Source organism: Helianthus annuus, chromosome 3 (genome assembly GCF_002127325.2).
Source record: "Helianthus annuus cultivar XRQ/B chromosome 3, HanXRQr2.0-SUNRISE, whole genome shotgun sequence".
Taxonomy (NCBI): Eukaryota; Viridiplantae; Streptophyta; class Magnoliopsida; order Asterales; family Asteraceae; genus Helianthus; species Helianthus annuus.
In genome coordinates, this window is record NC_035435.2 from 151,556,438 (window position 1) to 151,626,063 (window position 69,626).

General features: G+C 37.5%; 4 protein-coding genes and 1 long non-coding RNA gene across 13 annotated transcripts in view; all 5 read right to left on the reverse strand.

Annotated features, from left to right (window-relative positions):
• Window positions 1-11,957, reverse strand: part of LOC110930144 (TATA-binding protein-associated factor BTAF1) — a 13,448-nt gene extending 1,491 nt beyond the window's left edge. Inside the window, exons 1-23 of the mRNA XM_022173376.2 lie at window positions 11,778-11,957; window positions 11,384-11,577; window positions 10,670-10,764; window positions 10,331-10,548; window positions 10,200-10,254; window positions 10,043-10,124; window positions 9,605-9,942; window positions 7,602-7,710; window positions 6,889-7,504; window positions 6,663-6,795; window positions 6,464-6,532; window positions 6,154-6,365; window positions 5,830-6,067; window positions 5,116-5,286; window positions 4,601-5,026; window positions 4,029-4,457; window positions 3,825-3,944; window positions 2,240-3,246; window positions 998-1,487; window positions 831-899; window positions 643-747; window positions 330-560; window positions 1-231 (exon numbers count right to left, since the gene is read on the reverse strand). The exon at window positions 1-231 is cut by the window's left edge and continues 33 nt beyond it. Coding sequence (XP_022029068.1) covers window positions 1-231; window positions 330-560; window positions 643-747; window positions 831-899; window positions 998-1,487; window positions 2,240-3,246; window positions 3,825-3,944; window positions 4,029-4,457; window positions 4,601-5,026; window positions 5,116-5,286; window positions 5,830-6,067; window positions 6,154-6,365; window positions 6,464-6,532; window positions 6,663-6,795; window positions 6,889-7,504; window positions 7,602-7,710; window positions 9,605-9,942; window positions 10,043-10,124; window positions 10,200-10,254; window positions 10,331-10,548; window positions 10,670-10,764; window positions 11,384-11,432 — 5,493 coding nt within the window. The 5' untranslated portion in view covers window positions 11,433-11,577; window positions 11,778-11,957. The remainder of the gene's footprint in view (window positions 232-329; window positions 561-642; window positions 748-830; window positions 900-997; window positions 1,488-2,239; window positions 3,247-3,824; window positions 3,945-4,028; window positions 4,458-4,600; window positions 5,027-5,115; window positions 5,287-5,829; window positions 6,068-6,153; window positions 6,366-6,463; window positions 6,533-6,662; window positions 6,796-6,888; window positions 7,505-7,601; window positions 7,711-9,604; window positions 9,943-10,042; window positions 10,125-10,199; window positions 10,255-10,330; window positions 10,549-10,669; window positions 10,765-11,383; window positions 11,578-11,777) is intronic.
• A 3,313-nt stretch (window positions 11,958-15,270) lies between these two features.
• LOC110930145 (ATP-dependent DNA helicase Q-like 2) lies at window positions 15,271-21,360 on the reverse strand. Of its 2 annotated transcripts, XM_035987591.1 has the most exons (21): window positions 21,142-21,360; window positions 20,651-20,871; window positions 20,155-20,301; window positions 19,843-20,058; window positions 19,641-19,745; window positions 19,422-19,526; window positions 19,214-19,336; window positions 19,021-19,109; window positions 18,856-18,892; window positions 18,748-18,781; window positions 18,626-18,678; window positions 18,479-18,556; window positions 18,021-18,086; window positions 17,813-17,879; window positions 17,263-17,316; window positions 17,025-17,132; window positions 16,755-16,819; window positions 16,493-16,571; window positions 15,729-15,937; window positions 15,406-15,623; window positions 15,276-15,325 (listed from the first exon to the last, which is right to left on the reverse strand). In XM_035987591.1, exons 1-20 carry the CDS (start codon window positions 21,215-21,217, stop codon window positions 15,423-15,425), a joined length of 2,133 nt encoding a protein of 710 aa, XP_035843484.1. In that variant the 5' UTR covers window positions 21,218-21,360; the 3' UTR covers window positions 15,276-15,325; window positions 15,406-15,422. The 2 variants fall into 2 exon arrangements, with proteins under 2 accessions (XP_022029071.1, XP_035843484.1); XM_022173379.2 differs by having other exon boundaries at window positions 15,271-15,623.
• A 2,265-nt stretch (window positions 21,361-23,625) lies between these two features.
• LOC110930147 (pentatricopeptide repeat-containing protein At1g34160) lies at window positions 23,626-25,535 on the reverse strand. The gene has a single exon (XM_022173381.2). It carries the CDS (start codon window positions 25,472-25,474, stop codon window positions 23,744-23,746), a length of 1,731 nt encoding a protein of 576 aa, XP_022029073.1. The 5' UTR covers window positions 25,475-25,535; the 3' UTR covers window positions 23,626-23,743.
• A 1,536-nt stretch (window positions 25,536-27,071) lies between these two features.
• LOC110930148 (trihelix transcription factor GT-3b) lies at window positions 27,072-29,410 on the reverse strand. Its single transcript, XM_022173382.2, has 2 exons — window positions 28,818-29,410; window positions 27,072-27,812 (listed from the first exon to the last, which is right to left on the reverse strand). The coding sequence occupies exons 1-2, from the start codon at window positions 29,184-29,186 to the stop codon at window positions 27,234-27,236; spliced, it is 948 nt and encodes a 315-aa protein (XP_022029074.1). The 5' UTR covers window positions 29,187-29,410; the 3' UTR covers window positions 27,072-27,233.
• Window positions 29,411-46,208: 16,798 nt separating this feature from the next.
• Window positions 46,209-49,396, reverse strand: LOC118490205. 8 transcript variants are annotated; one of them, XR_004888622.1, is made up of 7 exons: window positions 49,181-49,396; window positions 48,865-49,090; window positions 47,851-48,110; window positions 47,627-47,701; window positions 47,315-47,539; window positions 47,148-47,227; window positions 46,209-46,542 (listed from the first exon to the last, which is right to left on the reverse strand). It is a non-coding gene; the product is annotated as an uncharacterized LOC118490205 (long non-coding RNA). The 8 variants fall into 8 exon arrangements; XR_004888621.1 differs by having other exon boundaries at window positions 47,627-47,707; XR_004888620.1 differs by having other exon boundaries at window positions 47,627-47,710.
• Window positions 49,397-69,626: the final 20,230 nt, after the last annotated feature.

The window sequence follows — 69,626 nt, forward strand, 5'->3', positions numbered from 1 at the left end:
CCCAACACTAACAGAACCATCAGAACCCGTGCCGTCAACACCTATCCCGCACTCTTCCAAAATTTCCTGAAGCGCAACCAACTTTGGAGAGTGGTGCAGTTTATGGAGTTCTGAACTAACGTCGGAATTTGTTGCAAAAATATTGGGCAAAAGTCGGGGAAGCGAATCTTGAATTTTGCCACCGAGAACGAGCAGAGGATGACTACAGAGTTTTAGTAAAAATTGAAGGGCCTGCAAGGTAACACGTAACATTTAATCATATAGTTTTTTTTATTATACTTAAATCATTAACTATTTTTAAAATTAGGCCGGCCCGTCTATCAAATTACCTGGAAGACATGAGAAGACGTTTGGGATGTATCTTTTCCTTCGCCTTCACCTGACTCTGCTTCATTTGATTGGACCATATTCGAGATTTCATGTTTTACATGTGAACCCGAAAACTGTTCATAAAGTTTTAATTGAACCGGACCCAAGTCACAGTATCTATCTTGAATTATTTTCTCTGGCAAATCTGTCAAAACTTCATCTTTCGTGCGGCGTAGAAGGAAAGGCATAACCTAAATTAAATACATTATGTAAGCTACATACCAACTACAAGAAAATATATCGTTTAATAAACAGAAGGTATAAAAAGAGAACCTGTTTGTGCAGTGCTTCCATCGCAAGTATACCCGCTTCAGCATCCTTGGCTGAACATTTAGAATCGCGAGCTGCAACTAGCGGTTTCCCGTACATTGCTTGGAACTAGAGAATCGAATCAGCAAACATTAGTTGCATAACATATTCACAATATATTAATATAATAATAATAATCATGTAATTCATACTTGTCTCTCGGTTCCAAGAAATCCAGGCATCAGAAAGTCAAAAAGAGACCATAATTCCAAGACGTTATTCTGCAAAAAGATCACAATTTCATTAGAAAGTCAAATAACTGTAAAATATGAAATCACAGATTCGACAAAAAGTCAAAACATTAGAACCAATATTGAACCTGAATTGGCGTTCCACTTAATATAAGACGATGCTGGGCATTCAGCTGTTTCACAGCACCCGTGATTTTAGATTTCGCATTCTTAATTATATGCCCTTCATCTAAAATACAATAGTTCCAAAACAGCTGCCTCAACTGATCAATATCTTTACGAATCACATCATAAGATGTTACAATGACATTATATTTATGAAACTGTGAGCGGAGTGTAACACGTTCTTGAGACGAACCGACATACTGTAACGTAGTTATGATAGATGCATCAATGAATTTTTCGATCTCATATACCCAATGTCCAACAAGAGTTGACGGGCATATAATGAGTGATGGAGGATTTTCTGCAGTACTTGAAGCCTGACGCTCGACAATGTCAGATGCCACAATTGCTGATGCTTGTAGAGTTTTACCAAGGCCCATGTCATCACATAAAATTCCATGAAGGTTAAAACGCTTTAAAAAGGCCAACCAGTTTATACCCTCCTGCTGATACCTATACACAAAATAGATACATTAGAAATAAGAAAAAAATATATATATTTACACCAACACGTGGTCAATACTTATAATGTCCTCTTTATCAGTTTATTTAAAAAAAATATTTTATCTTTATAATAATATAGTTTTTGTATTATAAGTAGAGTAAAATGCCATTTTCGTCCCTGAGGTTTGGCCAGTTTTGCGACTTTCGTCCAAAGGTTTGTTTTTTCGCATATGAATCCAAAAGGATTGAAATCTTGCCATTTTCATCCGACTTGTTAACTCCATCCATTTTTCTCCGTTAAGTTGGGGGTATTACCGTCTTTTTAGACATTTTTTATTAGACTAAAGACACTACAAGAAATAAAGGTCAACAGAGGTGGATTTTTATTTCTTATAGTTTTTTCGTTTTTAATAGAGTATGTCTAAAAAGACGGCAAACCCCTGACTTAACAGAGTTGGAGTTAACAAGTCGGATGAAATGGGCAAGATTTTACACCTTTTGAATCCAGATGTGAAAAACAAATCTTTGGACGAAAGTCGCAAAACTGGCCAAACCTCAAGGACAAAAATGGCACTTTACTCTTATAATTATTATTTTTTTAGAATTGCTTTCGTACTATCATTTAATACATAAATAAATAACACTATTTACAAGGAATGGCCGGTTAGAACAACCCATTAGCCAGCATGCGCCCATTTTGCCACCTATACACGAGTAAATAGATCCAACATAGCTGAATAAGTGTAATTTTGTATCATTACCTTCTAAGGGTAACTTTCAACTCAGTTGGGACCTTATAATCATCAATATGTGAATTATCAACAAGTTGTTCCAAGAACTCTGCATCATCGGTACTTCTCGACAGACTTTCACTTAAACCAGCTGGGGGGGCGACCCCACGGGCCAGGGGTAAAAGAGGTACAAGTGCAGCAAAGCTATGAGTCACACTCCGTCGAACCGAATGATCGCAATCACTCATACACCTTAAAAGCGGAACAACTAATAACCTTGCATACGGGACGAGGTCAGTACCGAGTCCCTGTACCAGCAGACTCATTAGCATCCCGGCTCCTTGTCTAGCATTAACAGATGTCATATCACCCAACATTGGAATAACGTTTTCGATTATGGGCCCCATGATGTTGACTGTCATTGACTTTGCCATTGATGTGATACACCTTGAAGCAGCTAATCTAACAGCAACATGAGAATGTCGAACACAGTTAAAAATGCACGGGAGAAGCGTCATAAGTTGGGTTCTTAATGTCTCGTCTAGTAAAGAACCGATAGAACGGACCACTTGTATGTTATTTATCAAAACTTGAGGGTCTTTAACAGAATCTGTAATTTGACTAATATGCCCTTCGTCTCCCGGAGCCGTTGGCTTTAGTATTTCGGTAAGGCAATCCCATAACCTCGGAAGCTTTTCAAACAATGACGGACCGAACTTATTGCATAAATGTTTTAAAGCGAATTCCGATCCTCTCCTGCAGATAAATCCCTCCACTTTTGATCTGTCTTCGTTACCGAGCATATGAACTTTGGGTTTTGTTTTATTAGTAGAATTGCTTCCGAATGGAAGAAGATCTTGTTCTTCGATAATCTCTATCGAATTCAATACTCCAGCTTGAGGAGTCTCGGAAGGATCCATGCATATTAAACCACAAAGGTTTTTAATTAACTTGTCATTAGGACCGGGTTTACGATTAACACAATGATATATGAGCTCTGCAAGAGCCTCAGCTGTCATGTTTTGCAGTACTTCCTCCTTTAAAATAAAGCAAAAAGTTAGAAAAAAAATTGTATGCTTCTTATAACTAAAATTGTGTGCATATGACAGGTGAGCATACGAAAACTGATAACCGAAAAAACGAAAATAACCGAAACCGACTTAACAGATCGGTTACGGTTAAGGCCAGAATCATTTGGTTACGGTTTGCCCTTCTTCCATAACCGAAACCGAACCGATAGTTATATATTTATGTGTTTTTCATGTATATCCATGTATTTGAAACATATTTTCATGTATTCCATGTATTTGAAACATATTTTCATGTATTTCCTGGGTATTTCATGTATTTTTCATGTGTTTTCATGTATTTGTATGCTTGACTAACTATTTTAAGTTTATAATTTAAGTTTATAATTTTGCACAAATTTTGTTTATAATTTTGCACAAATTTTGTTTTTGGTAATTAACCGAACATAACCAAAACCGAACCGATAACCGACATATTAACCGAACTGTCTTAACCATTCGGTTTCGGTTATATGTAAATACCATAATAGCACATGTATTACATAGGTTGAAACATATGTACATACATGTCGTGTGCACATGAATACCTGTTCTCTCTTGACTGAAGCCATTAGCGGTAAAATTATTGGATTAAGCTTTGCAGGAAGCTCAGACATCCAAACAACTGCTGCAGCAACCAAGGCTGATACAGTAACATGCAAATTGCTCTGAAAATTTCAAAAATATAAGAGGCTAATTACGAAGACGATAAACACTATAATGAAATAAGATGCAATTCACATAGAACAAACCTGGACACATTTTAGGTATCCTGAAGTGGTCAAAAGTCTCTGCTTTATAGACTCTAAATCGTCAAAATTGTTCCTACCACCTGAATCTTCAGTAGCAGCACCATCATTACTTGGCAGTTGTAATTTTGATATAAATGCCATTGCATCATCAGGAGTCAAATTCTCCACATCCATGGGCATGTGCATGCCACATGTTTCAAGAACCCTAACAAGTTGAGATGCCTCGTTTCGCATCTTATCATAGGTTCTAGAAAGTTCAGAATAAGGAAGACGTGAACTTTTTGTAGGAAATGAAGGATCAGTGCATGTTAGCAACTCCAACAACCAGTTCTTTAGGGTATCATAGTTGTTAGAAGCGAGTCCTTTAATTCCAGAAAGGCCTTTATTTTTCATCTCTTTAAACCAAGATATCAGAACCAATGAAGCCACCTAGTGATAACAATAAGATAAATTTATATAAAAGACTTTGAAAGCAAATCCAAAACCATTTACATTAGAATGGGTCCGCGAGTCAACTAAACGTTTTAACCCTAAATGGCTAAACGGTATCTTTGATGGTAAGAAAACAATACCTGTCTCTGAACTCCAGATAAAGAACTAATAGCTTTCCATAAGGGATCAAAAACATACTGATCAGAAACCTCATGCAACTTGGATGCTAAAATTCCCAATGCTGTTGAAGTAATTATTCGAGTATTTGTAACCGACATTTCACTATCTGCACCTACTATTAACTTAACAGAATTCATTGAAGGATCTCCATTTCTATCATGAGAAAGTGTAGCTTCTGTAGAATCCGAGACCGCATTGGGGTGAAGGCCGTTTTCAAGCTTCACAGCTCTCATTTTTGCTGCAGCTTTAAAGTGACTTTTTCGCGGTAGTGCAAGAGGCCAAAACATTTTGGTAGTATCCAATGGTGACCCGTATGGAGTAGTTACAAGCTCTATCCAAGATCCCATGTATGAGCGAGCAGCAGCTTCTAAGTCTGGGACCGGGCACTAACATCAATTCAAAACATATTGTTAGTATAATAACAGAAGAAATAAAATGGTGAATTATAATTATGCATTACTGTCAAATCAATCACCTCAAGAAGCAACCTCCAGACCCTCTCTGAACACTGTAAAATTTCTTGATTTGATTCAAGCAATAAATTCTGGAACACGATTCCGAGGGTGTCAACCAGTATAAAAGAAGGCCAAAACGAGCTAGAAGATTCAGATAAACTCCTTCTGTATTCAGCTTCAAGCAGACGCTCCTGTGTTTATAATACTGTTAAAGTTCGAACCAGGCAATATATTTAGAGTAAAATAGCATTTTCGTCTCTGAGGTTTGGCCAGTTTTGCAACTTTCGTCCAAAGGTTTGTTTTTCCGCATGGATCCAAAAGGTTTGAAATCTTGTCATTTTTATCCGGCTTGTTAACTCCATCCATTATTCTCCGTTAAGTCAGGGGTATATTCGTCTTTTTGTTAACTTAAAAGGCAATTTGGTCTTTTGAATACTTGTACATTATTGCTAAAGAATGTACATAAAGTGAAAAGGACCGAATTGCCTTTTAAGTTAACAAAAAAAAAAACAGACGAATATACCCCTGACTTAACGGAGAATAACTGATGGAGTTAACGAGCCAGATGAAAATGGAAAGATCTCAAACCTTTTGAATCCAGATGCGGAAAAACAAACCTTTGGACGAAAGTCGCAAACCTGGTCAAACCTCAGGGGCGAAAACGGCATTTTACTCATATATTTACAAGCATTTTGAACGACATAAATAGAAAAAAATGAAAAAAGTTAGGTTACCAATGTGCGAATGGCTGAATAACGGACAGATGTGATACTATGTCTCATAAATGGCCACAATCTTGGAGCTAATGTTGGCAGCATGTAGGGATTTTCTTGAGAATTAACTGTACGTGAAAGATCAGTAGAAACAATCTCATTCAGATCAAACCCTTGTTTTCCTTTCATTCCTTGGGCTGAGAACATTCTAGAAATCATCTCTTCCTGAGAATATATTTCCGCTAATAGATTCATCACACTGTAATGTAACCCAAACGCTCTTCAGAACACACTCATTCAAAACAAAAACAGAACTCTTAAAAAAAATAACAAAAAAAACATTACCTGCTAGTGGACGGGCTCAAATCATCCAAATCTAGCAAGATATCCCATAGTAGCATCACAATAGAATGCAACATTTCTCCACTAAGTGAAACAATGGCAGATGCAGTTGGAATTAAGGCCTCTGCAGCAACTGCTCGTACATCATCGTCAGGATCTTCAAGACCAGCTTTACAAGCGGGAAGAACTCGACCAAGTAAATCCGGCAGCATCTCCTGTTTACGATAATAATATTGGCTTAACAAAATCTATAAAAGGACATAGCTTGAGTTATAAGTTATAACACGATGTCTGCGGAGCATGAAAAGGATACCTGACGCACGGCAACCAAATATTTGATACCCAAAAGACTGCCATGGCGAATTTCCCATTCTGGTCTACGCTGGAAGAATCAGCAAAAGAAATCAACAGCATACACCGAAAAGATATTGCGCAAAATAAGTTAAATAACCAACAAAACTTTCAATGTATGGACCATTAAGATTAACATAAGTCACAAACATGATATTTACCTGCATTTTCAGCAAGACATTTAGTGTCTCGTGAACTAACAACGGTGACATGTACTTGAGCGCTGCTCCTAATGCCTGTGCACAAGTTTCACGCACGGGAGCAACAACTTGATCAGACACATAGTCCCCAAAACTGCAAAAAATAGCAATTAAAAATCTTCAATTTTTAAAAAACGTTATTCAAAGTCGAGAATAACTAAAAAAAGTTGAGAAGTAATATATCTACCGATCTAGTGAGAGCACACACAAGAATCGAATTCCACAATCCTGAAGAAGTTCTGTGTTTTTCACCGAAGAGCTTCTAGCCCTCTTAATCAAATTGCTAAGCACACTATTTTGTGGAAGGCCGTCGAGTACATCCACCTTCTCCACCAAATTTTTATTATCACAATTATCTGTTGTTTGTGCCACGTCAGCAGTAGCTCCAGTAGGTGGATAGGATACAATGTCCATACATGATTGGGACTCAACTTTAACAGAATTTACAACTACTTCACCATTTGCCTGTCCAGCAGACAGATTGCTATTGGTATCTACAACCAATTTATTCGTATCAGGGTTGGCATCCGTGCTGGTGGAGGTGGAGACCAGTATATGCATCGGATCAAATGATGCATCTTCAGATTTCTGTCTTTTAAGGTCTGGCTCCCTTTCATCTGTCCCGACTTGCATATTCAAATCAATTTCCCGTTCTCTCTTCACGTCAATTTTCATTTTATCTTCTGATTCAGTTAGTAACGTGCCGTCAGAGATGTTGTCTGACCCTAGAACCCCCGCACAGCCACCTTGATGTGTCAAGATTTCCCTTAAAGCCATGACACTGCCATGCCGAACCTCCCAAACTGGTGTCATTAATTTAAGAAGATTACACGTTAACGGGGAACAGCTGTACATAATAGTTAAAAATACCGAAAAGAACATCTACTATCAGAAGCTTACCAGGATCAAAAATATCAAGAATGAGTTGTTCAACAATATTATGAAAAGGCCAGGTTCCGTCTTTTTCATGGTCAGGGGTGTCTTCATCAGGAATAGCATCCTGAAACAACTGCATCCATATATTGATTTAAGTTTTAAACATTTAAAACTTGACATAAATAATAAAGTAAATTGCCAATTTCGTCCCTGAGGTTTAGCCAGTTTTGCGACTTTCGTCCAAAGGTTTGTTTTTCCGCATCTGGATCCAAAAGGTTTAAAATGTTGTCATTTTCATCCGGCGCGTTAACTCTATCCATTTTCTACGTTAAGCCAGGGGTATTTTCATTTTTTCGGTCTTTTGAATACTTGTATATTATGCTAAACTAGAAGAGACACCCGCGCTATGCGGCGGGGTATCTGGTAAGAAAGGTGGTTGACATTTTTTACCAACCTTTCACATATACGACATTACGATAAACAAAGAAACTACATATTTTGTTTTGTTACTAATAAAAATGACTTATTTCAAGTACAAGTCCGTTTTTATTAAAAATTTATATCTGAACATCAAGAAAAAACTAACCGTGTATTTAGTTATTTTTATCTAAAAAGACAACGAAAGCAAGTTGTTAGAGAAAAATAACGTTACTAAAAAAATAAATGAGTTAAATACGTATATAGTTTGTAGTCTAAGGGTCGAAATTCATAAAAACGAATATCGCTCCCGATAATTCGATAGTAGAATTTTTTTATATCGAATATGACTATTTTTTTCAAAATACTTATATCGAAACGTTGAGAAAAACAAATTGATTACAAAAACATATTCATGTTTTTTTAAATTCACGTAAGTTATTAAATAAAATTAAAATTACTAAACTTAAATGAGTTATCGACATGCATTAGACATGTATATTCTTTCGGATGTAAGGAGTGAATTATTTATACTTACATTCCATTTATAGCTATGTATAATGTATTAATTTCAAAGTTCCTATAAGATACTTATTTTTGTAATATGGATTTTTTAAATAAATATTTGGTTAAAAAAATACTAAATCCATATGTTGTGTTGGGGTGTTATTATAATTTTGGTTTTGCAGTAAATAAAAGGAAGAAGTCCAAGTTATGTTCAGACGTTCAATTAGGGAAAAAACGGAACTTGGAAAAAGTCCGAAGGGAATCAAACTCTCGGCTGCATGTTGGCTTTCATATTAACTTTCCACTAAAGTAACAACTTGCTTGTTAGTTTTCTCGCATTATTAATCTAATACAGAGAAATAGGCTGCAATTAAAAATAAATAAAAAAGGAAACTTAATGGATGCCATATGGCATCCACTGATTGGCTCCACCACTCCTCACTAACCAATAAAAAGAGGATATTAGGTGACACGCTTGCGCTACGCAACAGGGTGTTTAGTAAGAAAGATGGCGAGCACATTTTTGTATCAAACTATCACATATAAGACATTGTAATAAACAAAGAAGCTTTATAGTTTGTTTTATTTCTAAAAAAAATAATTTATTTGAAATACAATTCTAGTTTAAAAATAAACATGAAGGAAAAATAAGGTAAAGAAAAAAAAAATTCAAACTTAGGTGAAATGGATTATAGTTCCTTGCTCTTTCCATTGAAACACTTCACCTTATTTGTTGAAGATGAATCTAATATCAATATATCTTAAATTAAATGATGAAAAAAAGGTAATAGATGTCTAATTATCAATATATCTTAAGTACTGTACATCCTCTTTGTATTTGTTAGATATAGAATGATTGTACATAAAGTGAAAAAGACCAAATAGCCCTTAAAGTTAACAAAAAAGACGAAAATACCCCTGACTTAACAAAGAAAAATAGATTGAGTTAACGAGCTGGATGAAAATGGCAAGATTTCAAACCTTTTGGATCCAGATGCGGAAAAACAAACGTTTGGACGAAAGTCGCAAAACTGGCCAAACCTCAGGGACGAAAATTTTACTCTAAATAATATGAACAAATTGGGAAATCTAATATTTATTACCGAATTGGTTGTTGGTAAATCTGAAGAAACGCCTTTGGGAGAAACCAATTCCTGAGTGTTCGAAACGTCAGGTTCTCCATCTTTAGACCAACCTTTTGTTTGGTCTTTGGAATTAATTTTAGCTTTGCGTTTTAAGAGATTTCTTTCACGAGCACTTGGCCTTCTTGGTCTGTAACCGGGAACCACATCTACAACAAACTGCTGGACGTTACGCCCGGTTCTTTGTAGGTAAAATTGAGGCGGTACACCGCTCCCAGTGGAATTTGATTTATGCATCATAAGATCTTCATCTCTGATCATATCGTTTACATCCATAAACTGCTCACACACATCCATCCCTGCACATAAACAATCAGATATACAAGTTTAAAGCAATTCAACAAAAGAAACTGTTTCCAGATTCATGCGTTCTATATATATAGCAAATTCACAGCTCACCCAACCGCCGTTTTAGGTTTTGCTTTTGTTTGGCTAGTCTTTCTTTAGGGTTGTTGCCAAAATCATTTGCAAGTTCAAATTCCTGAAACAAAATAATATCAAAATTGCCTATATCCACAAGAGTTTAAGCCAACAGTTGTAAAGAAAAAAGCAGTACCTGTCCTCCAGAAGCCAAAAGAGCCCCAAATTCCAACACTTTAGTGAGTTCAAAGCTGTTCATCAAATAAAATGTCAAATTGATAGCTGAAACAGAGCAAAAATGGGAGTAGGTAGGGGAGCAAGAATAACCTCTGGAATGAAGTGCTTGCACTTATTTTAGGATGAGATGTTGGCCAAAAAACAACATCCTCAACAGAACAATTTATGCAAGCCTCCTTCAACTTTATCTCAACAAGATTAAAGAGTTCTGTCATGGACGAATGTTTGAAACATCCAGCGATTGCTCCAATGGCATGAGCGGCTGCAACTCTTGTATCCCAGTTTTTGCTACGCAGATATTGCGATACCTAAAACACACAAAGTAGTTGCCCGTAACCAAAGGATGTGTTAAGTACTCAAACCAATTTGAAGGTACGACCGCCATAATGTGTCCCAAATTAAAAAAAAAATCCATGTAATAATACAGACCTTATGTAGCAGAGAGCTTAAGTCCTGAGGATGTAATTTTGCAATCTCCCCTATCTGGCGAGCTGCAGTGAATCTTGTGGCTTGTGTCGAGCCAGCTTAAACAAGGTCAAGAAATACACGTATACAACAAGGACATGAAAATTACCCATTTGTTTTGGCTACTAGTGTTTTGCTTCAAGATCCATATTCATAAAACTAGTAGTTAATACTACCCTAACTCTAGATTAAGGTGCTTCTTTTGTACCATGAACTTGCCACGGTATCTAATCTCGTATGTTAACTGTCGGCTCAATATCAACTAAATAAAAAAGGATAAGGAATCAGTGTAAACATATAGTACCAAGAAAAACCAACATATGACCGTTTTCCATGTGGTGTTTCTACAAACAACCCGAAAAGGCGAAAACTCCATCAGATAGTTTCACCACTTAGAACTGAGGTACTTAAACACTCTCAATGCAGCTAAACTCCCATTTTGTATAATTTATTCACACATGCATAACACCTAATCCACTTTTTAAATAATAACATTCAAAACTAAGCAGAAACGAGATACTTTCCGTTAATAAAGTGTTCAAAACCATCAGATCTTATAACAATTCAAAGGCATATCAATAATGAAACCAACCATATAACTTAAGCCTAAAAATTACCAATTAAAGATAGTAATAACACATACATACCTACAACAAAAATACTGTATTCAAAGGATACTCTCCAGTAAAGTCAGTAGCCGTTGAAGCCGCGACGATTGCTGTGCCATATCTCTTATCAACTGTCCCACTCACAACAATTCTCATTCTAACAAACAAATACTAATAATAAACAACAAACAATAATCACTCCCTAACGAACAATCCTTAACATTCCTCCCAAACACTTTCATTCCTCTTATCGAAACACGAAACCTACAACAAAAATTATCAAATCAAAATTCACAAATAAACTTATCCTAACAGTTACAACATCACACAATATCACAAAACCAGAAGATAAAACATTAAAATTAGAAAATTCAAATGAAATTCAGTAACAATAAACGACATTTTGAATATATTAGACGATTGAATTGTAAGAATACATGAGGAAAAACGGAAATTGAACGTACCTTAGGGTTTTTTGTGGAATGGAATTGAGGAATTTGAGGGGATCATAAGTGGAGCGTATGATTGGTAATGATATTATTGATATACGACGTCGTGTTGGTGGCTGATCTTGGTGGTGTGTTATGGTGGGGAAGAAGAAGAACGAGGGTTTCGGACTGATGGGTTATGGTGATAACTGAGATCCCACCCTTCACTTTATAATAACTTCTTACAATCTTAAATGACGTCGTTTCGTGACCCGTGGTTGTACGGGTCCTAGACCCGTTTTGTGCGAGTGGACTTTTGGAACGAGTTGCGTGCTCTCAAATCGTTTTTGACTTATTTACGTACACCGTATCGAACCAAGCCAAACATAGTCAAGGGCGGAACTCAGGAACTGCACTATCGTCACAACATCAAGTGACATCACTTTGTCATGACAAATTGGTCTAGTGCTTACTCACTTGTTGTCATGACAAGTTGGTCTAGTGCCTACTCACTTAGTTTCTCTCTTTGAGGTCCAAGTTCAACGCCCACTAGCATCACTTTGAAGGACATTGGTGGTGGCAATTAAGTTTAGAACTAGGCCTCTCCAGAGGTCCTCAGTTCGAAACCGAACCAACCGGGTTTTACTGCGGTGGGCCTTCGTGCAGGCGGGTTTTTCCCGGAACTGGTGGCTAGGTGGCTCGAGTATGTATCCAACTCTGACCGTTATGGAGAGGATGCATTTGCTCGATTGAAGACATCCTAGATGCTTATTCGGTGATTTAGTTCACCATTAAAAAAATTTAATATATGTTACTAAAAGTTGATTGACCCGTATGTCTAATAAATAATCTGTCACGACCCCCGACCCCACCCTGGGCGGGAGCCATGGGCAGATACAGCAGTGGTACCGGTGTTTATTAAATTCGCAGCGGAGAAATTTCATCAAAACCATAGTTAGTAAAGTTTCAGAGTTGTAAAACACCAAAGTTTTAATATTAAACAGATGGAATAAAACTCATTTTACAACCATAGGTTTTTTTATAGGGATAACCTTAATTTTACAAAACACATTTTCTATTCTTTATTCTGTTAACATAGTCAGTTTAATTAAGCTTTCAGTATTTCTTAGCATAATCCTTTACTTTCACGGTAAGTCACCTAAAACGCGTTTAAAACATTTTAATCAGCGAAAAATATTGGTGAGTTCATTCATTTGTATAAAAAGACACAGCATTGTAATTTACAACATTAATAGTTTTTACATTTGTTTATATCTATGAATTACTCAAATCAGTATTTGTCACGGTGGCAGTTCCTATGACTGTGGTCATATTATTATTGGCGAACTCTTTGTCCAATAGCAACACTGGACTAGTAGTGTATACAAAACCCTCATATACCGACAGTAATTTCATAATACAAAGATTTAATCACTGTAAATACAACTGGAAAACATTTGGGGGTTTGAAAGCATTTGATAAGAGAGAATGACTCACTTTGCAGAATTAGGGTTTTTAGTTATTGCCTCTTTGTTTAAGTCCTGGGTTCCTAGATAAACACACAATGCAACATATATTAGTGTCTTAACCCAATTCAACTTTAACGATAATCACGAGATCTATCGGACAAGGTATCGTACTAGTGATCGGGGTTAGCACACTTTTTACGGAGCAGAGTTTTGAGGTTAAGGGTTTTGGGATTTGAAATGATAGAAAGAGAGAGCGAGAAACTGAAACTGAAAATGAAATTGAACAGATTGAAATGTCCAATCTTCGTTCTATTTATAGTCGAAAATTAAAGCCGCCGCGTCACGCAACCAGCTTTCTCATCATCGTCGCGTCGCGCGACGAGGTGATCTAGGGCTTAGGTGGCATGAGTCACCACGTAGGCTTGCCATGTAGCTGCCACGTGGCAACACGTGTCTCCGGGCGAAAAAGGAAGCACCGCGTCACGCGATGATGCTCAAAACTGGGTTTTCTCGTTTTTCGTCCTGGTTCTAGTCGTACGCGTATGATTTGTTATGGGGCCTTTTTGAGGGTTGTTACATAACTATAGTAATATGCTTGTAATGGAATAACGTGTATTCAAAATCCAGTATTTTTTTTTTTAAGAAAACTTTAGCAATAGGTTGCTCGAATTAAAGAGAATGAAATGCTCATTAATACGATGTAATTTTTTTAAATGTTAACGTATGAAAAAATTATAGTCGTTTAAAAATCAACGAGGGAAATTGTCTCAAGTGAAAAGGGCTAAATTACCCTTCAAGCCAATGCCACTTGTCCTCAAATCGTTGTCTCGTAGACTTCGTATGAAAAAATTATCTTGTATGGGACCCTTTCTCTTGTTATATATGATATATAATTAATTTGTTTTACAAAGACCGAATAAAATGTGACTAAAATAATTAGTTACAAAAAACTGCTAATTAACTTTTATTTAAAAATCAATAAAGTTACAGTCACTTATAAATAATATTGAGTATGACGTGGGTGTGTCAGGTTATACAATCTTGAAATTTCTTTTTATGTTTGCAAAATAAGTCACCCCGTTTGCGGTATGCGCATATAATGTATATATGTGTGGGCGCTCGGGGGGCAAAAGTGAAAGTGCACTAATTTTAGCGTTATTTTACTAATTCCGTGAAAATAACGTTAAAAGGAGGATGGTTAATCATGCATCATGTGATGGCGTTGATAGCCGAAAGAGAACGATGTACATGCACTAATCGGCCTTTGTCTTAATTGCTGAGTGTTATTTGCCAAGGCTTGATGCAAAACTACTATCAAGCCGGGGGTCTCAACGAAAGCAGTCTCTCTAATCCTACAAGGTAGAGGTAAGACTGTCTATTGCTATTGGTGGGATTTACTAAGTATGATGATGATTTGCAAAATAAGTAAATTTCAAGAGACTCCTTTTGTCATAATATTAGAAAACGTATTGCTTATGTGAAAAATGATATGGAATGACCCTTTGGTAAATATATGATTGAAAAGAGGGCCTTTTTGGCTACTGTAGCAAGAAACTGTAATTGTTATATATACATACACACACTAATGTATGACCGTTACAACGGTCAAATTTTTGCACGTCGGGGGAATCATCGAGGTCATGGAGTTTGGGTTGGGGGGTGGGGGGGCAGTGTTCCCTAGGGGACCAAAGCCGAGTCGCCTTCCCCGAACCCTCCCCCTTCCCCCACACCCCTTAATAACTCAACTCGACCTATTACCTTATTGCATTTTGCAGCTGCTATATACCTGTGAAACAATGACAATTCATTTCTGGTTATTAATTCCCCCACTTCTATTTACATTCCCCTAATGTTGAAAATAGTGATTCATAAATAAATCACCAGTTGATGGTTCTAAGTTCTTTATTATAGATATTGATTTCGATTCGCAACGTTTCTCGTCTTAAGTTATCATCTATGTACACCGTAGGTAAGTAATTCGAATATATATATATATATATATATATATATATATATATATATATATATATATATATATATATATATATATATATATATCACAGTCAAAGAAAAGCTCATTTCAATTAGTGTTATTCTCCAACAAAAGCAAGATCCCTACACATGTAAAAGGGCGGTCACAAAACTAAACCGAAATCATTACTACCGGTTTCAACCGAAGCATAAACACGACTAACCATGTCATGAACCATCCTCAGTTATCATCTTCACTGCTCTCATCAATGACAACTACCTTCTTATATTTTGACCTCCTTGCATTTCTGTTTACACTCGTTTCTTTTTCCTCATCTGCTGAATCGTCACATTGTTCATCATCAGATTCATGCTTTCCAATTACTTCAAGAATCCTCTCTCCATATTTCTGCGTCTTCAATTTACCGATTATCTTCTCCAACTGCAAGCAACATCGAGGAAAAAGGACCCGCGGTCAAAGCTAGAAAGAAGCACATGATAAAAGAATAAAACTTTAAACACTTCGTTTTATGATTTTATATGGTACCTGTTCAGTTGATTCTGGTTTTTGAGAGCATAGCATGCTGATCTGCTGAGTAGACAAAATGGAGTGAGGGAATATCCCTCCATGCATGGAAGAAAGTTCTTTCCTTAAATTATCAAGCTTAATTTCTAATCCTGTGTGTCTGCTGCGTTTTGATGATTTTGCGAGACTTCTCTGTCCACTAGTAACCTCAAGCGTAATATTCTTTTTCCCTGTGTGACATCATAAAATAGTAAACATGTTGGAAAAAATCAAAAGAACCATCCTTTGGATAACAAAACAATAAGGTAATAATGAAATGAAAACAAAGTGTGGATGTTCATAAGCCGATAGAACCAACTGAACAGTCCAAATCGAAGCAAGTTGGCCCGCTCGGCCAGTTTGAGATTCATACGGTTCGGTTGTGAACAAAGGTTTTGGCAGTTTGGAAACTGGAGTTGGTTGTGTCAACCGAACGGGCTGTTTAACCTTTATTATTAAGATTTCTTTTTTTCATTTTTTGGAATATGCAATTTATGTATAAGTATTATATTCATGAACTATCTTTATCATTTTATAATTTTTTTTAATACAAAAGTTACAAACTAATGATTTTGAAAAATACAAAAAACCGGTTCAAACCGCCAAAACTGCAAATCTGGACAACAAAACTGGTTTGGTCTGTCGTTTCCGGAAATGGCAGGTTAGCGCCTTAGCGGTTCGGCCCAGAATTTTCGTCAAAACCTGCCGAACTGGACCATGAACACCCATAAAAGGAAGTGGCTTACCATGCAATACATGCTTTGCAAGTGGTCCAAGTGTTACATAAGCATTAGTTGCATACGCGGTATGAGAAAATTCTTCTTTCTGCATGAAGAAGATTTCATAGCTAAACGAGTTTATTTAAATTAAGTTGCATATCTTTTTAGAATTATGACATAAGCGCAAAGAAAGCGGGTTTTGTAAGTAATTTATTTCTACAAAGCAGCACCAGAAAAGCAACAATTTTGAGAAACTGCTATACGATTATGTAAAGGCGATTATCATTACCAACACTCGGTGGATAATAAGCTGAATCACAAGATGCTCTAATTCATCCTTCTTCAGCTCAAAGCCTAAACCGTACCATAAGAAGTAACATACTTTTGTCAGAAACTGTTTGTTTCATATGGTGGGCCCAATCTCTGTTCTCCTTGGACCCACAATGATATCTCCATTGCTCGTCAAATAGATTTATGAGAAATGACAACCATGTGGACCCACTAAATGAATAATGGAATAATGGAGCATGTAATATCCAAAAGATGTGAGATCACATACCTACTTCCTTGTTTTTAACTTTGAACTTTTCCACTAACTGTAACATTGTCGCTCTCTGATCCATTTCTTGGATTCCTTGCAGCAAAGTTACAAGAGCTCTAGCATGGCCTGCAACGCAATCCATACCATGTACATCATTTTACTGACAGGTTGCAAGATGGACGGGTCGGGTAACGGGTCAAAATGAGTAATTTCCTTGATTCACAAGTTATAGTTCCATATAGGTATGGATGCATACCAGAAGCATCAATTTCCTTAACCTTGCACAAATCGGCACAATTATCACACATTCCTGCAACATTGTAAAATAAAGTATGGAGTAAAATGCCATTTTCGTCCCCTGAGGTTTGGCCGGTTTTGCGGCTTTCATCCAAAGGTTTGAAATCTTACCATTTTCATCAGGCTCGTTAACTCCATCCATTTTTCTTCGTTAAGTCAGGGGTGTTTCTGTCTTTTTTGTTAACTTAAAGGGCAATTCGGTTTTTTCACTTTATGTAAAAAGACCGAATACCCCTGAAAAAGACTGAATTGCCCTTTAAGTTAACAAAACAGATGAAAATACCCCTGACTTAACAGAGAAAAATGGATGCGGTTAAAGAGCCGGATGAAAATGGCAAGATTTCAAACCTTTTGGATCAAGATGCGGAAAAACAAACCTTTGGACGAAAGTCACAAAACTAGCCAAACCTCAGGGACGGAAATGGCATTTTACTCTAAAGTATGATACAACATGACCTGCTCTGCTAAAGAGAAAAAATATTTCAAAACTTTACAAAAGAGTAAAATACCATTGCAGTCTTGTAGCGGCTCAGCAAAATGTTTAAAGAAAGCGCTCCGACGGCATTCTCTTTTAGACTGCACTTAGAAAACATAAATACATAAATAGTAATATTTAAGATATTAATTATTTTTTGAGCAAGCATTAAGGCACTTCATAATCTCTGCATATTGGCAGGTTTGTGGGATATGATATGAATATCGAATAGAGAACAATACCTGACAATACTGCACCATGTCATACAGATTTTGCAACCCAGAATTCTCATAGAAGACCATGGAACTCTGCACAAAGAGTGATTTCTAGGTATCATTTAAGTGAACAAACTTATGAAAGAAAAGCCATCCAGCAATTTATACCAAACCTAAAGGTGGGTCAATTTCAGTTATGTTTTATCCCTAACATGTCAAATGAGTTAACTAAAAAAGATATGGGTCAAATGGTATTCAAATGAAATGAATAAAACCTCGTAAATCACATTATTAGAAAAATCAGATTATTACTATTAAAATAATGTAGTTTTTGTAATCATATTTTACACATCAGTTATCTATAATTTTTTAAACAGATGAAAAATGTTTTTACATTCACTTCTGACTCAAATAATTACTCATTTTGACATGAACAGATTTGGACCTGTTACCCAACCCGCCCATACTGCCACCTCTACTTATACCTGTCTAGGCACATCAGCAGGCCTAAAGTAGAGTAGACACTCAGAAGGAAGCCCGTCCCGCCCTGCTCGACCGCTTTCCTGAAATAATAAGAAGTTACAGCCAATAAAATTGCTTGCTATGAATAAGCTTTTAAGGAGGATGCAAACCTGATAGTAAGTCTCCATTGATTTACCTAGGCTGTGATGTATGACAAACCTGACTATAGCAAATTAACGTGTAAGATAAACATTCTAAATCATACAAGCTAAATATACTAATGAATACTAACCATCTGGTTTATTTATTCCCATGCCAAAAGCCACCTGTCAGAAAAGCAGAGCTAAATTTATTAACGGATATTACATCATGGATTTAAAGGTAGTTTTGCCAAACATACCGTCCCAACAATGACCTGCAACTTGCTATTGCTCCACCTGTTGTAGAAGCATAAGGTTTTCTTTACTATATGTATGAAAAATATATATTTAAAATCAAATTTGACATAGTGTCAGCAAAACACTGGTAAAAATCTATAGAAAAAAGGGGGTTAAACTACATTTACCGCATATGGACTTTTTCACGAGCATTTACATCCATATCTGCATGATAATAGTCGGCTGAAACTCCTCTCTCTCGCAATTCCTTTGCAACCTATATTTCTTGAGCATGAAAGAGTATAGTAAATATAATACATGTGCATGATAGCATGAGGGTGACGATACATTAAGATAAACTTATTTGAGTGCGACACATACCTGCTCACATTCCTTCCGGGAGAAACAATAAACAATTCCAGATTCGTTGTTTGTATATGAACTCTGTATGAAGTCAGCAATGTCATCAATGACTGCCTTTCCAACAGATGATTTCTCCCGAACCTGCGATGTCAGCAATACAGTTCAATGACTCATGATGTAAAAGAGACTAATGCAAGAGTGAAAGCCATGATCGTAACAGCTTTACCATATAAAAGAGATTTGGCCTGTTGACCGTGCTAACAAATTTTATGCATTTTGGAATGTTTAGCATCTCCATAAGATCTAACTGGACCTTCTTTGTAGCCGTAGCCTGGATGGAAAACAAAACATAGAAATATTAAAAATTAAACCTCTTTTATCCCAAAGTAACTTCACATGTATATAAGCCGGACCCGAAACAATGTAGATGTGGAAAAAGACATACAGTCAAAGCAATAACAGGAACATTGGGAAATTGAGTCTTCAATATACCGAGATTCTTGTAGTCTGGACGGAAGTCATGGCCCCACTGGCTACAACAATGTGCTTCCTGCAAATTACCGAACATATTTCTCAGCAATTTATTTATTTTTTGTTCATATTTGACCCTATTTTTATTTAGAGACTATACAAAAAGTAGAGCTTACGTCAATTGATATCAATGAAAGACGGCCAGCATGATGACACTTTTCAAGTTTGGACACAAATCTCTTGCTCTTGGAAACCTTTTCTGGTGTAACATACAATATTTTAAGGTCCCCTTCACCCTTTTCAAGAGTTTTATATACAAACTTTTCATTGTCCTTGCTAGTTGTTGAGGTTAGCATAGATGCTGGGATCCCTAAAGCAGTCAACCCCATGACCTGAAAACATATATATCTTTACTCTAATGTTATTCTAATACTTACTACTTAATGATGAAACGATAGTACGTATACGATATCACAATAAAAAGGCACCTGATCTTGAATGAGAGAAAGCAAAGGACTGATGACAAGGGCAATTCCGGGACGTAAAACAGCTGGAAGTTGGTAGCAGAGACTCTTGCCTCCGCCAGCAGCCATAATCACAAGCACATCTCTTTCACTCATGATTGCATTTATAATCTGATAAACGATTTGTAATTTTTTTGTGGTTAATATTTTTGTTTATTGTTTAAAAAACAGGACAATAGGAAGATCCTTGTCAACAGCGGCTATAGCGCGCTACGTAGCATAACATTTTCATTTAAATTTTTTTCATTTTTTTCTCGTCTCCACTTCTCGATACCTCAGTTTGGTCTTATAACAAGTATTTTTCTGTATTTTCCTCATCTCCACTGCTCGATAACATGTATTTTTCTGTTTCTCTACTTTACTGCTTAACATGAAATAGCGGGCGATATTTCGTTGCTATCGCTACGTAGCATATAGGTAGCTTGTCGATATTGACAACTAATAGGAAGAAGCGACCAACCTCTCGCTGGTTTGCACGGTAAGTCGGTATGCCGAAAATATTTAACCTAATATCATCAGCTTCATTATCCCATTCAAAAGCCCCCGACCAGTTCTCGGTTTGCGGAGCTGCATGATCCTTTTCCGCCTGTTCCAATCCTTGATAACTTTCTATAACCGCCTTAAGTTCGGACTGTTTCTCATACAACTTTTCTTGCTTATCAAGCAATCTCTTTATTTCATCTAAAATAAACATTCCCATTACTAACAATATCATGGCAACACTCACCTAAATAGTGTCAAATTAGGGCTTGGATGAAATTCACACACACAAATACACAATTAAACAAAAACAGACCTAACAGTTTATAATTTGAGTTTACATATAGTAAAAATTCTTTTTAAATAGAAGGTATCAGAAACTGCAGGTATACATAGAACCTATACGTACATCGCGTATATGTAATTGTTGCATCAATATAGAAATAAAGTGTATGAGAAAAAGGAGAAAACCTTGAACATCTTGAAGCTCCAACTCAACGTTGAGAAGCTCTTCCAGAAGATCCTCTGTGCTACCATTTGCTGCCATTTTCGGACCTTCACGCTCCGATTTCACAGCAGGTTGCTTCGAAACCCTTCTGTATCAAATAACTCGTTTCCGTAACCAAGACCCGAAATTAGGGTCGGGTGACCCGGTGGGTAAAAAGCATACTCACGTTATCAATTTTGTTCATTACGATACTGACGATTGGAATGGTAACTAAAATATATATGCATAAGAACATAGCGGCGCGGTATTTTTAAAAAAATTGAAAAAAAAACGACCCCCTCCCCCTCCCCCATACACACACCCATTACACTAGGCGTTTTGGGGCATTGTTTTTGAAAAAAAATTGCTGCAGCGTTTTTAAAACAACGCTTAACATGCACATGACCATGTTAACTAGCCAATGGGAGGGGTGCACTTGTAGTTTCCTTTTTTTTAATGAATCCCAAAAGCACAGGGACCCGAAAGCGGGTAGATTAGAAATATGGGACCCGAAATACAGGGACCCGTAATACAGGAATATGTTTTGATTGAATAATGCCTCACTACGCCACTTTTGAAATAATGCCCCATGCTGACTGGACTGCCACGTGTCGAATAATGCCCCATGGTGGGGGCATTATTTTGTTTAACCACTACACATGGTCTAAGAGGATGACTGGACACGCGTGTCGGGACTGTTTGTTTACCTTTTTTTATGAGACTCTTAATAGTTCAGTTAAAAACATAAAATATTTAGTTGGCTCTACAAATTGAATCCTGCATAGTGAATTTACTTTATAAAAAATTATAGAGTTGTGCCTGCGCGATGCGGTGGAGAGTACAACACTTAGGTTGGTGATTTTAAGGGTGTGGAAAAGCCGGTTCGATTCGGTTTTAAGTCATAACCATAACCAAAACAAAAATTACACCAAACTTATGGATCCATATGGCGTAGATTAGAACATTCAATTGGGAATATACCTTTAGGTAATATTAAGATTTTCTAAATTAATGATGTGTTATTGGGGGACACATCGGGACTATTAACGTCGACTTGTCGGTCTAATATATAGTTTTAACTTGTTTAGCTTTCAGGGTAGAAATGCTTACAGCTATAAAGTCGTTCTTGTTCAATTCATCCAGAGGTGACGTTTTTATAAATTCTTGTTTCGCTCACTGCCAAAGTGAGTCTCAAGACACATGGTTTGCACTAGACTCCCCACAAATGCATAACGAGGTTCGTAATGGTTTAACGCGTCAAATACCAAAAAATAGCTAAAATGAAACATGCCAAATAAGTCAAAACTTGAAACCCAAAGCTTAGATTTAATGAATAAAAGCTCCTAAATCATTTAAATCAAAATATCGGATTCTTATTGAAATAACATATTCTTTGTTATCATATTTATTAATAGACCTGGCAAACGGGTCGGGTCGGGTCGGGTCATGGGTCAAAACGGGTTCGGGTAGAACCGGGTTCGGGTCAAAGCGGATTTGGGTCGGGTCATGGGTCGAAACAGTACGGGTCGAAACGGTTCGATTTGAAACGGTACTGGTCAATACGGTACGGGTCGAAACGGTTCGTGTCGAAACGGTACTGGTCGAAACGGTACGGGTCGAAACGGTTCGATTTTAAACGGTTCGATTCGAAACGGTACTGGTCGAAACGGTTCGCGTCGAAACGGTTCCCGTCGAAACTGTTAGATTCGAAACGGTACTGGTCGAAACGGTACAGGTCGAAACGCTTCGCGTCGAAACGGTTCGCGTCGAAACGGTACGAAACTCGTTCTGACCCAAAACTCGTCTCGTGCGGAAACTCGTGTCGGCCCAAAACCCGTTGTGATCCGAAACCCGTCCCATGCAGAAACCCGTGTCTGCCCGAAACCCGACCCGAACCGACCCCGTTCCGATCCAAAACCTGCGTCGTGCCGAAACCGGTCTCGGCCCGAAACTCAATTTGAACTGAACCCATTCCGGTCCGAAACCTACCCCGTTTCTTTAAGACACTAACTCACATCGACCCATTTCTTTAATGTTGTCGACCCGCTTTGACCCGAAAATAACAAGATGAAATTTCAAGTGACCCATTGTGACCCATTTAGTTAAAATATCTTACCCAAACCAACCCATATAATTTTAAAAGCAACCCAAATTGACCCATTTGAAAGGCTTTGGGTCAAGATTGCCCCCTCTAATCGGGAGCCACTTCATCTATACAAGTTACAGGTGATCTGTCATTTACACCGTCGTGCGAATTTCTCTAGGCGAGCTACAAGTTTTAGTGTTCTATCTTATATAGGTTCGTTTTCTAGAATTTTGACTACAAATCTCTTACACTCCATCCATATACAGTTGGTGATTTTAGTGTCATCTAGCTATTTTGTGTAACCGGATTTAATTTGTGACCAAATGAGAATTTTAGTCAAAGATCAAACAAGCAGAACCAGCTCGTTTACAAGCGGGTCGATTTCAAGTAATTTGAACAACGTAACCCAATGTTCAAAACAGAATCATGTTCCTAAAGCATATGTATACAACATCATTTTGACAAAATTTGTTAACAAAGTAAAGAAAGAGCAATACAAGTCACCAAAAATCTTTACAAGAACACAAGCCGTTTTTAAATCTATGAAACCGAGTTCGATCCCTCACGATAATCTCACGCTCATACGCCATAGAAACAAGCTTCATAACCTGATGGCAATCCCCACATATTCTAAGGTTTTTATTCACACGTATTATCGAATCATCACTCGTTTTAAGCAACCCGAAAGACACAGCCAACTTTTCACTGTGATAACTCAACGCGTTTTCCTTCTCCTCTGCCCCGATATCATGCAACACATAATCCGTTTCAGGAACATACCCGTGTTCCATTATCCGACACATTATTTCCTCGAGTTTCTTATAGATCTCTTGCATATTCGAATGACTTTTATCTCCGTTTATAAATTTGTGTATCACACCATTCACATCAATGTAACTAAACCCAGGCACTTTTTTCACTTGTTTATTTTTCATCGCGTTTCTCACCTCGCCCACATCTTTCCATCTACGATGAGCCGCGTATATGTTTGATAGTAACACAAACTCCCCATCACTGTGTGAGCCCATCTCCACAAGCTTCCTTGATGCCTTCTCGCCCATTTCTACATTGCCATACGTCTTACAAGCGCCTAATAACGTTTGCCAAAGAACAACATCCGGTTTTATAGGTATCGAATTGATGATGTCGTATGCCTCATTAAGCCGCCCCGATCTACCCAACAAATCAACCATAGTACCGTAGTGCTTGATGTTCGGAACCACCGACACATCTTTGCTCATTGTTTCAAACAACCTAACACCTTCATCTACCATACCCGAGTGGTTACAAGCACATAGCGCAGATAGATAACTCACGTTATCCGGTCGAAATCCCTCCTTACTCATTTGGTCAAAAACCTTAAGCGCTTCGGTTCCTTCACTGTTAACCCCTAGAACCATGATCATGGTGTTAAAAGTGACAACAGTTTTTACACACCTCATGTCATTAAAAACCCGATACGCCTCTGCAACATGCCCACATTTCCCAAACATGTCAATCACCGCATTACAAACATGCTCATTCATGTCAAGCTTTTCGTTCTTTGCATAACTATACACATTCTTCCCTTCCTGCACCATGCCCAGTTGCGCACACGCAGAAAGAGCACCAAGAACCGTGATCTCATTCGGCTTAAACCCAACATCTTTCATCGTCTTAAAAAGCTGCAAAGCTTCATCCGGGCGGTCCCCTTGCGCCAGCCCCGCGATCATCGCATTCCAACAAGTCACATCTCTCTCAGGCATTTCATCAAACACTTTATAAGCATAGTCCAAATACCCAGACTTAGCATACACATCCAGTAACGTAGTTTGCAACAGAATATCAGCGATAAACCCGAACCGAACCACCTGAGAATGTATCTGAACAGCTTCATTAACTGCCAGGGCTCGTGAGCAGGCTTTAAGTGTGAAAGAGCATGTGAGGGCATCAGGCTTGCAGGGGAGGACACTCAGGCTTTTGCAGTAGAAGGCGATGGCTCGGGCGGGTTGAACGCTTTGCGCGAGGCCCCGGATAATGGCGTTCCAGTCATTGGTGGCTGGGAAGGTGAGGGTTTGGAAGATGTGGGCTGCGTAAGTGAGGGTGCCGGTGGCTTGGGAGGTGGCGCAATGTTCTATGAATTTGGATCGGGTTAAGTGGAAGAGGCCGGTGGTGATGAGGTGGGATTGAAGCTGCTTGTAGTGGGAGAGTGTGGTGCATTTTTGGAGTAGTGGCTGGATGGTGACGGCCATGCCACCGGCGCCGGAAATTCGTATCTCTTATATCAACTATAACTTAACAGACACTTCAAACGGGTCATAGGTTTGGTTTCATGGTCAGTTTTTTGTCTTAACTTTTGATCGGCCAGTTTTAAAAATTCTAACCGTAGTGAAGGGTTTGGTTTACGATTTACAACGAAAACCGGCCGTATAAAATTGGACCGGACCGCAGGAATTTATCTCATTTTACAATAACCGGACTGACTTAGACTAAACATCCGGGTATGGTTTCCCATTTTGGGTCATAATTAGTGGGTAAATATTATTGGATTTAAAATTAGACCGGACCGTAAGATTTTATCTCATTTTACAACAAAATTGGATCGACTCAAACCGAACAGTCCGGTATGGGATCACATTTTCAGTCATATTTAGTGGTAAATACTAAATATTATTGGATTTCAAACATTATAGGCTTTTGTTACAAAAATAAGTGCATAAAATATATTTAAAAATTTTGGATCCTTAGGAAAGTGGGCCATGGACAGTCATCCACCTTGCCATTACCTTCATTGGTATGGTATGAAACTAACCACAACAGTCAAATTACTTTGGTTCAACCGGCGTAATCATCCATGTCGCACAATAAAAGATAAGATGACCACTCAAGTTTGAAAATTAATGGACCTAACCAGCGTTGAAACGGATCCAACCAAGAACTACGTTTTCAAAATATAAGCACAAAGAATCAAATCGTATATGTAGGTATTGGTTTGATATTGTTTTGTTTGTTCTAGTTTGATATTGTTGTTTTGTTTTGTTTGTTCTGGTTTGATGTTGTTTGTTCTGGTTTGTTCAACATTGGTTAAGACTTAAGACTAACCAAAGATGTCAATTGTTCCATGCCATCTAATATATATGGAACAAACAAAAACAAGTTTTGGGTTGTCATATGTATGTCGTTAAATAAACGGGTCACATGCATAAACATATCGTGATTGAGTTGGCATGTTTAATTAAAATGAATTGTGTTCCATATGACTTGTTCAACCATTTTAATTAAACAAATCCACCCACCAAACCATTTGGCTTGTGTAGATGATTGGGTTAAATGGGTCATGCCCAGGTTACACAATTTTAAGTGTGTCTGGGTTGATGTATTTGGCACAAATAAAATATACGGGTAATGTTTGGGTTCAACAATTCAACCAGTCAAAACGACCAAAAACTAATATTTTTACTTGAAATTCAAAAGAAGTACCTTGTCTTAGCTCATAAAGTTTATAAGGGTGCTCGGGGCACCGTCGGGGACTCCATTCGGGGACCGACTTTGCCGATTAGGGGGGTGCTGCCAACCATTCGGGGAGGGAAATCGGGGACCACATTTGGTGGTTGTTCACCGCGAGCGGGGAGGGAGAGAGATGGTGGGCCCCATTTTTCCAACCAATCAAACCATTTTGTTTTTTTTTTTTTTTTTTTGAATAAAAAAACAAGGGTAGTTAAGAGGGGAGTGGTGCCATCAAATTGGGGTGTTAGGGGAGTTTAAGAGGGGAGTTGACGTGGCACACGAGGATTGGTTTGGCGTAAGAGAGGGGACTCACCTATTAGGTGAGCACCCCTTACACCCTAAAACTATGAAATATATATCATTAAACATAACAAAGACAGTTAGCATAGACAAGTCACTATCTCAGGTAAGCATAAGTTTTCTAATCTTAAGTTTCTCATGTATATCTTTTACTTGCATATGTACAATATCTTCCTATGAAGAACAACACCTGTAAGATCAAAATCATTGATCCTCCACGAGTTTGTTGAGTAGTAACGTCAAAAGCGCGTCTCTTCTCTCAGCACGACCCTCTTCTCTAATCCTTCTTTGTTCTTCTTTTTCCCTCCACGACTGTTCGGTTCTCATCCTCTCCCTTTCCATTCTCTCCATCGATTGACGCCATTCTTGCTCAAACATTTGCCTTTCATAAGCATGTTTCTCCATCAACTGTCTCCATTGCATGTCAATCATCTGCTGCTGCTGAAAGAAATCATGCAAAATCTCTTGAATCGAATTGTTTCCTGAATTAGACGGTTTTGGAGTTGCAGGTTTGTCAATATTTGATGTCTGTGGCTGTTTTCCCCTATCGGGTTTCTTCCTTGGTTGTTGGTCTTTGTATTCGTCTTCATCTTCTGAGATTTCTTCAAGTGATTGATAAGAATCAGTTCTTGCGACCCGTTTCCTTGACTTTGACTGGCTGGAACCCGCTTCAGGGTCAAAGGGTGTCTGTGGTGTGTTTGGTGCTCTTTCGGTGAATAGAGCATGTAGTTCGTTAAAAAATGGGAATGAACGGGTGTTATCGCGATCAGATGTCTCCTTTCCCTAATCAAATATTCAAAATTCAGTTAACAACCATAAAAAAAAGTATTGAATCAGATAACTGAGATCATCATTATAACTTTATAAGCACTTAATTCAAACAAAAAATTCGAATTCCTAAATCTAAACACACAGTATTAGGGCCCTAAATGTCTAAAATAGTAAAATCACTGTCAACAAGTCAACAACAAAGAACCATATTTTTGTAATCGAACATAGTTATATGGATGGGTTAACGGGTTGAATAATGGGTAATCCGTAATCGGTTTAAAACAACTAACCTTATTTTTGTAGATGTTTTAAGCCTTGCAATCATCCAATCAATAGCCTGATTTTTTCGAGATTGTTTCTTGGTTTAAGAAAGGATTGGCTGACTAGTAATCCTCTCCTATTCCATTATGCAGCCATATCTTCTAAAACTTTTTTATCACCAAAGTCCATACATATCTTCTAATTTCCATATCTTAAATATCTTCCATAATCAACATCGTTTCTATAGCGTTCGCTAATAAGTAATAACTAATATTGATATTTTAAAAAGGTTGTACTTTTTTGTTAAACTAGTCCATTTTCTAACCCGAAACCCGATCTAACCTGATCACCGAAGAACCCGAATCTATAAAGGGTCGGTTATCGGGTTATATATTTAGCTTTGAGAACCCCAAAACCCCGAAACCCGATTAAAAAACCCGAAGAACACCTCTACTTATAACCACTTAATTCAATGATCAATACGAATTCATACATCTAAACACATAAAATCACTGCCAACAAACAAGAACAAATTTCCTAAATTAGGGCTAAATCACACAATGTCTAAGAAGTAAGAACCCTACATAAAATTAGGCCCGGCAAAACAGGTCTAATCGTGTTTAACAGGTCACAGACTAGACGACACGATTAACACAAGTAATACGACTCGGTTAACTAATTGCTAACCCTACATAAAACATTAACAACCAATAAACAAACAAGCAAATCAACGAAAACCGAGAAACAACCGATAACCTTATATCGACTGATGAGGTTCTTCCACTTGCATTTACACTGCTCCGGAGTTCTCCTATACCCTAACCCCTTCATCCTGGCAGCAACCACCTCCCACAAACTCTTATTCCTCTTCGCCACAGTAAAATCCCCTTCTAACCCCCCTCTAATCGCAATCAAATCCCTCGTCTCCTGCTGGCTCCACATCGGCACCCTCTCAGTATCCCCAACACCGCCAGCCACCGCTGGCAGCGGCAACAGCGGCGGCTGCGGCGGCGGCGGTGGAGGTTCAGTCATCATCATATGTGTCAATCGAGTTAGGGTTTCATTGTTGTTAAGTACCCTGTCTCCACCGCCGCTGCTGCTGCTGTTGCTGTTGCCACCGAACATGATTTTGTTGATGATATGTGTGGTTTATGAAGTTTGGAATTGGATTGTGTGGTTCATGTGAGTATGAGACATTGGTGTTGGTGGTTGTGGTGGTGGTTTGCGGTTGAAAGGGTGAATCGGCGGTGGGGGTGGGTGGAGATTTATGCCGGAAAAAGTCAAAAAAGTGCTTTTTGTTGGTTGACTCAAGGTGGGAAAACAAGCACTAGCTGCAGACTTGTGTTTTGCCGGTTTTTAATGTCTTTGAAAAGTTAATGTATTTGAAAAACCGGTCAATAATTGAATAATACCAACCGGTAACTTTTTTTTAACGACCAACAGAATCAATCATGAGCACTTTCGGGGTATTCACTGTATCAAACGGAGTACTCTGAAAGTAATCCGATTCTACCACCAATCCCGGGGAAAATCTGATAACCCACCCGTCGTAGGCACGACGGTGAAATTACCAGTAAAACCGGTTTGGCTCAAGGATCGAACCCAAGGTTTCCATGGGTCTCCTATCATTGTCCACTAATGTATCACTCTACAACAAATGAAAGTTGAACTTGCATCTCTTAAGAGAAATGCAAGCCGATTTACTATAACAACTAAAAGAGAAAAGTTAAAAAGTAAGATCTGATGGGTTAAATGGATATCGACGGTGTTTTACATTCATAGAAAACCATAAAAATGACTAGTGGTACTGATATTGTTCGGATGGAACTGGTTGCGTTTGGTTCATCATGGTATCGGCACTCGTAGAGCCTACGTCTACGATACCATAAAAGTTATATATTTTGAATAAAACTTTGTTTTTTATAAAATTTATACCGAAATTTTTAGGATTAAAAGTATACATAACTGTGTATTTGATTTTTTAAAAAGGTTAACGAACACAAGTTATTAAAAAATATAAATTGAATGGGTTAAAAGTGTATGCTTCATGGTAAGGATATTTAAAATTCGATTTAGATTCGAAAAATTCAATACATATGTTACGATAATAAAGGGAATTAGTAAAAATAAGTTGACCTACATTGAATGAAACTTATTACATAGAATGCATTAAACGCGTTTTCTAACGACTAAATTTTTGTCAACCTCAACCACGTAGAAACACAAATCCTTATTCAACACCTTGATACCGCTAGACCATATATTTAAGAGTTACAAAAAATAAAATGTTTATAACGTTCAGGGCCGGCCTTAAAAATTTGTGTATCTTGTTCGAGTTTGAGAAAACGTGCCCATAGGCCTTAACGAAATTGGGTATTGGACTCACTAAAGGTCTAAACTTAATGCCAATGTGCTAATAACTAATCTAAATCATACAAACAGTTATGTATGTGGGCCTATGTTGGTGTTTGTATGAGTGTACCCTATTAATTTTTTTTACATATGTAGTAAGTGGACCTATGTTGGTGTTTGTATGAGTATACCCTATTAATTTTTTTCATATGCATATTGGATTTTTTCTAAAATAACGTGTCATTCGAAATATCAGACCCTACCCAGTGATCCTCCCCGCACACCCTCAGGGTCGCCCATGATAACGTTAATGTCTTTGCATTTCATAGTGTTTAAAAAGTTTGCACTCAAAATTCAGTTTGCGAAAGGTCATGATGTTGGATCAGTTCTGTTTAAACATAAGGGAAAACATGTAAATAATACCTGTTACAGCAGACAGGCCAGCAGAGAATCCAGTCAGAGATGCAGCCATTGAGTTCGACATACTTGTCAGGATGATCTGGTTCCTCCTTAGGGTGTAAAGTTATGATGGTGATGAAACCGAGATAAGGGAGGTTTCGGTTATGGAGAAAGAGACGAGATGATGTTATGAGGGTTGTGTGAGTTGTGTAATTGTCTAACCCTTAAACTCTCTAATAATCTCCTTATATATACACCCAAGAGGAAACCTAATTAGTTAATAAGGGTAATATGGTCCATCAACAATTACCAACTAATTATTAATGGGTTATTATTATATTTTGATCTAATATAATATAAATGATTATAATGGCTAAAATATTAAATATTATATTAATAATATATTTAATCTCACATTCTCCCATTTATCATGAGTATTAGATGAGCCTGCCTAGGAGTTAGCACTCATTTTAGCCTTAAACCAAGAACTATAGCAGAGAAATACAGCCGTTGAATCATCATTCGACTCAGGACCCCCATTAATCATACTATAGCCTCAATTTAAAACCTAATGGTTATGATCAAAATACTTATAAGCCCTTTAGCGTCTGATTTGTATTTATATTTGTCTATATGTCATTACACCGGCAGAACATATGTTAGGACATACAAAATCAAACTGAGGAAATTTAATTAATTAAAACATAAGCTAGTACAATATGCCATTAAATAAGGTCTTTAGTAAGTCCCATATTCGATACATGTTCTTCGAAAACTTTAGGTGGGAGACCTTTAGTCATCGGATCCGCAAGCATATCTTTAGTACTAATATACTCAATACAAAGATTATTTTCCTCAACTCGTTCACGTACGAACAAATATTTTGTATCGAGATATAAACCAGCTCCAGTCGAACTGTTATTGTTCGAGAAACTAACGACAGCTGAGTTATCACAGTAAAGCCTCAATGGTCTAGAAATGGAATTAACAATTTTAAGTCCAGTGATCAGATTTCTAAGCAACATTCCATGACAGGTTGTGTTGTAAACAGCAATGTATTCTGCCATCATTGTGGAAGTTGTAGTTAACTGTTGTTTATGACTCTTCCATGAGATAGGTCCGCCTGCTAACATAAAGATGTAGCCCGAAGTGGATTTCTTGTCATCTTTGCATTTGGCAAAGTCAGAATCAGAATAACCTACCACTTCTAAGTGATCACTTCTTCTATATGTCAGTTTATGGTCTTTCGTCCCTTGTAGATATCTGAGGACCTTCTTAGCTGCTTTCCAGTGATCTAGGCCATGATTAGTCTGATAACGGCCTAGCATTCCAGCAATATAAGCGATATCTGGGCGAGTACAGACTTGAGCATACATCAGGCTCCCGACTACTGACGCGTAAGGTATCTGGCTCATTTGCTCCTTTTCAACCTCTGTTGTCGGACACTGGAATGAACCAAAAACATCTCCCTTAACTACTGGAGCGACTGAGGGTTTGCACTGTTGCATATTGTAACGTGTAAGGACACGATCTATGTAAGTCTTTTGAGACAATCCTAAGATCCCTTTGTGTCTATCTCGGTGAATTTCGATGCCAGTGACGTAATAAGCATCTCCGAGATCCTTCATGTCGAAGTTATGCGAGAGTAACCGCTTCGACTCATGCAACATGTCTAAACTATTACTTGCCAATAGAATATCATCTACGTAAAGGACAAGTATAGTAAAATTACTCCCACTCATCTTGAGGTAGGTGCATTGATCCACTTGATTCTTCATAAAACCTTGCCTCTTTATGACTTCATCAAACTTGAGGTACCATTGATGCGATGCTTGTTTTAACCCATAAATGGATTTCTTCAACTTACAGACTAGATGCTCCTGACCTTCAGGTTTAAAGCCTTCAGGTTGTTTCATGTAAACATCTTCATCTAAGTCTCCGTTAAGGAAAGCAGTTTTGACGTCCATCTGATGCAGCTCTAAATCAAAATGGGCTACTAGGGCCATAACGATCCTTAATGAATCTTTACGAGAGACAGTGAAAACGTCTCTTGATAATCAATTCCCTCTTTCTGAGTGTAGCCCTTTGCAACCAATCTCGCTTTGTAGCGTTCAACGTTCCCATTCGGATCCAGTTTTGTTTTGAACACCCATTTACAACCTACAGGTTTGACTCCGTTGGGTAATTCTACCAAATCCCAAACGTCATTTTTCTTCATGGATTCAAGCTCATCAATCATTGCTTTGTTCCATTCAGAAGACTGATCACTGCTAATGGCTTCATTATAAGAGATAGGATCATTGAGCTTTCCAGCATCCATTTCAATCAGGTAGGTAACATAATCATCCCAATTAGTAGGCCTTCTTTGCCTAGATGACCTCCTGAGTTGATAATCGGGTTCAGCGTTGTCTTGGTTTTGAGCGTTTGATGTGCCTTCGTTATGAGGTATAATGGGTTCTGACTGTGGAGATGGAGTTTGTGCAGTGGCTTCAGGTGCAGTTGTTGCATGGGGTACAAGAGGAGTAAACGGAGTAATGGTAAGCGACGAGTCTCTCCCCCCGCGTCTTGTACTTCTTGCAATACTTCGTAAGGGTTGGTACTGCTCCCACTGACCTTGAAATCCTCCAGGAACGCAGCACGCTTGGTTTCAACAATACGGGTGACATGGGAAGGACAATAGAAACGATAACCCTTCGAATGATCAGGATACCCGATAAAGAAGCAAGTAACTGTTTTAGGGTCAAGTTTCCTTAGGAAAGGATTATAGAGTTTTGCTTCAGCAATGCAGCCCCATACTTTCATATATTTAAGACTCGGTTTCCTTCCTGTCCAAAGTTCATAAGGAGTTTTAGGGAAAGACTTAGAAGGAACTCTATTGAGTATATGAACAGCTGCTTTTAACGCTTCAGTCCAGAGGAATAATGGTAAATTAGTGTTGGCTAACATACTGCGCACCATGTTCATAAGGGTACGATTTCTTCGTTCAGCGACACCGTTCTGCTGAGGTGTACCAGGCATGGTGTATTGGTTCACAATCCCCTGGCCCTTACAAAACTCATAAAATGGACCAGGAGCTTGACCACATCAGTATGTCTTCCATAATATTCACCGCCTCTATCTGATCTCACAACTTTAATCTGACGATCTAATTGCTTTTCAACTCCAGCTTTATAATCTTTAAAAGTTGTAAGAGATTCAGACTTTTCCTTAATAAGATATAAGTACATTTAACGAGAATAATCATCAATGAAAGTGATAAATGAAGTATGTCCTGTTATGCCAGCGATTTGGTAAGGACCACTAATGTCAGTATGAATGAGTTCTAATAAATTAGAGCTCCTAGTGGCACCTTTCTTATTCGTTGATGTCATTTTGCCTTTAAGACATTTGACACATGTTCCAAAATCAGTGAAATCGAGAGGAGGTAAGACTTCATCCTTTACGAGACGACTTAATCGTTCTCTTGAGATGTGGCCTAAACGTTGATGCCACAACATATATGAAGTCTCTAACTCTCGTTTCTTTTCCATCTTTGTGAGTGATTCATTAATATTATATGACAACAAAGATTTGGAAAAATTATTATCTAGTTCTAATCTATAGAGACCACCATCCAGAATGCCAGTACCATAAACAACGGAATCATAGAGAATAGAGAGTTTGCGATGACCATGAGAAACGACAAAACCGTCCATGTCTAACTTTGGTCCTGATACAAGGTTCCAAGTTACCTCAGGAACATATAAGGTATCATAAAGTTTAATACATAAACCAGTTTTCAAAAATAATTGTAATGTTCCTATGGCCTTCACTTCTAATTCCCGATCATCCCCAACTTTATGTGTTCTTTGGTTTCTTCCCAGCTTCCGGATTGAAAGGAATCCCTGAGTAGAGTTAGTTACATGAACCATAGAACCAAAATCAAACCACCAAGAATTAGCGGGAACATTTAAATTAAAGGACTCAACTATCATGAAAAAATCGTTACCTTTTTTAGCCAGCCACTCCTTGAAGTCAGGGCATTCCTTTTGCTTATGTCCTGTTTTCTTACAGAACTTGCAATAGGGTTTGCCTAAGGAGCTCTTAGAGCTGGAAGGTGCACTTGTATTAGGATTTGGCTTTTGGACTTTGGAAGCATCCTTTCTTTGATGATTGTGCTTCCTCTTCTTTTGGACTTGTGTTTGCCGGTTTTTAATGTCTTTGAAAAGTTAATGTATTTGAAAAACCGGTCAATAATTGAATAATACCAACCGGTAACTTTTTTTTAATGACCAACAGAATCAATCACGAGCACTTTCGGGGTATCCACTGTACCAAAAGGAGTACTCCGAGAGTAATCCGAGTCCACCACCAATCCCGGGGAAAATCCGATAACTCACCCGCCGTAGGCACGATGGTGAAATCACCGGTAAAACCGGTTTGTCTCAAGGATCGAACCCAAGGTTTCCATGGGTCTCCTATCATTGCCCACTAATGTCTCACTCTGCAACAAATGAAAGTTGAACTTGCATCTCTTAAGAGAAATGCAAGCCGATTTACTATAACAACTAAAAGAGAAAAGTTAAAAAGTAAGTTCTGATGGGTTAAATGGATATCGACTGTGTTTTACATTCATAGAAAACCATAAAAATGACTAGTGGTACTGATATTGTTCGGATGGAATTGGTTGCGTTTGGTTCATCATGGTATCGGCACTCGTAGAGCCTACGTCTACGATACCATAAAAGTTCTATATTTTGAATAAAACTTTGTTTTTAATAAAATTTATACCGAAATGTTGAGGATCAAAAGTATACATAACTGTGTATTTGATTTTTTAAAAAGGTTAACGAACACAAGTTATTAAAAAATATAAATTGAATGGGTTAAAAGTGTATGCTTCATGGTAAGGATGTTTAAAATTCGATTTAGATTCGAAAAATTCAATACATATTTTACGATAATAAAAGGAAATAGTAAAAATAAGTTGACCTACATTGAATGAAACTTAGAATTACATAGAATGCATTAAACGCGTTAAAAACGACTAAATTTTTGTCAACCTCAACCACTTAGAAACACAAATCCTTATTCAACACCTTGATACCGCTAGACCATATATTTAAGAGTTACAAAAAATAAAATGTTTATAACGTTCAGGGCCGGCCTTAAAAATTTGTGTATCTTATTCGAGTTTGAGAAAACGTGCCCATAGGCCTTAACGAAATTGGGTATTGGACTCACTAAAAGTCTAAACTTAATGCCAATGTGCTAATAACTAATCTAAACCATACAAACAGTTTTGTATGTGGACCTATGTTGGTGTTTGTATGAGTGTACCCTATTAATTTTTTTTACATATGCAGTAAGTGGACCTATGTTGGTGTTTTATGAGTATAGCCTATTAATTTTTTTTACATATGCATATTGGATTTTTTCTAAAATAACGTGTCATTCGAAATATCAGACCCTGCCCAGTGATCCTCCACGCTCACCCTCAGGGTCGCCCATGATAACGTTAATGTCTTTGCATTTCATAGTGTTCTCATATGTTTAGCTAATGAGAAATTGGTTCTAAAAAGTTTGCACTCAAAATTCAGTTTGCGAAAGGTCATGACATTCATGTTTGAAAGTCGAGTGCATTAACAACTTATTCTCACTTATTACAAGTGACAAGATCTTTAATTTTTAAATAGGGAGCTTAAATTTTCAGTAAAAATTTGCTACATATAAAAAAACTAAATGAGGGAATAGTGCCAGGCAGCTTGCCTGGCACTTCCCTATTGGACCAGCTCATTTTTAATTTACATTTATTTCCAGTTTAAAATTACGTTTTCGTCATTCGTTTAAAATTACATTTTTGTCCCCAGCTCAAAATAAAATTATAATTTTACCCCTATCTCTAATTACGCTTTTGCCCCCGGTTCAAAACTCATTTTTAATTTTGTTCCCAGTTTAAAATTACGGTTTCGCCCTCCGTTTAAATTTACGTTTTTGCCCTCAGTTCAAAAAATAATGTTGTTTTTTTTCCTCTAGCTCAAAATTACGCTTCTGCCCTCAGCTCAAAATTATGTTTGCCTGGCACTTCCCTATTAGACCAACCCATTTTTAATTTTATTTTATTCCCAGTTTAAAATTACGCTTTCGTCCTTCGTTTAAAATTAAGTTTTTGCCCTCAGCTCAAAATAAAATTATAATTTTGCCCCTAGCTCGAAATTACGTTTTTGCCCTCGGTTCAAAAACTCATTTTTTATTTTGTTCCCTATTTAAAATTACGGTTTCGCCCTCCGTTTAAAATTACGTTTTTACCCCCAGTTCAAAATAAAATGTTGTTTTTTTCCTCTAGCTCAAAATTACGATTTTGTCATATGCTCAAAATTACGTTTTTCCCACAGTTCAAAATAAAATTACGTTTTTCCCCTTAGCTCAAAATTATGATTTTGCTCTCAGTTTAAAATTATGATTTCGCCTCCAGTTCAAAATATAATTACGATTTTGCTCTCTGTACAGACATATATGTTATGAGAGAGAAATATTCGGTCTATTGCCTCACAACGCGGGCGGGACAAAAACTAGTTACACTACAAAATGAAAAAAAACTGTTTATTTGTTGGCTTGGGTTTAATATGGATTCACATTTTAAGTTTTAATTGTTTAAAATTTCTTGTTTAAATGTTTAAAATTTCTGGATATTAAATATAGTTCGTTATGAAACAGTTAATGGAAAAAACGCAAACACACATATATTAACCACACTAGGTTATAATCCAGTGTATTACATGGTTTGAAAAAATATAATATTATATAACTTAATAATAAAAAAATGTTTTTAAAAAACCCATGTGTGGGTTGAATAAATCATCTATTATACGAGTTGAATAAAATATAATATCAAATGTCAACACATATAGTTGTCAATATATAACTTTAAAAAATTGAACTTTAACGTGACATTTATAAATTTTATTAAGTTAATTTTAAAATATTTTTTTAACTATGTATTAATTATTTTTATATAATTGATAATGCTAATTCAACTTAAGTGTACTTACTTCTTTAAATATTATTTAACATAGTTAAGTTAACTTAAATTAGATTTATAAATATATAAAAATATATACATATAAAAAATAAAGAACTAAAATTTGGATTTTTTATCGCAATTTTATTATTATTATTATTTTTTTGAACCAAAACTTCATTCACACCGGAGCGACCTCAAACCGAGGAGCACCCCAAAAAACCACTATACAATATACAAAGGGTATTTCACCCAATCATCCCAAACAATCATTTTAAGTCTAGACCTATGTTTCAACCAAATAAACGGCAAAGCCTTAACTTGAGCGATAACATCAATGACTCTAGGAGTACCTCCTTTAAACACCTTGTTGTTCCTCACAATCCAAATCGCCCAACTAGTAATCCTCAAAATCCCCATAACGATCCTTCTCTCTTCTTTAGATTTAAAATAAGTCTGATTCATTTGCAGAAGCTCATCAATCAAAATCGGATTCCAACCACCTATCCTACACCAATGCCATATCTTACTCCACACTTCAGAGCTAAAACCACATTGAACCATAAGATGCGCTACCGTTTCCTCAACATAATCACATAACGGACATTTAGTATCCAAAATGTTTATGTTTCTCCTCATCAAAGCATCCCGAGTCGCTATACGATCCATACCCAATCTCCACACACATATATATATATATATATATATATATATATATATATATATATATATATATATATATATTTATCTTCAGAGGCACCCATCTATCCCATATGAATATTCGGTTCTGTACAGCATTATTCGAGCCTCGAATCCACTCTTTGACAGCTGCAACAGAGAACTCTCCACTGCCACCTTCGTTCCAGGCCCACTGATCTTCTTTCGCTGTTTGACATATTTTTACCATTCAAACTATCCAACAACAATAAATATTTAATTTTTTTTATAAATCACCCAAAAAGAAAACAACTATTATTTAATCTTCCGTTTTATAATATGTTAACAAAGGTAACTTTGAATTTTGTGATAATTGAAGACATAAATATAAGTTTTAAGTAAAAAACAAGTTCATTTAGAAAACTCATAATTAATTTAAATCAAATTCACTTGTTAATATATATATATAGAGAGAGAGGGGTTAACGTACAATATTCTTAACGTACAATATTTCTTATAAATTACGCACGTTATAAAACTCAAAACCCTAATCACGCATGGTTAAGAATTTTCTACATGCGTGATTAGGGTTTTGAGTTTTATAACGTGCGTAATTTCATATCGTACGCTCGTACGTTAAGGAATATATATATAGGCTTCGGTTCAATTAAGAACCACCACGAGTTGTGAGAACTATGAGAACTCCTACTTCCCGTGCGAGTTAGGCCACAACTTTTTGCACAAACATAGATGAAAATATTATAAACACATCGGTAAAAAAACAAAAAAAAAAATTGTCGATTCGGTAGTTACGCCTGATGTAAGTTTTGTTTACTCCTGATGTAAAGTTTGTTATAGCGATGAAATTTTTTGTACACCTGATGTAGATTTTTGCACGCGACATTTTTTTTTGTTGAAGCAAGTGGTTTTTTAAGATTTTTGAGATTTTTTTTTGGAAAAACCTTTTGGAAAAGCTAGTTCTCATGGTTCATACAACTTGAGGTGTTTCTCATTTTACCCTTTCTTTCTATATATATATGAGTGGTTTATTGTACAATAGCCCCTTAACGTGCGACTGGTACGCAACCACTAGATTCGAAATTATGCATGTTATATACATAATTACGCACGTTATAAAAATCAAAACACGCGTGGGTTGTTTCAGTCTTGATTACGCATGTTGTACTCAAAATTACGCATGGGTTGTTTCAACCCTAATTACGCATGTTATGCATAATTACGCACGTTACCAAAAATCAAAACCCACATGAGTTGTTTCAACCCTAATTACGCATGGGTTGTTTCAACCCTAAATACGCATGTTATCTGCATAATTATGCACGTTATTTGGTGGTCGGGTACCTGTCACACATTAAGGGCCTTTTGAATTTTTAAACTTGCTCTCTTTATATATACATTATCAATAATTAAATAATAACTATCCGTAGTTAAGAAAAAGAGAGATGTGAATACCAATAAGTAAATGGTCTAGAGTGGTGATAAGTGTTTTCCAAGATTTTCTTTTATTATATAGCATAAATAGATATATATATTAAATTAAAATAAAATATAAATAAAAACTGTAAAACTAAGAAAGGGTATGCCAACATTAGTTTGAAATTATCAATTTGAAATTAGATATACAATATGCACACATTGTTACATGGGTTCAAAGTAAGTAAAAGACATATTTTCTCTACTATTTTCACCGTTAGGGTGTCCGGAGTGGGGGCGGTAAACCCACCCGACACCGCTTACCTTCCCACCGCCAACATGTTGCCGCATGTTGTTTGCCGAAAAGGTGAGGAAAATCGGTGAGGGGACACCGATTCGGGAAGAGGGAGGAAGGAGAGAGAGGGAGGGTATTGTGAGTAGGGTCCATTCCTATCTCAACCAATCACACATTTTTCCTTTTTTTTAAAAAAAAAGTTTACCACTTCACCAAGTGTCTAAACCATTGCCAACACTTTTCACCAAAGTTTAAACACTTTTGACTATTGACATGGCGCGCTCTGATTGGTCGGTTTTTTGGTTTGTCACTCAAAGTGTTTAACCACTCCCTATACCCTTATCTTCAAACTAATTATCTTATCTTAGCAATGATACTTGATGTTGCAATAATTAAAATGATCACGCTTTTGGTCAAATCAATAATCACTATCATACCTGCCTAACAAAATGCTGATGTATCATAGTGGGACTTGGTTTGAAATCAAAACTTATCAAAATATTTGAAATTTGTGATCCATTTGGAGTCTATCAAATTAATTGGAACTAATGATTTATTTGGTTGACAAAACAATCATGTAATGGTTTTAATCACTTAAGTATAAAATTAAAAAGTTTAACGTATAAGTCATTAACCACTCATTTTATAACATTTTGAGTCCAACTTTTTAACACTTGAACATTCATAACAAAAAACATAATAATATATGGTTATAATTGTAATACCAATAATTAGTTTTCAATTAAATTAAGTTTAAAATATAAAGCTTTTAATTGGGCCAAATTAGTTTAATGGGGGTATATTACAAATGGGTTTAGATGAGTCATATCTCTAACTAAGAAGGTTAAGGTTATTAGATTATAAAACTTTATTTATTTGGGTAGCTTTAGTAAAAAAAAAAAAGGTTAATGGGTTTTAAAATAATTATATATATAAAAAATATATAAAAAATTTAAAAAAATTGGGCCCTTAAAAAGGGCCTTTGGCATTATCATTGGGTGTATTTTTTAATCCTAATTATTATTAAAATTTTGGTTAATTTCGATGAACATACTCAAAAAATGTTTTTCAAGTTGAAAGACACACTTCAAAACATGATGACAACTCAAAACCGTAAAAAAACTTTTATATATATACTAGGTTATAACCTCGTGTATTACACGGGTTGAATAAATGAATTTTATATACCAAATAATAAAACATTATGTATTGTACTGGTTGAATCTATTCTATATTATATAACTAAAGAAACAATGTAACAGAAAATATAATAAAAACTTGATATATCAAGAATTTATGATCAATTTGCGAGCATCTATATCTATATCTATCTATACTTACTATATAATAAAGGAAAAATATTGTACGGGTTAAATAAATGTAATTTTATATATCAAATAATCAAAAAGTTATATCTTTGAAAACCATGTGTATTACACAGATTAAATAAATGTAATTTTGTATACTAAATACTAAAAACGTCGTATCTTTAAAAAACATGTGTAATAAATAATTAATTTTATTTTTTAAGAGCTGGAATTACTAAACATGCATCTCATGAGTGATGACCTCCTGGTGTCTATTAATTTAATCTTTGTTGACTTTTCTTTATTTTTTTTCTTTTTTCTAAATTTAGTTTTAAACAATTTATAATTTACTTTTTTGAAGTAGGTGTAGTTTTTGTTAATAATTACATATTTTAATTTTTATCTTAGTAAAAAAAAGAGGTTTAAAATGATTTTTACATTTTTATTTATGCGTGAATACGTTACAGAGATAATGATCTTGAGTACGTTATAATATATCATATTCATATGATACGATCATATCTAATTCATATCATTTAAAACAATATTAAATGTCAATATTAATAATAAGAATTTTTATTAATTTAGATTAAATATTATTATTATTATTAGTATATTATTAATAATTTTAATAAATTAAATGAGAGAATGACAAATGTCCTAAAACAGGTTTCTTTTATTATATAGTATAGATAACAAAAAAACTCAATGATATATATGGTTATAATTGTAATACCAATAAACAAAATATTGTAGCAAAATCATCTATTTACATATATTCAAACGAATCGTGATTCTCTACTAAACAAAACAAAATACTGTAGCAAAATGCGTAAGTTTTTTTTTTCATTTTTTTTTTCAAATTACCATGCAAGTTAATTAGTTATTTTTAAATTAATTATATTTAAACTATAAAGTTTTTAATTGGGCAGAATTATTTTAAGGGGATACATGATAATTGGGTTAAAGATGAGTTATAAGATGAGTCATGTCCGTAACTAAGAAGGCTAAGATCATTAGGTTATAAGACTTTGTTTAATTGAGTTAGTTTTAATACAAAGGTTAATGGTTTAAACTTTATAAAATTATGTTTTAAAATAATTTTATATATCTATCTATACATATAATAAAAGAAAACAATAAAAGCACACTTGTCATCATTTTAGACCATAATTAATTACAAATAATTATTATTTAATTTAAATTATTAAATTTATTTAGTATATGTTTCAAACATTTAAGAAATTACGGATAAACTTTCATAAAATATTAAATTTTAAAGTTATATAATTTACAAATTATCGATAATTTATACTTATCTGATTAATTTAAATTTGAATATTATTTTGTAGCTATAAGTTTATCTATTTGGCTAATTGTTATATGCCTAATCTAGGGCATGTTTGGCTAAGCTTTTTTAACCAACTTATTGACTTATTGGCTTTTCAAAAAGTCAATAAGTTAAAATTGTGTTTGACTAATTCAAAAGCCGTATTCAAAACAACTTTTCAGCATTGAGAAAAAGTCATTTTTGAAAAGTCAGAAATTTGTAACTTTTTAGAGCTTTTCAACACAATTACAAATTTACCCCATACCAAACAACTTTTTTACCCCCTACTAAACAACTTTTCAATATGAAGAATGTCCTTTTTAGTAATTTTGGTTTTTCCCACCCAATAAGCTAATCCAAACATTTTTTTAAAAACTCATTTTAAAAAAGTCATAAGTCAATAACTCCTTTTAACAAAAAGTCATTTTTGAGTTAAATAAGCTTAGCCAAACATGCCCCTAGATTATATGCCTAATCTAGACATTTCAACATTTTTTTAGAACTAATAAATTAAGACCACTATTATTTAAATAAAAATTGGGTTATTAAATGTATGTTCACACGACTGTTAAAACTCGTGAGGAAAGTCGATGATGATAAAGGAGGTCTTCTAATCGATGGTTCAAATGCTTACATATTTGTAAACTTGACAAACATCACACGTTTTGATCTTACATGACACACAATTTTGTTTAACGAACCCTAGCACGCGGTCAACCCGCGTATTGGGGACAAACGTTTCAGCAATACCAACAACACGTTGGGAACACACATCACAATTAAAACACGTGCCAACACAAGTGGCGTGAGCTCAAACCGAAGTTGGATCGGTTTAAAGTTTGTTTCGACTGTGTCCCTGAGGGCGACTTAACCCACGATGATCGAGTGGGGATCGCGAAGATTGAGTATAGGCACGATGGGAATTCGATTTAAGTGGGTTCTCCACTTTAATATTTACCGAACTTTATAATTTTTTTCTTTTTTTAGGATTAGTAACTACTTTTTTTTTTTTAATTTTTTAGAATTTAATAAGAAGGTTTTTTAAAATTTTTTAGGATTTTATGTAACTTTTTTTTAAGAGTAAATTACGATTTTGGCCCCTGTGGTTATATCACTTTTACCATTTTAGCACAAAAAAAATCTTTTAAGATCTGAGTTTCCAACGTCTTTTTTTCTAACCCTTTTGTTACAAAATTTTGTTTGGATGTCAGAAACGCGTCTTAAAAATATCGTTTTCTAATTGTTAAATATTTGTTATCAACTATTTGATTTTTTATTTACTTAACCCGTGTAATACACGGGGTTATAACCTAGTTAACTATATGTAAAAAAAATAAAAATTTCGGCCCTTAAAAGAAGGTCCTTGACATTATAATTGTTTGTATTTTTTTTAATCCTAAAGTGTAAATTTCCATATTAAAAATTAGCTTTGTTGCTTAATGCTGTTGTACCCCACGCATGGAGAGTTTTTCAAAAATAAATTTTGATTTTTCACTTTTAACCCAAAGGTTTTACCTTTTGCAATTTAACCCTTTTGTTTTTTTAACTTTTAACCTAAAGCTTTTCATCTTTTACAATTTAACCCCAATATTTTTTTTATTTTCAACTTTGGTCCCCCACAGTTTTCATCTTTCGCAATTTTTTCGTTTTACATTTCGTTCTAAATTATGCGAGTTAACACGCCATAACGTGCGTGTGAGGTTCAACGTATTTTCGTCAATTTTCCCATTTGACAGGCGCATCACAACGCGTCTATTTCCCCGTTTGACGGATTCGTCACAACGCGTGTGTCCTAGATCAACTTATTTATTCTTTTCTACGTTTTACGTTTCATTCTAATTTCTTCGCATTAACACACTTCAACAGGCGTCCATCATTCAACTCGGGCTTGAATTGTGCGATGAGTCTGATGACCCTAGATATTATTAAAACTAGTGTTTTTCAATGACGCTCGTTGCGCGAAAGGCATTGGTGTTTTCGATCGACATCATCCTGCAACTCTTGTTTTAACTGTCTCACTTCTTGCAAAGACTGAATGTAGACCCTAACTCTTGTTTCACCACTTAATAACCCTAAAAATTACAGGATTCATGTTTGGGGCATGGGTTGACACGTGGACTTCGAGCCTCCCCGCTGGTGAGTGACTTGTTGGGTCGTTTAAGAAAAAAAAAAGCCTAAAGGTTAGGTAGATTTCGAACAGGGCGAGCTTGTCAAACGGCTTCCGCTCCTTGCCCCGGAACTCGATGTTGGACACCGCCACCCGGTTTTCGTGACTTATATCACCACCCGGGACGCTATCGTAGTAGGCTTTAAAACGGTCGAGCTTCGGTCGTAGCTCACGCCACTTGTGTTGGCACGCATTTAAATTGTGCCGGTCGTTCCCCACGTTGTGCCGGTAGCTAGCGAAAGCTTCCGGCCAGTAACGGGTCTCACCGGGTTGGCGGCCCTTCATCGCGTTGTGCCGGTATCAAGTGTGGGTAGCGGGTTCGGGTAGATGGAGTGAAGGGTTGGGGTAGCGATGTGGACAGGCGGTGGGGTTGGGGGGGGTTTTATAGCGACTTGGGTGAACCGTTTGGCTTGGCCAAACGGTTATTTTTTAAAATTTAAACCTAGCCGCCATGGCCTAGCCAACCCAGCCAATGAGAGCCGGTCACGGAGGAACGCTAGGCATGCCCAACGCCCGGGCTGAAACTCCCGCCCAAGGGGCCACGCCGAAACTCAAACCCACCTGGGGTGGTGACTTGAGCATTTGTACCCAAACCATGCCTCAACCCTCACCTCACACCTCATAGTCTAATAAATGAATATAAGGTATTGCTCCAATATAAAAAAAAACCACATTTTAATTAAATAATTAAAAAAATCACGGAATGAAATACTGTTCATTCAGTTTGTAAATTATCATATAGTAACTAGGTTAATACCTTGCGTGCGTTGCGGCGCGCTAAACCGAATCGGTTTAAGCATTTTACTTGTACGAATAAAGTTGATACAAATTGTTTAAGGGGCTGTTTGTTTACCTCTTAATGAGGCTCTTAATGGTTCAGACGTCTTACTGGTTCAGCACTTAATGGTTCGGACTGTTTGTTTCATAAGCAAATGTCTGAATGGTTCAGACATTTGCCTCTAATTGGTTAAGCATTATACTGAGTCTGAATGGTTAAGCATTATACTGAGTCTGAATGGTTAAGACCTCTAATCTGAATTGGTTAGACATTTGCCTCTGAACGGTTAACCATTATACTGACTCTTAATGGTTCAGACCTCTTACTGATTCAACACTTAATCATTCAGACCTCTTACTGGTTCAGCACTTAACCATTCAGATTTGTCAAACGGCCCCTAAAAATAGATAAGGTAATTTACATCTATATTTTTTAAAGGCAACGGAGACTATTATTATCAACAAAGTGAAACCACCGACATAGCAAGATACTACATCGGCATGATAGTGATACAAGCTACAGAAAAAAATAAAATACATGACCAAACAGAAAAAACATAGGTCGCCTAAACATTAATGTTGAAATGTCTCCAGTTGCTGCACTATGTTATATCAAAACCTTTGGCTCTATTCGTAATCCAGTCATATGACAATTTAACTTGATCTGTAGAAAGTTAAATGCTTTTGGGTGGATCTTGAGCATCCGTAGCTCCTTTTGAGGGTTTGTATCTCTTAAAAGCTGCTAGAAAACCCATTTGCACAACTGAACCAGATAATGTATATTCAATGTAGAATTTTCCGAAAGCAAAGTCACAAACCATCTAGCATATCCTCAAGCGTAAAACAAACTCCATTAAAAGATTTACAATTAAAACATCAACCCGTTAACCCAATCAAATACTTTTAGAGAAAAAAACAAATTATCGTAAGCTCTTAAGTGTATTAAACAAATTATCGTATGTTATAACGTGTTTAGATCATATATATTTGACTCTACTAAAGCTCTTGGTGTATTATGTGTTTAGATCATATATATTTGACTCTATTAAAGCTCTTAGTGTATTATGTCTGTACACATAAACCAACATATTACAACTTTCATACCGCATGATACCAAAGACATGAGTTCAAGAAAGGTTACTAAAATGGCTTGACGTGCTAAGTGGTGGTTACACACAGGTTATTAAAATGCATCCCAAATGATTAAAATGCATCCCAAATGAAACCACAATTAACTGAAACTTACTCAAATACCAATGTGTTGCTTTTTAAAACAAATATAAATAACTTACTCAAATACCAATGTGTTGCTTTTTAACAAAAATATAAATAACATGTCTCGATTTCGTAAGAAAACTTGGAACTTACCCATTGCTTGCAATATTCAGGGTTTTGTGTTAAGCACCAGAAGTAAATGCTTGATGCTTCATGAGATAGCTCAGGGATGCCTAACATGTCCAAAAAAACTATATCAATAAATTAAGTTTGAATATACATTCTTTAGAAGTAGAAATTTATATATTTTAATAATGTACCTTATCCAGGATGTAATACTACAGTGTATCACATAGCTCAAACCATGTACAAGCGTGAAGTAAATGTCCGACGATTACTATGGATTACCAAGATGTACAACTGTCGAGGGATCTTAAACCTCGCTAGAGTTCATGAAGCCATGGACAAACATACAATCGGGTTGTCTAGTGATCTCAATCCTCTCAAAATCCCACCAATTCCCATCAGCTAACATCTATCATCACCTAATAAAAACGCAAATTATGAAGGAACTCATGGTAGTTACCGCCCTTCGACTTATGTTCGCATTTCTACACACTTAATAAAATTACCATATTAAATTTGCCCCATGTAATGACTTAAATATCCTTCCCACTTCTCGCTTGATCAGAGAACGTATCCATCACCTTTGTCTGCTATTATGTATTAAAAATTTGAAATTCGAGCATATTACACTACGTTCAATGATAGATTATGAACAAAACCTAAACCGACAAGCCCTATGTTGCTAATTTAACAGCATGAAAAAAAATCAAACTGACCATATATGTCATACCTCTATCATTGTCGCACAACCACCACCACAAAACAACCGTCGTCACATCAACCTCCATCACTGCGCAACCACTCTGCGAATTGGAGATTTGGGTATGAATGGTGGGGGGCATGAATGGCGATGGCAGGAAGAGGATCTATCTCCACCGCCGTTTTCTTCCTCTTCCACATTCTCTACAAAATCCGACATGCACCCTTATTCTGCCATGTAATCTACTTGATCAGCCTCATTGTGAGGCATAAAATCAACCGCGATTTAAGCTACAAATCCAAAATACAATATCAATCAAATAAATAACTTATAAGAAAACTTTCTAATTATGCTAAAACGTAGTTTATATCTATTATCGTTGCTGATTTTTCCTTCTTGCCGACACTTTCTAAGCTCCTAATCTTCACTCTAGTTGAAATTCTAAATCTACAAGAAAATGTAACAGTAAGTTATCATAACTAACTCTTAATGACGATGAAATGCAGTCGACTATCATGATGCATCTACAGAACATGATTAACATTTTGTAGTGTTAGTCGTAAATAACCCTCAGTTAGAGTTCAAAGTCGAATCTCTTCAACAAATTTCTTACACATCATTGCAACTAATCCGGACCGGCCTACATATTCTTGCTTCAGGTGACCTAATCGCACCCATTAGAACAACAAATCTCAATAAACAAAAAAACCAAAAAAACACGAATTCAACTTCCTACTCTTCATTCTAGTTCAAATCCTATATCTACTGTAACTAATCTTTAGTTCGAGTTCAAATTAAAATCTCCTCAACAATTTCTCACACAACACTACAATCAATCCAAATCAAACTACATATTCTACCTTCAAGTGACTTAATTGCCTTCATTACAAAGACAAAATTCAAAAATGAACTAAAAGTCCGAATAAAACTATCCACCTTCTAAAAAACAGATCTGAAGTGTTTCTTCGATTTTCAGTAACCGTAAACTCTAATTACACATAAATGTTACAATATGCATTGAAATCTAGGGTTTATACAATGTACCTCATCCTGGACACTATAACCTCCAAAACCGGACCGTTTTGCCCTCCAATCAAATGCAACTCGTCAACAATAAAAAGACTGACTTGTTGAACATGTTTCCGTTGTTTCCAGCGACGCGATAATGCATCCTACTTGTCAGGAGTGCTGATTATCACCTGTCCCTTTTCAAGTAATTTCAAATCAGTTGCTGTCTCCCCAGTTAACTCACAGACCCTCAGCCCCAGACCTCCAAATACAAGAAGGCATTGAATAAAGGAAGTAGTTGAAATAAAAAACGGACAATTGATGCCGGAGAAGGATTAGAAGCAGAAGTTACCTCCAATGACGGTGAAAGAGGCGGATTGAGTGGCCGGAGAAGAAGTCGGTGGGATGAGAAAACGGGATCTGTAGGTTCAGCGACAGAGCTTGACCGGTGACGATGATTTTTCACGCCCCCTCTCTCTCTATCGCCGTTTTACCGCCTTCACTTCTCTCTCAGATTTCATTTGCGGTGGCGGTGAGTTTTTATGCAGGTTATTTGAACTGATGCGTGGCAACTCAGGGGATGTAAAAAAGAAACACGTGGTAAGAAAAATATGGTCCAATAGAATACTGCCAACCACCTATATGCACTGTTCATTCACTTTGTCTATTATCATATTTAGATAGATTAGATTAGATTTTAGTTAGTTTCAATGACCCAACTCCAAAAATGTTTTCCAAGTTGATAGAGTCACTTCAACACGATGATAACTCATAACCGTAAAAAAACTTACGGATCCATTACCCGATAAGAACCAATACTTTTTATGCATAGAAAAATGAACCTGATTACATGATAATTGTGGTTCATATAAAATCAAAAATGATAGTTCCTTGATGTAAATTTCATGTAAAGACTTCTCATTCGAGTAGGTGCATAGAGAAGGGTCCCTCACAATGCATGGCCGTATCTCAAAATTTGTGTGCCATGTGCCAGTAGACAAAGATGTCCCGAAAATATAAATTTAGAGGACTGGGAGTGCTACGTGATGGATAAACCATCACTCGTTGTTGACAATTGCACACCACCGTCACTACCATCCATAACGCGTGGAAAGAATCATGCGTTGAAAATGGAAAAGGGCCGTTTGTAATTGACCGTTTGGGGGAAAATATGAACGTTGGGGGTATTTTTCTTCTTTGAAGGTTTTTATATAAAATCCATCAAACATTCCCCCCACTCACTCCAGAAAATCAAAACATTCTCCATTTCATTTTAAAAATTCTCCAACTCAATCTAAATAATTTTACTACAAACATGGAAGGTTCAAGCAAGAGAGGTGCGGGTTCGAAAAAAAGAAGTTCGGGTACGAAGAAAAATCTCGTAAGACCCAAGGTTCGAGCGAATCTTGGCTACTCGACGCGCTTTAGGTTGCAAGACGAACCCGACCAAGTCCCACATTTTCAAACCCAACAATATCCACCCTTTCAAACCCAACAATATCCACCCTTTCAATCACAAGCGTACCAAAACAAACCGTTCATTCTACCGTTTCAATCTCACCAGTTTCAACCCCAATCGTATCCACACTTTCAAACCCAATCCCACCAGCTCTACCCACTAAAAGATGACACCTTCATCCGTCAATTTGCACGTGCGTATCGTGAACCACAACCAAGTCTCGACGACAATGAAGATGATGATTACGTTCAAGAACAAGAAGAAGAAGAAGAAGAAGAAGAAGAAAAAGAAGAAGAGGAAGAAGAAAACGATGACGTTCAAGAAGTTGTCCCGTCATCCGTTTGGAAAAAATTAAACGAGCGAGGTGGAGGTCGCCTTGGTGAAGGCGTACTTGCACATCTCCGAAAACAAGAAACGTACCAACGAGCAAATAAAGGATATGTTTTGGAGACGGGTCATTAATCATTTTAGCCAACTTCCCGGTTCAACGGAACGAAACATGGACCAAATGACGTCGAAATGGACGGATTTGAACGGGAAAATTAGTAAGTTCAATGGTTGTTTCATTCAAAAGGTACGTTTTTTATAAAGTTTAAAACTGTTTTTTTTATTTTAAAAACAGAATTCTTTTTTTATAAAAAAATTCAGAAACTGTTTTTTTTAAACAGTTTTTTTAATAAAAACATAATAGTGTTGCTTTTAAAAAAAATAGAAACTATTTTTTTAAACAGAAAACATTATTAAAAAAAATAGAAACTGTTAAAAAAACAGAAAACTGTAACACCTCGAAATTTTGTGTCCAATGATGTGTTAACACGTGTCATTTGTTTACACGTGGCATCTATAATAAATAAAGGACTAATTTTGACAAACCTTGAAAGTATATAAATTCGAGGGTTATAAAATGTCAACAAGGGTAAATATACTGTATAGTATCCCTAAATAATGCTTAAACCTTCAAACGAATAAATTATAGATCGTACAAAAACAAAACGCGAAAGAAAGTGAGAGATTACAAACTACAGGGGTTAACTGTGTCAACATGTTTAATAATACCTCTGAGTGACCCTTTAACGTTCCAAAGACTTTGTAACGGTATTATACCCTCACTAAAATAATATATATGAGTTTCGCGAAGTTTCGATATGAAACGAGAAAGTTACGACCGAATTCGTAGAAGAAGGGTTAAAAGCGTTAACAGTGAAAGTTAAGGCTTTCCAATATAATTAATAAATAAACCGGGGACTTAATAATGCGGGTAAATAACACGAGGCCCCTATCGGTAAATAACCGAGGGCCAAACCGCAAAGTTACCCCTTCAAAACCGAAAGGTCAGGTAAATCATTACGAAAGATTTCGATATTAATTACCAGATTCTGTAATCATGACAAAAGATTTAAAATTTCTGAAATCTTAACCCCACGCGGCCCGCGTTGCATATTGGGTTAAGTTGAGGCGGGCCGCGAGCCTCCTCAACTATACGTCTGATCTTTAAATCCCAGGCGGCCCGCATTGTAAACGCATGGAACCTCCATGCGGGCCGCATTAGACGCCCAGATGCAGAATTATTGTAGTTACTTGCCTTTTGAAGCATTTGAACGATCATGAGCCAATAAATGAGGCATGGGCACCCTACATTTGACCCATACACCTTAGGGGACATATGCCCATCATCCATGATCAGTATAGGCTGAGTTGTGATGATCTTGGACCTTAACATTGGCTATAAATAGCAAGGTTGTAAACATAAGTTCACCACACTCAAAACTCACATCTTTGATCATTCTAAGTGCTCTCAAGTCCTCATCTCTGCTCCATAAGCAAGAACACAACCTCTGTAAGTGATCTAACCCTTTGTGGTTCCACATTTCCTTAGTAAATGGCTAAGAACCAAACCGTCGTAAATACGGTTTGACTTTACAATAAATCAGTAACGGTTCAGTCTTATGACGAATCAAAAGTGGTTATGAGTTGGTATTTATGTGGGTAATAAACCTCTAAAATGGTTCCCCCTGAACACCACTCTAACTATGTCAAATGTCGAGTCAAACGTGCGGTTAAAAAGTCAACAGAAAGCTATTTTAGCGATTTATGCATAATCTGTAATGTATATGTCATGGAACCTGTTTTGACAATCATAAAACATGATAATAAGTATATAAACCTGTTTGCGCTCGTTTGAATCGATCATTTACTATATTGAACCGGTTCGGAGCCGAAAGTCGCAAAAGTTTGACTTTTGCTTTGACTTCAGTTCTGACCCGTTTTAGTGAGGTATAAATATACCTTAGGACTCTCTTAGGACCAGGTCACATGTTGGTATAAACCTCTGTGGTCGGTTCATGAGTTATCCGAGTCTTTTGCGCAATCCCGTCATTCGCCTAAAAGTTGACCGTAACGGCCTTTTAAAATTAAAACGAGTATTTCGGACATGTGAACGGACCAAAACCTTGCTTATTAAATTATAAGCATGTCCTTAAAGTTTCACGTCAATCCGAGGTCTAGAATGAGAGTTATGCTAAAAGGCGCACTTTTAAGAAAGTTTTGTAATTAACGGCGCAATTAGCATAACGCCCATCTAACCCAAGTTTCGTCACCAAAACTTTTACCCACTGTGGTAAAATAATATTTTGGGAATTTTAAAGATTTTTAATAATTTTTACCTTGCTCATAACCTGCGGTTATGGCTATGGTTCGGTAAATACCGAATACGCCCTTTTTGGCCAAAACGGGAGTTCTACAAGGTCTTTTGACCCGATTCCAATTGCCACTGGTTTTAAATAATAAATAAAGTATTTTAAGCTTTATAAGCTGTTCGGGAAACTCAGATTTCCTGTAGAACTCGAAAAGCCCTTTTTAAGTCTTTAAAATGACCGAAAAGCCCCTACGGGGCATAATATAAACTTAAACTCGTTACGGGCATTACGGAAGGTATCCTACTGATACCAAAATACTTTTAAGGCATATTGACTTAGGAAATAAGCATAGGACACTTATGGTTAACCGTTTCGCCTATTTGCGCACACGGTACGGCTCATGGAGCTAGTTTTCGTGCAATAGCCGATATGGGTCAAATTATATTATTTGAACCCCAAAATCCAGAGTATGAACTATAAACCCATATAAAACAAGTCTTTGAACTTGTTGGGTCCAAATCATACTCCATTCTCGGTTTTCGCCTTTTCGTGCGAATTAACCATATCTATGTATCGGAATCAACCGGTTTAAGCTACGGCTAATATAAGGACCGTTAGGATTCTAAGAGGTTAATTAAAACCTTCGTTCCAGATTAGGAGCCCCAGTAAAAGCTATCGGTGACTTGATCTAAATTAAGGATTTATACTTGCAAAGGTAAATACTTTAACTTATTTCCCCTATATGGGCTTGGGTTACGGTATATTAATACCGCTTGATTGAGCATTATATAATTCCATCGCTTAGGTGGTTAATTGATTAAATATGATTGGCTCATTTAAACAGTTTTGTTGCTTATAAGCCTTTGGGGGGTTTAATGACCGTTGTCCCGGATATCCTTGGCATCATTTTACGAAATGGCCACGACCATCGACATCTCGGTGTAGGCGTACACCCGGTATAAAGTGTCGACATTAAAATTAAAAGACGTAGCCGTTGGTTTTTGTACTACGGTTTTACGCAAACGTGGTGTGTCTATAAATCTTTAACCCGGCACGACCCGGGCTACTGAACGCATAAAAGAACATGTAAAACGTTCACAAGATCATTATGAATTTTCCCAAGTTATAAAAGAGTTTGTGCCTTGTGCATTCAAATCAATTTTAATAAACATTTTCAAATGTGTCAGTTGAATGTATTTACCAGTGTAAACTGACGTATTTTCCCCAAAAAGATTAAGTGCAGGTACCTAAACGTAAATTGGCTGGTATTAGCTCCCTAGCGTCGGGATAAGCCTCGCAAGCTTGATTGCAGTATCTGATGGAACAACACTTTATGTTTATATACGATCCACTGTGGATGTATTCAACCCCTGTAATACATTTTGATATTACGATCAGAGGTTGAAATTTATATATTTATCTTATGCTTCCGCTGTGCATTATATAATTGTGTGGTTTGACTATATTGTTGCCAACATCGTCACGGTAATCCCCCACCGGGCCCACCGGTGAGACACGTGGAAATTGGGGTGTGACAGGTTGGTATCAGAGCCAACATTGAGTGAATTAAACACTATCCTATTGTGTTTAATCTCAATGACACAATTGCACATACTTGAGTCTAGACAAGAACTTAGGACAAATTCGGATTGATACTCCTGTTTGTCTTTATTTTTGATTTGATTTTTAATAAGTTTTAAGCAGGAAAATGCCACCTGTTATATTCCGAGGAAGAGGAAGGGGAAGAAGAGGCCGAGGAGAAATCGTGACACATCACGATAACGAAGCTGGACCATCTGGTACAAGACAGCCTTCGATGACAAGGAGCGAAGAACCACAACGACGAAGAGATCTTTACGAACCAGCGAGGCATTCCACTTCGCACAGCTCGACGCCATCCTACCGGCACTCCTTTGGGCCAGACTCAGAAAATGATCCCAACAACCCACAACCTTCCTTCATACCTCTACAACGTTCGGTATCGCATCGAAATTACGACGACCCTACTCCCTACTACATAGGTCAGTTTAATCCGGCTGACTACATACAGGAACCTTCAGGTTTTGTTCCGCTTGGTCCACAAGACCACTTTTCGGAAGATCCCATGGAGGAAGATGAGGATCCTACTGAACCAGCTCGTGGTACGCCCACGCATCCGATAGAAGTTTCTGATGGGTCATCCTTCCATGGAACGCCCTATCAAGGACCTGACAGTTTCCAAGCGATGTTTGACCGACATGAATGGTACTACACGCCATCTCGACAGACATCTCAACAACCGAGACATCCACAGGATCCCTCTGAGGATTCACGCTTTGAGGCAGTTACGCCACCACCTCCGCCACCGGCACAACCAGTAATACCTGATCCGCCGAGGCGTAGGAGGACAAATGCTCGTATGTCTACCCGAGGAGGAGGGGGTATCCACTTCAGCACTCCTCGACATTCTAGTAGTAGCCACTATCCGCCGCTACAAGAAGAAGGACCTTCAAGTCCTATACAGGAGGCGAACTCCGCACCAGCTGCACAAAATTCGCCACCATTTGGGTATGACCAACCCATACCTGCTTATACGGGTCCGACGGCTTACAACCCGTTCGAACCGTCACAAGCACAATACAACTACGGCTATGAGCGCGACCCCTATGTGGTGTCGGCAAGATATAATGCGCGCTACCCTGACGGAGCACATGGAAACATGGGACCACCGGACTACTCAGCTCATGGGTATCCAATACCTCCCAGACCTCCAGCTCCGCATCAAGCGCCACAACCACGTTTCTCTCCTCCTGAACAGGAAGAAATACTCCATCGACTAGATCGTGTGGAGAGAGAGTTCGAGGAAGAGAAGAAAAGCCACCGAGGATTTCTCAAAGGCTTGGCGAATCTACTAAAGGGCAAAAAGAAGAAACGTGACCATTAGCTCTTAATAGTTGTACGAATGTAATTTCTACTTTAAAATAAGTCCCTGTGTGGACAACTTATCATATTTCAGTCCCTACGTGGACTTATCTTTAGTCCTTGCATGGACACCTATCTTATATTAGTCCCTGCGTGGACTTGTCACTTATTTTAAAACCTCTCTGGAGGTATGTACTATTTGAAAGACCCGTTTAGGGCAATATGTAACTGTATTTGAGATTTTGGAATGTATGTTATGAGTTTTGTTTTAATATATATAAAAATAAATCAAAACCATTCCTTTTATATTGATCTGCCTAAATAAAGAATCTTAAAAGGTGAAACCTAGCTTGGGGTCTTTTAAGATCTAGTCAAGATGGTACGACCTAACTGAAAAGATTCTGATTCCCTGTTAACCTCTGTACGCATGTTAACATTCATGGCAGATGTGATTCGTTATAATCACGCACGTCATTCTTATACAATAATCCTTTAAGGATTTCAAAACCCAACTAAATGATCTATAAATCATGGGTTAAATCACCAATGAAGGTGATCAATATTATAAAGACATCCATTAGTGATGCAATGCCTATGGGCCAGTATTATAAAGACATCCATTAGTGATGCATTGCCTACGGGCCAACATATTAAGACATCCATTAGTGATGCAGTGCCTACGGGCCAGTATTATAAAGACATCCATTAGTGATGCAGTGTCTACGGGCCAGTATTATAAAGACATCCATTAGTGATGCAATGCCTACGGGCCAGAATTATTAAAACATCCATTAGTGATGTAGTGCCTACGGGCCAGTATTATAAAAACGTCCATTAGTGATGTAGTGCCTACGGGCCAACCATATTAAAACATCCATTAGTGATGTAGTGCCTACGGGCCAACCTTATTAAAAACATCCATTAGAGGTGTAGTGCCTATGGGCCATAATAATTGTCTTATAAAGACAAAAGGCAGTGGTCGTCTATGACTCTCTGCAAGAAAGAGATAAAAGAACTACGGTTCAAATCTCTATGCCTTTGATTCTATGAAATCTCGGCTAAAATTATAAAACATCCTCGTGATTAGGCTTTATGCCGCCAATATTATCTATATAGCTGAAATAGGATATATTCAGATCCTAATATGTAATGAGTTAATAAGTTAACCAAATATGGTCTCTGTACCATGGTTGACAAATTGTCATAAAAGACAATTATATAATAATCGCCTAAATAAAATTTTGTTATCTTCTGTAACAGATTCAAGTTACAATGGCGGATCCCAATGGAGAGAACAGCCACACGAATGAAGATGACTATGACAATGCGTCAGTGCATTTGACAGGCGCACAACTGAAGGCTCTGATTGACAATGCTGTTCAGGCAGCTATTGATCGTCAACATACTGAGTCTCAAGGCAGAACTGTGTCAAAACCACCCTCTAAACCGAAGACACACTCCAAACCACCCTCTGAACCCAAGAAAAATGACGACAAACATTCGTCTACTGAGCACAGCGTTCATCGCGATAGAGAATATACTGATGCGTCAAGTGCTAAGGGTTGCACCTACAAATACTTTGTATCATGTAAGCCCCGTGAATTTACAGGGGAAAAAGGTGCGGTTGACTGTATCACCTGGCTAGACGAGATGGACACGATTGTGGACATTAGCGGGTGCGCTGAGAGGGACGTGGTTAAGTTTGTGTCCCAGTCATTCAAGGGCGAGGCCCTGGCGTGGTGGAGAGCTCTGGTGCAGGCTTCAGGTAAGTCTGCCTTATACAAAATGTCATGGGGGGAGTTTATTGCCCTCATAAAAGAAAACTACTGCCCTCAGCACGAGGTTGAGAAGATTGAGGCGGATTTTGTCTCACTAGTGATGACAAACCTGGATTGTCAAGCATATCTGACAAGTTTTAACACTATGTCACGTCTGGTGCCATATCTTGTGACACCAGAACCTAGAAGGATTGCCCGTTTCATTGGGGGCTTAGAGCCGGCGATCAAGGCCAGTGTGAAGGCCTCTAGGCCGACGACCTTCAGGTCAGTTACTGACCTCTCCTTGTCTCTTACACTTGATGCTGTCCGTCTGAGGGCACAAAGGAGCAAGGAGGCTGAAAAGCGGAAACGTGAGGATGATACCTCACGAAAGTCTGGGAAAAAGCACCGTGGAAACGGTGAGGGCAAGAGAGGGTCGGAGGCAAAGAAGGAGGGGCAAGCTGATGGAAGACCTCACTGTAAGGTCTGCAAGAAACCTCACTCCGGGAAGTGCAGGTTTGCGTCTGGTTCACAGTCGCAACAAAAGACTCCATCCTGTGGGCTATGCAAGTCCAAGGATCACAAGACCGTGGAGTGCAAAAAGATAAAGGATGCAACCTGCTATGGTTGTAACGAAAAGGGGCACATAAAGAGTAATTGCCCGAAGTATGCCAAGAAGGCGGAAGAGACTAAGAAGTCAAATGCGAGAGTTTTTCGCATGGATGCAAAGGAAGCGGTTAAGGACGACAATGTGCTTACAGGTACTTTTCTCGTAAATAATATATTTGCAAGAGTACTATTCGATTCTGGCGCTGATAAGTCCTTTGTAGACCAGAAATTTTGCCAACTACTAAATATGCCTATCAAAACCCTTGACGTGAAATACGAAGTAGAGTTAGCAGACGGCACGATAGAAACCGTCTCTACTGTTCTAGAAGGATGTGAAATGTCCATTAGGAACCATTCTTTTCCTTTATCTCTACTTCCTTTCAAACTGGCGGGTTTTGACATTGTGCTAGGCATGGACTGGTTATCCCGTAATCAGGCCCAAATCATTTGCGGCAAAAGGCAGATAGTCTTAAAGACTCCGAGTGGTGAATCTCTTACCATTCGAGGGGATACGCATTACGGATTGCCCGAAGACGTATCTATGCTGAAAGCTTCAAGGTGTTTGAACAAAGGCTGTGTAATTTACATGGCTCAGGTAATAATTGAAGAACCAAAGCCGAAGATCGAGGATCTTCCTGTCATTTCTGAATACCCCGAGGTTTTTCCTGAAGAACTACCTGGTTTGCCACCAGATAGACAAGTGGAGTTCAGAATTGACATCATTCCTGGAGCAGCTCCGATAGCAAGAGCACCTTACAGATTAGCTCCGACGGAAATGAAAGAACTGAGGACCCAGTTGGATGAACTGCTGGCAAAGGGTTTTATCAGACCTAGTTCATCTCCCTGGGGAGCTCCTGTCCTATTTGTAAAGAAGAAGGACGGATCGATGCGGTTATGCATCGACTATAGAGAGCTGAATAAAGTTACCATAAAGAACAGATATCCTTTGCCAAGGATCGATGATCTGTTCGATCAGCTGCAAGGAGCGAGCTACTTCTCAAAGATCGACTTAAGGTCGGGTTATCATCAACTAAGGGTCAGAGATGAAGATGTACACAAGACTGCATTTAGGACTCGCTATGGTCATTACGAGTTCCTAGTGATGCCTTTTGGGCTCACGAATGCACCGGCTGCGTTCATGGATCTCATGAACCGCGTTTGCAAGCCGTACTTGGACAAATTCGTCATAGTCTTCATCGACGATATCCTTATATATTCCAAGAACCAAGCTGACCACGAGAAGCACCTCCGTTGCATTCTCGAATTACTACAACGTGAGAAACTCTACGCCAAATTCTCGAAATGTGAATTCTGGCTACGAGAGGTCCAGTTTTTAGGACACGTTGTGAGCGAGCGTGGTATCCAAGTGGATCCCGCTAAGGTAGAGGCGGTCATGAACTGGCAAGAGCCAAAGACGCCTACCGAAATCCGTAGCTTCCTGGGGTTAGCAGGATACTACCGGAGATTTATTGAAAATTTTTCAAGGATTGCTGCGCCTTTGACTTCCTTGACCAAGAAGAAAGAAAAATACATTTGGGGGCCCAAAGCAGCAAGAGTCCTTCGAAATACTGAAGCAAAAGCTAAGCAACGCACCTGTGCTGACATTACCGGAAGGTACAGACGAATTCGTAGTTTACTGCGATGCATCACACACAGGCATGGGATGTGTGCTTATGCAGAAGGGCAAGGTGATTGCCTATGCTTCAAGGCAATTAAAGGTGCATGAAAAGAATTACACCACCCATGATTTGGAGTTGGGTGCCGTTGTATTTGCACTTAAGTTGTGGAGGCACTACCTTTATGGTATTAAATTTGTGATTTATTCTGATCACAAAAGCCTCCAGCACCTGTTCAACCAGAAAGAGTTGAACATGAGACAGCGCCGTTGGATGGAAACCCTGAATGATTATGACTGCGAAATCAGGTACCATCCCGGCAAGGCGAATGTAGTCGCCGATGCCTTGAGCAGAAAGGAAAGGGTAAAACCCATTCGAATCAATGCCAAGAGCATTGAGGTTAAGAATAATTTAATGGAAAGGATATTAGCTGCGCAGCATGAGGCTGTGTTGGAAGCTAATTATCCTAATGAAAAGCTGGGAGTAACTGAGGAGCAGTTGACTCTTAGCAAGGATGGAATTCTTAGGCTGAACGGACGTATATGGGTTCCGATTTACGGAGGACTACGAGATGTTGTTCTCCAGGAAGCCCATAGTTCCAAATACTCAGTCCATCCGGGTGCAGACAAAATGTACCAAGACTTAAAGGCAAATTATTGGTGGATAGGCTTGAAAAAGTCTGTAGCCGCCCATGTAGCAAAATGCTTGACTTGTGCTCAAGTCAAGGCCGAGCACCAAAAGCCATCTGGCTTGCTACAACAGCCTGAACTTCCCGAGTGGAAGTGGGAATGCGTAACTATGGACTTCATAACCAAGTTACCCAAAACCAGGAAAGGAAACGATACAATATGGGTCATAGTCGATAGGCTGACTAAATCAGCTCATTTTCTACCCATCAAGGAGACGTATAGCTCCGACATGTTAGCCCAACTTTATGTTGATAAGATTGTAGCCTTGCACGGCATACCTGTGTCTATTATCTCTGACAGGGATACTAGATACACATCTCACTTCTGGAAAAGTTTCCAGCAATCTTTGGGCACACGTTTAAACTTTAGTACGGCTTACCATCCAGAGACGGACGGTCAAAGTGAGCGTACTATACAAACGCTAGAAGACATGCTTCGTGCATGTGCAATCGATTTAGGCGGTAACTGGGATAAAAACCTACCCCTGATCGAATTCTCCTACAATAATAGCTACCACACCAGCATAAAGGCTGCGCCTTTTGAGGCATTATACGGTAGGAAATGCAGATCGCCTGTTTGTTGGGCGGAAGTAGGAGAGGTCCAATTATCGGGACCAGAGATTGTTTTCCAGACGACGGACAAGATTGTCCAGATCCGGGAACGTCTCAAGGCTGCCCGCGATAGGCAGAAGAGCTACGCTGATCCAAAGCGTAAGGATTTTCACTTCGAAGTGGGTGAAAAGGTATTACTTAAGGTATCACCCTGGAAGGGGGTGATGCGTTTCGGCAAGAAAGGCAAACTGAGTCCGAGATACATTGGACCTTTTGAGGTCATTGAACGAGTCGGATCAGTTGCCTATAAACTAAACTTGCCTGAAGAGCTCAATGGAATTCACAATGTGTTCCACATCTGCAATCTCAAAAAGTGCTTCGCCGACGAATCGTTGGTGATTCCACACACAGATGTGCATATAGATGAGAGCTTAAAGTTCATAGAAAACCCTTTGTCGATTGAAGATCGACAGGTGAAGAAGCTTCGCAGAAAGCACGTACCGATTGTAAAAGTCAAATGGGATGCTCGTAGAGGTCCTGAATATACGTGGGAAGTCGAAGCTACAATGAAAGAAAAATACCCCTATTTATTTGAGTAAATCTCGGGTCGAGATTTATTTTAAGGGGGTGAGGATGTAACACCTCGAAATTTTGTGTCCAATGATGTGTTAACACGTGTCATTTGTTTACACGTGGCATCTATAATAAATAAAGGACTAATTTTGACAAACCTTGAAAGTATATAAATTCGAGGGTTATAAAATGTCAACAAGGGTAAATATACTGTATAGTATCCCTAAATAATGCTTAAACCTTCAAACGAATAAATTATAGATCGTACAAAAACAAAACGCGAAAGAAAGTGAGAGATTACAAACTACAGGGGTTAACTGTGTCAACATGTTTAATAATACCTCTGAGTGACCCTTTAACGTTCCAAAGACTTTGTAACGGTATTATACCCTCACTAAAATAATATATATGAGTTTCGCGAAGTTTCGATATGAAACGAGAAAGTTACGACCGAATTCGTAGAAGAAGGGTTAAAAGCGTTAACAGTGAAAGTTAAGGCTTTCCAATATAATTAATAAATAAACCGGGGACTTAATAATGCGGGTAAATAACACGAGGCCCCTATCGGTAAATAACCGAGGGCCAAACCGCAAAGTTACCCCTTCAAAACCGAAAGGTCAGGTAAATCATTACGAAAGATTTCGATATTAATTACCAGATTCTGTAATCATGACAAAAGATTTAAAATTTCTGAAATCTTAACCCCACGCGGCCCGCGTTGCATATTGGGTTAAGTTGAGGCGGGCCGCGAGCCTCCTCAACTATACGTCTGATCTTTAAATCCCAGGCGGCCCGCATTGTAAACGCATGGAACCTCCATGCGGGCCGCATTAGACGCCCAGATGCAGAATTATTGTAGTTACTTGCCTTTTGAAGCATTTGAACGATCATGAGCCAATAAATGAGGCATGGGCACCCTACATTTGACCCATACACCTTAGGGGACATATGCCCATCATCCATGATCAGTATAGGCTGAGTTGTGATGATCTTGGACCTTAACATTGGCTATAAATAGCAAGGTTGTAAACATAAGTTCACCACACTCAAAACTCACATCTTTGATCATTCTAAGTGCTCTCAAGTCCTCATCTCTGCTCCATAAGCAAGAACACAACCTCTGTAAGTGATCTAACCCTTTGTGGTTCCACATTTCCTTAGTAAATGGCTAAGAACCAAACCGTCGTAAATACGGTTTGACTTTACAATAAATCAGTAACGGTTCAGTCTTATGACGAATCAAAAGTGGTTATGAGTTGGTATTTATGTGGGTAATAAACCTCTAAAATGGTTCCCCCTGAACACCACTCTAACTATGTCAAATGTCGAGTCAAACGTGCGGTTAAAAAGTCAACAGAAAGCTATTTTAGCGATTTATGCATAATCTGTAATGTATATGTCATGGAACCTGTTTTGACAATCATAAAACATGATAATAAGTATATAAACCTGTTTGCGCTCGTTTGAATCGATCATTTACTATATTGAACCGGTTCGGAGCCGAAAGTCGCAAAAGTTTGACTTTTGCTTTGACTTCAGTTCTGACCCGTTTTAGTGAGGTATAAATATACCTTAGGACTCTCTTAGGACCAGGTCACATGTTGGTATAAACCTCTGTGGTCGGTTCATGAGTTATCCGAGTCTTTTGCGCAATCCCGTCATTCGCCTAAAAGTTGACCGTAACGGCCTTTTAAAATTAAAACGAGTATTTCGGACATGTGAACGGACCAAAACCTTGCTTATTAAATTATAAGCATGTCCTTAAAGTTTCACGTCAATCCGAGGTCTAGAATGAGAGTTATGCTAAAAGGCGCACTTTTAAGAAAGTTTTGTAATTAACGGCGCAATTAGCATAACGCCCATCTAACCCAAGTTTCGTCACCAAAACTTTTACCCACTGTGGTAAAATAATATTTTGGGAATTTTAAAGATTTTTAATAATTTTTACCTTGCTCATAACCTGCGGTTATGGCTATGGTTCGGTAAATACCGAATACGCCCTTTTTGGCCAAAACGGGAGTTCTACAAGGTCTTTTGACCCGATTCCAATTGCCACTGGTTTTAAATAATAAATAAAGTATTTTAAGCTTTATAAGCTGTTCGGGAAACTCAGATTTCCTGTAGAACTCGAAAAGCCCTTTTTAAGTCTTTAAAATGACCGAAAAGCCCCTACGGGGCATAATATAAACTTAAACTCGTTACGGGCATTACGGAAGGTATCCTACTGATACCAAAATACTTTTAAGGCATATTGACTTAGGAAATAAGCGTAGGACACTTATGGTTAACCGTTTCGCCTATTTGCGCACACGGTACGGCTCATGGAGCTAGTTTTCGTGCAATAGCCGATATGGGTCAAATTATATTATTTGAACCCCAAAATCCAGAGTATGAACTATAAACCCATATAAAACAAGTCTTTGAACTTGTTGGGTCCAAATCATACTCCATTCTCGGTTTTCGCCTTTTCGTGCGAATTAACCATATCTATGTATCGGAATCAACCGGTTTAAGCTACGGCTAATATAAGGACCGTTAGGATTCTAAGAGGTTAATTAAAACCTTCGTTCCAGATTAGGAGCCCCAGTAAAAGCTATCGGTGACTTGATCTAAATTAAGGATTTATACTTGCAAAGGTAAATACTTTAACTTATTTCCCCTATATGGGCTTGGGTTACGGTATATTAATACCGCTTGATTGAGCATTATATAATTCCATCGCTTAGGTGGTTAATTGATTAAATATGATTGGCTCATTTAAACAGTTTTGTTGCTTATAAGCCTTTGGGGGGTTTAATGACCGTTGTCCCGGATATCCTTGGCATCATTTTACGAAATGGCCACGACCATCGACATCCCGGTGTAGGCGTACACCCGGTATAAAGTGTCGACATTAAAATTAAAAGACGTAGCCGTTGGTTTTTGTACTACGGTTTTACGCAAACGTGGTGTGTCTATAAATCTTTAACCCGGCACGACCCGGGCTACTGAACGCATAAAAGAACATGTAAAACGTTCACAAGATCATTATGAATTTTCCCAAGTTATAAAAGAGTTTGTGCCTTGTGCATTCAAATCAATTTTAATAAACATTTTCAAATGTGTCAGTTGAATGTATTTACCAGTGTAAACTGACGTATTTTCCCCAAAAAGATTAAGTGCAGGTACCTAAACGTAAATTGGCTGGTATTAGCTCCCTAGCGTCGGGATAAGCCTCGCAAGCTTGATTGCAGTATCTGATTGAACAACACTTTATGTTTATATACGATCCACTGTGGATGTATTCAACCCCTGTAATACATTTTGATATTACGATCAGAGGTTGAAATTTATATATTTATCTTATGCTTCCGCTGTGCATTATATAATTGTGTGGTTTGACTATATTGTTGCCAACATCGTCACGGTAATCCCCCACCGGGCCCACCGGTGAGACACGTGGAAATTGGGGTGTGACAAAAACAGTAATTAAAAAAAAAAACAGAAACTGTTTAAAAAAAATAGAAAACAGTAATTAAAAAAACAGAAACTGTTTAAAAAACAGAAAACAGTAATTTAAAAAAAAACAGAAACTGTTTTTTTGAAAAAAGAAAACAGTATTTTTATAAAAGTACACAAAACAGTTATTTTTAAATAACTTTTCATATTTTTTGTAGAACCGAAATCCACAAAGTGGAGCCAACGAGGCGACTATCATGCAAACCGCCACCGAAGAGTATTGCCGACTCTACAAAAAGAGGAGTTTTCCACACGTGGCGGCTTGGGAGGTTGCGAGACGTCACCCGAAGTGGGTATCGGTTGATTTGGTCGACATGAGTGGGCCTACGCCTCCAAAAAAAGAGGAGGTCTGAAAAGATCAAAGAACTCAGAGTCGGGAAACTACACGACTTCCGCGTCGGATAAGTTGCCCCAAATGAATTTAAACGACGACCCACTTGACGAACCCGATCAACTCGTTGACGGCCCCATTGAAGAAGATACACCTACAAGGTTGCGCCACAAGAAAAGTGGTGAATCGTCAAACAAAGGAAAGGAAGCGGTGGCGGAGTCCATCTTCAGAATCGAAGAGGCGAAATTGTCTGAAATTAGCGACTCCAAACAAAGAAGAGAAAAACTTGTGTCCGTAAAACTTGAACGCGAGGACGCGTACATGGGACACTTGAAAACGGTAGAAAGACAAAATGATTTAAAAATCTTGTGTGAGCCGCACGCCCATCTCGACGAACCGTTTAAGTCGGTCGTAATTCCACAAAAGCGTGAGATTTGTGAAAGGTGGGGTTGGGAGATGCCACCCGTTTAATTTAAGGTTTTTTTTTTTCCAATGTTTAGTTGTTTTTTATTTTGCTATGTAATTTATGTTTTATTTAAATGAAATTTATAATTTATAATTTTAGTGTTTTATTGTTCATTTCTAAAAAAAAAGAAATTAAAAAAAGTTTTCGGTGATGGAATTCCATTACTAGTGATGACCACCGCCACTAAAAGAAGCTTGTGAGTGATAGAATAGTGGTTGATGACATGACAGAACTTGATAATATATAACGTTATAATTGTAATGTGACAACTGTGTTCTGTAGTCGTGGTTCAATATAAAACAATGTTGGTTATCAATAAAACAATGTGCTTTGGTATTATTATATGTGTTTTTGTGTTATTATGTGAGTATTTATGTTTGGTGATTTTGCAATTTAATTAGATTCCAATTTCAAGCTCTAGATCGCTTTCTGGAAGGTTATACGCGCACGGATGCGTAAATATAACCAGTTTTATGCAACAAACACTCCGGAATAGTAAAATAGGCTTAACATACCTTAAATAACCTCCACATAACTTAGAAATAAGTTTTGGATGGTTTGGTGTGTTTAAATCAAGTTTGTTCGACCGCATGGACTTTTTGTGTCAAACTGCGAAATTATACCGATTTGTATGGTAACGAACATTCCGGAACTTGATCATAAGTTAATCATACCCTAAATAACCGTTACATAGCTTGGAAATAGGCTTTGAGGGGTTCGGTATGCTAAAACAAACTTTATTTATCAATAGGGACTAAAAGCGTCAAAAAGTGCATAAGTTTGCATTTTCGCGCATATCTTTCGTTCTGATTATATCCGGACATCCAAAAATTTATGTAAGCATTAAAATATTACGTTTTATTGTTTGGCATAATAAAAATCCATTCGTCGCGCAATTTGGATCGTTTTTGCGTTCGTTACGACTCCCGTCGTAATTAACCGAATAATGTAATCGTATGACCAAACGAGCCGACATCCGTGATATTTTTTAAGCACATTTTAAGTTCCCTATACTTTAACTTCATTTTAGAGCCTTAAAATGGGGTTAACGGGGTTTAAACGTGCCAAAAATGCTTAAAAATCAAGTTTGGAGATGCAAGGGCCTGTTCTGCCAATTGCTGAAAGTTTTTGCCAGCATACAAGGTCCTTACGGACCGTATGGGGGTGATTACGGTCCGTAAGCCTTCCCCAGATCAGCAGAATGCAGAAACAATGAACCTGGACCTTTCCACTTGCTCCCATGGTTTTTAACCCCTGAATTTCATTCTATGTGCTGGTATTTAGATGCCCCTTGTATTTAGAAACCATGTGCCCACATGGATGGTTGAGATTGAAGCTCGGTTTTCGATAAACGATCTTAACGGTTCAAGGAAATCTATAAATACCCCCCACCCTTCACTTGCAAAACCCACACTTGATTTTCTGAGATTTCTCTAAGTTGAAGTGCTAGCCACTTCATACCTGAGAATACTTGGGAAATCAAAGCTTGCGGGGACCTTTTGTAAGTATCCTTTCGTTCTTTTCATTTGTTTTTAGCGTTAAAGTCAAACTGCGTTTGACTTTCTGCTTTGACCAGTTTATGGTCAACGCGAAGTTCGTTTGAACTTCATAACGTGAGCGTAATCACGATGGTTATAGTCCCTAGTAACTATACCTACTGATTACCACGTTATCTAGGCTCAGTGACGAGTCGTAGTTTCGGCCAAAATGCGTTTTCTCGCGTATTTTGTAACCAAACTACTCTAGGATATCAAAACCGTTTGTTTTGATATCAAAACCTGTTTTCTAACTTAACTAAACATGTTCTAGCATGTTTAGCTCGTCACTTTTTAGATTAGTGCTTATGTAGAGTCGTAAGTCAAGCGGACTAAACACCCGCTTAGACTTTCGAACACGACCCGTTTGGTCGATCATTAGGATCCGACCAAACATGTTTAGTGACCATAATAGCATAGGGAATAACCTTCCGAGGTTATACCTTATGGTCACCTAGTTTAAGTAGTTGTATGATAAGTAGTTTATATGTCTTAGGTAAATTACCAAAATACCCTTTTCATGCATAATTGGTAATTAGGCATATGTAACCTAAGCTTTTGCCACGTAACTGATTATGTAACATATTTAAACATAAAGAGGCATATAATACTTGTCATAGGACTAGTTAGACGTCTCAAACGCGCTTTTGCGCGCACGACGCGTTAAAGTAGCGTAAGCTACCTTTAGGGGTCGCAATGGGTCGAAAGCACTTAGGTTAGGTTTCAATTTAGGATGTAGGCTTTGTTAAACCATATCACATGAGTTCCAACACTCATTTGGTTTACAAGACCTCATTCTGTCCGATCGTCCGATTTAGGCGTCTATTGTTTGACTAGTGGTTCGATTACTAGGTGATATTTGATTTCTTTGGTTTACTTGAGTTGGATTGAAGTTCTATTGATCGAGGTTACTTTGCACTTCATGTGAGTACATAGTTCCCCTATTTTACTGTTTTTAAATGTTTTGGGGTGATTCATATGTACGAAATGTTTTCAAGGTTTAAATGATGATTTCAAAAACGATTAAAACGATTTTTACTAAACTAATAACGATTTCAATAATGTGAACAAAACTTGATGGTTGTAGTTACATAACAAATGACATTCATTAATTTTGGCCCAACCGACCAGTATTAGGTTATGGTACCATAGGATCTGACAAATCCCGTTACTTTACTACACCCATGGTTATGTGTGGGGGTTGTGGGTAGCGACTGAATCTGATGTTTGTTAACTTACCCTTTGGTGGCTTGTCAATTCGAGAAGCGAGGTGATCGAGTCACGAAGGTTTGAAAGTTGTTAGCGAGATGACCATAAATAGTTTTTCACAAATTAAAACGAGGATGATTTAAACAATTTTAAACGAGTTAACGATTTCGAAACGATTTTAACAAGTTAAACGATTTGGGTAAACGATTGGTTTTTGGTTAGTGTTTAAATAACGGGACGGGTGTAATGTGATGAAAGCATGGTGGATACGCCGCTGGTACTTCCTATATATAAGTGTTTTCATCATATTACATACCGTGGCGTTATTTATTCACTTGGGTAAACGATTTTGAAACGATGTCACACAACGATGTTTTCTAAAAGATATAAACCATACGAGTTTTTAACAAGTTTTTACAAGATGTTTTACAAGTTGGTTTTCTAAAACAAATGTTTTTGGGTTAAGAAGCATGGCTATGGAATTTTACAAACTATAACCCACTTGATTTGAGTTGGTTAATTATGTTGCAATACACTTTTCAAAACAAGGTTTGTATTTTGACTCTTGTAGTCTAATAAAGTACTGCAACATATAAACGAGCCATGATTCCAATACCCTTATAAAACCTAAGTACTCGCCAACATTTCTTTGCTGACTAAGTTTTTACATATGTTTCAGGTGTTGATGCTTGATTGATTTCTAGGATGCATGCGTCACATAGGATCTGGATAAGGCCTTAGTGACATAACAACTATGATAGACGATATAAAACTTGTTTGTTCTATGTGTTAAGACAATGAAAATTTTAATTTAATCAATAAAACAAAGCTATTTTGTATCCATGGTTGTGAAACAATAGCTTCTGTTGCAACACTCCCCGATGTTTCCGCCATAGTTAGTTGTCCTATGTGGTCGGGGTGTGACAGAAGAAGTTGGTATCAGAGCCAATGGTTATAGGGAATTAGGT

Bases quoted from the DNA above. Each gene is read 5' to 3' on its own strand.
- LOC110930145 (XM_022173379.2), bottom strand. From the start codon at position 21,217: ATGGCAGCAAATGGTAGCACAGAGGATCTTCTGGAAGAGCTTCTCAAC. The intron at 20,872-21,141 runs GTTTTCTCCTTT...TGTTTATTTTAG, and splicing joins GGAGCTTCAAGATGTTCAAG to ATGAAATAAAGAGATTGCTT. The intron at 19,527-19,640 runs GTATGTCTTTTT...TTTTCCATCCAG, and splicing joins TTCCTGTTATTGCTTTGACT to GCTACGGCTACAAAGAAGGT.
- LOC110930147 (XM_022173381.2), bottom strand. From the start codon at position 25,474: ATGGCCGTCACCATCCAGCCACTACTCCAAAAATGCACCACACTCTCC.
- LOC110930148 (XM_022173382.2), bottom strand. From the start codon at position 29,186: ATGTTCGGTGGCAACAGCAACAGCAGCAGCAGCGGCGGTGGAGACAGG. The intron at 27,813-28,817 runs GTTATCGGTTGT...ATATTTGATTAG, and splicing joins ACCTCATCAGTCGATATAAG to GGAAAGGAGACATCTGATCG.